This window comes from Rhyacophila brunnea, unplaced genomic scaffold (assembly GCF_057557595.1).
Source record: "Rhyacophila brunnea isolate RB1 unplaced genomic scaffold, BYU_Rbru_1.0 scaffold_21, whole genome shotgun sequence".
NCBI lineage: Eukaryota > Metazoa > Arthropoda > Insecta > Trichoptera > Rhyacophilidae > Rhyacophila > Rhyacophila brunnea.
In genome coordinates this window covers 25,558,415-25,630,503 of record NW_028232871.1, presented here as the reverse complement: position 1 = coordinate 25,630,503, position 72,089 = coordinate 25,558,415, and the positions used below count along the sequence as shown (strand labels likewise).

Sequence of the window (72,089 nt, the reverse complement as noted above, 5' to 3'; positions counted from 1 at the left end):
TATGGAGAGTATATAATGCGAAGAGCCCTAGATCATTGGCAAGGCGGAATAACAATTGGTGACCAGAAAATAAACAACTTAAGATTCGCAGATGATACCACACTAATCGCTGCTGATGAAAGAGAACTCACAGAGCTGCTACACCGGGTAGAGGAAGAGAGTCGCAAATACGGCCTCCTTATTAATAGGAATAAGACCAAGTTAATGGTTGTTGATCGGGCCAACCTTCTACCAACACCAAGTACACTCCAAAACCTCGAAACAGTCGACGAGTTTGTATATCTGGGATCGACCATCAGTGGAAAGGGTGGATGCGAAGCGGAAATAAGAAGGCACACACAGATTGCAAAAAATGCGATGACACGCCTTACCACTATATGGAAGGATCGGGGAGTTTCGATTGCCACAAAAGTGATGCTTGTGCAAACATTAGTGTTCTCGATATTTCTATACGGAGTCGAGTCGTGGACCCTGAAGCACGAGAACGGAAGGCAATTAATGCCTTTGAGATGTGGTGTTGGCGCCGTATGCTTCGCATTTCTTGGACGGAGCACAGGACGAACCAGTCAATCATCCAGAGACTGAAGATAAAGCAACGGCTCTCGACGATATGTCTGAGAAGAATTCTGCAGTTTTTTGGACATATTGTCAGGCGAGGACCGGACAACCTGGAGAGACTGGTAGTTTTGGATAGCCTCCAGGGAAGGCGAAGCAGAGGAAGAGCGTCTGCGCGATGGAGCGACCAAGTGAAAGAGCTGACTGGGGGCACCATACATTCTGCCATGAGAGAAGCGGAAGATCGAGAAGGATGGAAAGTCTTGGTCGCTCAAAGGATGGCGAAATTTAAATGTGGTCACGATCCTCAGCCATGAGTGCACGACCAAGAAGAATAGATATACGAGTATTTTTTGACTATTATCTATTATGGCTTGGTTTTCACCTGTTATTATGGTAGGTTTTAATTGAATTTTGAAAACTAACCAACACCATAATATGTAAATTATTGTAATCTTAGTTCAATGAAAAGAAATACGTATAACTGACAAAGTCTATGACCTATGCACTATTTATATTGGATCTTAACAGCTTACCTCCACCCTTCGCCTCTGATAGCCATACAACAGATTAATAGGATATTATACATATAATGAAAACCAGTCGCTGTGCAGCAAGACTTGAAGCCAGATACAATTTATTACTTTATGACGATCAGGCCATAAAACGCAAGAAAGCGCTTAAATGTTATCAAAATGCTTATGATGCAGAAGTAACAATTGAAAATTACATTTTCTCTAACATGTGGTTACGTTTATCCAAGTTCTATCTCATATTTATTCACACTCAAGAATTAAATTATGTTATAACCTCACCCAGAAGAGAACCAACCCACTTGCCTAAGGGTTCAAATAGACTATCTGACGATCGGGCACATATATGCTAAGAGCGTTTTAGTGTCTATGATCAAATCTATGCCAATCCGACATATTATACATACATATTGTATGAGAGCTATGACATCGTATTTACACTCTGTGACACCCTGTGACACAGGACGCCAACATAAGAAACGGGTTTTTCGACATATATATGACCGATCGTCATAGAGTGTATTAGAAGCATAACTAGAACTGACGCCAAACTCAAATATTCAAATTCCGAACAAAGCTTTTAAAATAGAATATTGGTAACTGAAAATAAATAAATTAATTTATTGTATTTACATTATAATTAATTGCTTTATTATAATGCTAAATGATAATTTTATGTTGTCGTTGCTAATAATGACAACGTGATATTACATTGTAATAAAAAATATCTACCCACAAATAGAGCACCTGATAAATATAATACGATTAGGTAATATTGATTTTAAACTATATTTATTAAAGTATATTATGCAGATTTTATCGTTGATCTTTCAACGATTTGATATACTATTAAATAGTTTTAAAAAAATGTTACATATATCCGAATATTCATAGCAAATATACTTATTGTGATTACTTACCAAAAATTACTCCCAACCAGTTAGAAACCTTGTAAGGAAATAAGTTTTAGTATCGTAAATCAAATTAAGCAATGCAGTGTTAACATAGCATTAAAATAATATATTATTTTTATAGTCAAAAATATTTTTTTATTATGTGAACAATGTAGAAATATTGTAAAAAGTATATTAATTTGTAGATTTGATAGAAAATAAAGTATAATTTATATATTGTTGTAAAATTTTGGGAATCTTTGAAATCGTGGCCTCAATACATAGTGCAGGGTTGGTGAACCTTTTTATCTACGCGTGTCAAACTTTCCCATTAATTATTTTTCATTTGTCTGACGTGCCGAGCAGTTTTTCATGGTGAAAAAATGGTTTTTAAGAACTCTATTAGAATGATGATATTCTAGATACCACTCACAGAACAAATCATACATATAGTTTTCTGTTTTATCACTTTTTTATATAACGCCATACATTTCACTCCACCAATTTTGAAAACTGTCTGCCAGAATTATTACTACTAACTCCACCAACTTATTGTTTCTTATTTTGTGGGTAGAAATGAAATTGTTTGTTACTGTATTACTTAGTTTGGTTCTTTATGTATAAATTGACACAGCAATTGCTCCAATCAGGTAAGGTATTTTCACGTTACAGTAGTCGCGAGCATTGTAAATCGATAAAAATCAGAGATTCGCGGCGCGGCGTCACCGCCGCCTGATTAGGTTAGTGTGATAATATTATGTGTGACCATAGACTATAGATACATCTAGACGCCACCCGGTGCATTGCTAAATGAAGCCGCGTGTCGTGCGTTTGTTTGTGGGCGAGCGAACGCATTCGTCTACAAATGTTCGAGACCATAGACCATTTCGCTAGTGCTCGCACTAGACGCTCAGAATTAAAATATAATTTTCTATTTTTTTTTACGTTATATAGTATTTTTAAGCGGTCAAAATGCAACCATTAGGTAAATATATCCACAATTTAAGTTATTTTAAAGAAACACTAGATCACTGATATTAAAATATATAATAAACTAGCTGACCCGGCAAACGTTGTTCTGCCATATAAATTATTTCTAGTGAATATTTTGGTTGTTAAATAAAAAATAACGAATGTATCATAAGTGTGTGAGGATGGGATCTATGACAGAAAGAGGAATGGAGCGCTGTAGACGATGACCGCCGATAAAAACAAAAAAACACCAACCATTCATTTTCTCAATTCAAAATGAGTAATGATGTTCATAATGAATGAATTACCTGTGACAGGATCTCGTTGTTTAATGTTTATGCAATATCCGTCTTGTCCCTTCCAGAAAATTAGCGGATATTGAAGAGCGTCGTATAAACGGTGTGTGTCAGCGATTAACTCCAGATTATTTGTTTCTTCTTCGAATCACGATTTATCGCGTCGATGTGCGGTCGCCAACCATGATTCCAGCAATGTCGTCAACAACAGGCGCATTGAATCGACACACGTGCTCTCCAGCTGGTGTTTTATCAGGATTGATGACAATAGCGTGATTGTCACTTTGCAATTGGTGTATGTGTGCTTTGAAGAATTTCAATAATTCATTGTGTTCATTCAATAGGGCGTCCAGTTTGCCGACGATGCGCGGCATTAGGCGAATTGAGGTTATTGTAGCCGCAACGTGCATCTGCACGATTGATGTCCTCACCGCCCATGAAGTAGATTTGTAAAAATTTATGTGGTTCGTTTGGCATTGACAGCAATGAGCCTACTTTGTGGTATACTTGGCCTTTGATTTTGAACGTAGAATGGAATTGTTGACCATTTCCCGCAGTATTGTGAACTATTTCTGTTGCTCCAAACGAAGTCATTTGGAAGCATGAATTGAATGTGCGAATGGACTTCAGGAACAGGTTTGAATCTGGAACCGTGCCGATAAGCAAGCCATTCAATGGTTCTGGTGGTATCTCAATTTCTGGTAGCTGCACTTTTCCTGATGCGCAACACATCCCGGCTGACTCATGTTTGAATTTGAGCGCATGACAATGGGGACATTCTTTGTCCATAGCACCAATCAGCACTTTAGGATGAGCGGAATATTCAATATCTGGCTCGTACTCGAATGCGAGACGAAGGAACGAAGCGGATGTAAATGTTCGATGTGCTTGTTGGCGTTGTCGGGCATTTGCTCTGCGTGTGTTAACTACGAACCGGCGCGCTTGACTCCGTTCCAAATTTCGTTGTTGATTTCGTTCAGCTCGCGCCTCTTGTGATTGAGATGCACGCATTTGCGACATGCTCACACGCACGTTTTTGTTATCTTGTTGGATTTTTTCGTGTTCTTTCTGCTCTACTATTTCGCATGTTTGTTGCTTTATTCATTCGACGGCCCAAATGCCCCCCTTGCGTCTTGCTGGCATTGTGCACTGTAATACACGCACACAAAAATAGATAAATTAAAATAAATCGTACACAATTTTGCACGCACTGCGTTGTGATATGCCGAATGAAATGTCAAAATGTGAAAATGAGCGACGCTTCTCTTGAATTCTTCTTGGACGTAGCGCAATCTGTCATTCAACAACATAAGTAATTTCGTTCTGTTTGAAATACGAACGTTGTTCATACAAAAATAATAAAATCGCGATTAAAAAATGGGAGGATAGGGGTAGGAGAGTGAAAATTTGGGATTGTAGGTATTTTTTGATGCCAAATAATAAAAAAAATATTTAAAAAAATTGTCAAAAAAATAAAAGAGATTTTTTTCTGGATAGAGATACCTTAATCATCTAGCGGTATAAAATATACTTGTTGACCAATTCTCATACCTAACAAATATATATAAAAAATTCATAAAAATCGGTCGAGCCATTTCGGAGGAGTACGACCACAAACATCGTGACACGAGATTTTTATATATATAGAGATATACAAATAAATTATCACGAACATGTATCAACTTACCTATGAAACGTAATACCATCTTCTTGCTTATCAGTACGGCTACCATATTTTAATACAACACACAGAACCATCTTTTCTACTTAATTAACTAAAAATATTTACCACTGACTTTATGTTTAACACAAGAAATAGCAATTTTAGCAACACGGTTATCGACGCTTAGTTATGCAATAAGCTAAGATTTGCCAGCTACATCGTGGCAAACCATCTCCCAGATCTGTAAACCTTTTATCTTACTCTAGCGCGTGTCGCAGAGATTATAAGGGTACCGAATACTTTCTCACTCGCACTTATGCATCATTTTTGTTCAGGCCTTGTGTGAGACGCATAAAGCCTAAGGACCGACCTATACAATTATATTATATTTATATTAAACGTAATGCTAATATTTTTTTATACAATGCAATCTGTCATTTTTATTATGGGTATTTTTATTCTCTTAAAAATAAAACATTCGCGTGCCATGCAAAATCATCTCGCGTGCCATAGGTTCGCTATCACCGACATAGTGCATCAAACATTTGATGTTATATCATATTCTTGATAACAACTCTTCGGATAGTATGTATATTATTCCACATACAAAAATACGCGAAGCCACATATTGTACGGAATTTTGCGTACGCACATCTATAATGTTATCGCAACTAAACTGTTGGGTAAAAAAATAAAAATATAATACTAATGCCAATATGGGGGTAGTCCATATATGGCATTACATACGTCCTAAGGATTTGAACCGGGTTTAATATTATAATACAATGATTTGTGACATAGAGGGTCGTAGAAAATGTGACGTCACAAAACCAACAGAGGTTTATAACGAATAGAGAAGGAAGTTCCGATTGTCCAGACGTAATTTAAACATTGGGTAATATATTTTCTGGTGCAGTGTAGACGAAGATTGGTCAAAAAATCTATGAACGACCTCTATCGCAGAAGTAAAAAAATAGCCAAATGGACGTAAATCAGTGTGGCCAACCCTACTATAATTATAGTACAATACTATAATTTTCAATCCGCAAAAAATGTAAAATACTATAATTTTTCGCAAATATCACAGAAATACTATAATTTTGAAGGATTCGAGATGAAAAATGTTCCTGTACTATAGTTTTTTCAGATATACTATAATTTGTACCCTTTTGTAATATAATCAACATAGAAAAAGATGGCAACACTGACATCAATAACAATGTAATTTCAGAGAAGAGTAATTCGAAATAAGAATGTTATTGGTTTTAATAAATATTTTTTTCAAGATTTAGTTTCAGTTGAATGCATATACTGCTAGTTAATTTCGTCGTAATTAGGTCAGACGCAAATGGTAAAGCTTACAAGTATTCAGGTTCAAGTTGCGCCCAGCATCGTATTTTAAAAAAGCTAGTATGTATGCTGAATGTCAAATTATGTATGCTGTGGGTTTGGTCACATATTTTGCTTTATCTAACATAAACAAAAAATAGTTGTAACTTCGTCACGAGATAACTCATGCTGACGGAACTAACCTGCCACTGGTAATACGATTCGTAAGGCGGAGGGCGATAACTATGTTCAACCAAATTGCTTCGGGTGTTGATATATTCCACTTGTGTGAGGGTTAGTTTAGGTGGACGCTATTTTATAAATTCTTAAAATAGGGCCTCCTTAACAAACTCGGTGTACTTCTTTGAACTTCTATAGATATATAATTTATTGTATTGTCAGTATTGTCACTGCTTTTGTATGTTTATATTATGGTGTCTTTTTATATTTTCATTATTATCGCTTTTATTACTTCTTTTCTTCTTCTTTATAATAATGTTTCATGTCATGTTGTAAAAGTCTTAAACGTATAATTCCTAATGTCCACAATATGCTAAAAATAAATAAATTGAAATTGAAATTTCGGGTAAGGGTTTTACTACCCTATATATAAAGTTACCACTTTGGATTCGTATAAATTCGAGACCTTTGTAGTCCAGAGCGTAAGGCGCTTGTCTTTCACTTGGCTCCTCCGGGTTCGAACTCGGTGAGACAATATATTTAAGTACATACATGATTTTCTCAAAACCTGGATGTGATTATTTCTCTTCTATTACTGATTACACTACTGTTCCACTAATGTTAAAATGAAAATGTAAATTGAGGTCAGGTCATTGAAAACAACATTATCTTGTTTATTGTTTCATTTGATCTACCCGTCGAAAACATCGATATTTTGAGATAGTAATGAAAATCTGGGTCATCGCACGCCATTTAAAGTAGGTAATCAATACCTATTGTCTTTGTGACATTTAATATATTTCTTGGGGTAGATACAGATTATATCAGTAGAATGGTGTCACCTCTTAAAAAGCCGTCCAATTTTCGCGAATTTATACATCATATTATACGGTCGACGTAAATGGACGATTGTAACAAATTTTGGCTATACTTAATTATGATGCTTCAATTAATAATCTCCTGATACTCTTTGTCGGTGTTTGTATGCCTTCGTAAACACAGCGAGAGGGAGTCAAGGAAGATTATTTTTAAAATACATTTTGTCGGTTACAAATATAGCCCGAATCGATGATGGTAACCATCGCCATGTCCTGAGCGGCGCCCCCGTCAAATACCAATCGAGTTCAGATTCTTGCATAGTTTAACACAGGGACGTCCCTAGGCAAAATGCCGCCCATAAGCAAATTTAGAATGTCGTCCCATTTTATTTTTTAATCAAAATTTTCTGCAAATTTGTTAGGTAGCTATTTACATACGAGGGTGGGTCAATAAGTCCTTAGAAAAGCCGACAGGTGGCGCGACTAGTACTGTAAGCGGTTTGTTTTCATGCAGCGGCACTACCGATTCAGTATGCTGCGAAGTTTCAATCAGATTGGTCGGGTTGTTGTTTTTTATTTTCGTACATTTAAAAAAAAAAAATTGCTTGTTTACAAAAATGGAGAAAATTGAGTTTAGAGCTGTTATTAAACATTTTAATATAAAAGGGTTAACAGCAAAGGAAATAAAAAATGAGTTGGATTTAGTTCACGGCATATCTGCTCCTTCACTTGCAACTATTTATAACTGGTTAAATGAATTTAAACGTGGTCGTACATCAACAAAGGATGAACCACGCTCAGGACGTCCTGTAGAGGTGACTACACCAGAAATGATCAATAAAATCCACGATATGGTGTTAAGTGACCGAAGATTAAAGTTGAGTGAGATAATTGAGGTTACAGGGATCTCAAAAGGTAGCGTCATTTCTATTTTACATGACAAATTGGGCATGAAAAAAATTTCTGCAAGATGGGTGCCGCGTTTGCTCACAGTCGACAATAAACGCAATAGGGTGGTGGCCTCTAAAGCCCTGTTGTCGCTCATGCAACGCAATCCGGATGAATTTTTTCGTCGCTTTGTGACTGTAGATGAAACATGGATACACCACTATACTCCCGAGACGAAAGAACAGTCAAAGCAGTGGATTGCGAAAGGCGAACCATGTCCAAAGAAGGCGAAAAAAGTAAAATCAGCTGGTAAGGCTGGTAAGCTACTGTATTTTGGGATGCACGTGGAATTATTTTCGTTGACTATTTGGAAAAAGGAAAAACAATAACAGGGGATTATTATGCATCTTTATTGGACCAGCTAAAAAACGAAATTGAAGAAAAACGGCCTCATTTAAACAGGAAAAAAATCCTCTTTCATCAGGACTATGCCCGTGTTCACACATGTTTACGATCAATGGCTAAAATTGAAGAATTGAAGTTCGAATTGGTCGACCACCCACCGTATTCGCCAGATTTAGCCCCCAGTGACTTTTTCCTTTTCCCAAACTTAAAAAAATGGCTAAGTGGACAACGTTTTTTTTCAAATGAAGAAGTCATCGATCGGACAAATGCTTATTTTGAGGACCTTCTGAAAACTTATTTTTCTGACGGTTTAAAAAAAATTGAGAAACGTCTAACCAAGTGTATTGAGCTCCAAGGAGATTATGTTGAGAAATAAAAAAAAAATATAAAAATAAAAACTGTTTTAATGCTTTTTTCTAAGGAATTATTGACCCACCCTCGTATTATAAGAATTATTTATTGTCGGCTACCTATCATAAACAGACAAATACCTACATCAAAAATCTTGAATTTACACATCGTCTGAAAATAAGAGCATTTTCAAAAATTGTCTGTGCAATAAACCGCCATGACAATATTTTGTATCACATACAATAAAAGCTATTTTTAATGCTTTGATTATTTTTAAACTAAGATATCGATTATAAATTTAAATATAGCATAATAGGGAGGATATAGTGGTGTGACTTCGAAAAGAGACCTTTAGATGGCGCGGTCCAGTGACTGGACGCCACATGCGCTATGTAGACAGATTAGGATTTAACTGACTCTGTAACTGATATCTCTCACAGTCTTACAGCCAGTCAGTTTAGTCTGATTAGCTCTGACCCTTTTGATCATACATGTCCTCTATTTTGAGACTAATAACCTTACACTATCGAGATTTGTTTCTAGTGATAAGTGTGTTATCTAGTTGTCAGATGTGATACCTACCTGAATTGAACTAATCCTTTGGCAAGTTCATTTGGTTATTTGGTCGAGCGAGTCACCTTATCTTCTCAATCTGTGTTTGTGTACCGTTTGAAGTATTCTCTGTTATTTTTGATTAGTCTCTGTGAACCCTGAATAAATGCTAAAACCGGAAGTGTTTCTATTTTATAAATAAGTACTATAACTGGCGACCAACGTGGGCCCAAAGTGTTTCTATGTTATAAATAAATAAAAACCATCATATAACCTTTATTAAATATTAACTGGACATGTTTCGTCCGCTTCAGGACACCATTGTCAACTAGTTATCAATGTAAATTTGCTAATTTACTGCAACCATAACACGGTGTTTATTTCATTGTATTACCAAAAAGATTTCAACATTTTCTTTAGTAATTCTTTGACACCCCTGAACGGTTCACGGAACTATGGTTTGAACTCACTTTTTTCATTATCGTTTGTCTCGTGACAAAACAAAATAATTCAAATTCTCTCGTTTTGTCAGTCGTTGAACGTGCAATGGATTTAGAAATCCACGCAACACCATTATTGTCTATTACGCTGTTCCATAAATGGGTGCTTTCCAGATTTGAATATGGAGTGATGTAATGACTTCCGGTTGTCCTTCAAATTAATTATTTTTTCGTAGTATGGTAAACATCGACGAAGTCATGCGAAAAATGACCAACCCACGAAATACAAAAAAATATGTTCTTTAATTAAACTATTTTTTTAATCAACGAATAATTCAAAAGATTTAAGAATGTAACATTCTAATTATTGAACATACATAATTTTGAAAATACTTCTGAGAAAATATATTATAACCAATAGAAAATGAATAAAAAAATAGTTACCTAATTAAAAATTATTTGCAAGTTCAAATAAGTTACAACAAAAAATCTTGGAGTGATCCATGACACCGGTTAGTAATTAAAGCAATACCTACTTTGATTTTAAACACAAAAGCCGATCGCCAATGTAGCTCAATTTAGAAAGCGCTTCAGAGAGTAAGTTAAAATGTGTCACAATTAAGTATGGTGCCTTTAGCATAGTGGTCTATGTGCATGGGCGCGAAACCCGAGAGATGTAGGTTCAATTCCTGCGGGGTGTCTTACTTTTTCCAAAAAAGATTTTTTCTATTGGTTATAATATATTTTCTCAAAAGTGTTTTCAAAATTATTTAGAATATTCAAATATAATTTTGTTTGACGCAGAAACTCAGTACAAACCAATCATACAATTCCTAAATTACAGCAAAATCTTCAAAATATTTAATAGGTATTTCTCACAAATTCAGTATGGGAATGACCCAAAGCAGAACATAACATCAAACGGACCAATAACATTACCATCTAAACAGCTACGTACCTACCCTACAATAATAATTAATTATGATTAAGGTAATTTCTAGTGTTTATTGTGTTTTTAAGAGTCGCATGCATGTGATTTCCAATTACTTTATAGGCTAAATACTGCTCATTCGTATGCATGAGTGCAAATGTAATCCGTTGGTTAGTGACGTCACGATGTGACGTCATAATATGTTATGGCGTCCATATAATGGCAAACTTACAAAAATTCATTCCCCGATCATTAATTTAAAATTTTGAAATTGTAAATGTGTCTGAAAGTGTGCGAACGGTACTATGTAAATTTAATAATAATTATAAATGAATAATTATTATGAACTTTAAATAATTTATCAGTTACTTTATCACATTTATTTTATAATTCTACTGTACGAAAGGATGGAGTATTCCCAGTAAGCATTTTCATTTGGTGGCAATACATACATTTATATTATGACTAACTTCACTTCAAACACTTCTATCATGAGATGTCAAAACAGAATAAGAATAAATGAATGAAATGAATAAACAACACGACTAGGAACTGTTTTTAAAGTTCGCAAATGTTTTACAGAGTCTACAAAATGAACGAGGGCGTCAAGCAAACGTTTGTTGTAATGAATGCCTTTTTTAAAATGACATTTGAAAGTGACAGATGAAGCAGCCATTTTGAATGACGTGTGACGTCAGATTGCTTACGTCACAAACAGTGCTATACACTATATGGTGGAAAATCGGTTAAATAGCTTATAAAGAATTTCGGAATCTCATACATACGGCCCTAAGACTTTTATGTGTATATGATATTTAAGTTATTTTAAAAAAAAATCTGTTTTGGACTACAAATAAAACTATCCACTACGTTTACGACAACCAACCCCAAAGACTTAGGCAACATATTACGTTAATTCACAATTAGACCGACAAGGTGTAATAAATGTTAATATCTACTAGCTGAGCCAGCTGGCTCTCGCCAGTCTGTCTCGCTAGGTCTTGCAGACGGCTTGGCGGTGTTGGATTTCAATATAATTGTGAAGTATGCATAGATGGCGCCATAGTTTTCTCTTCGGGATGGGTTTTTTATTCACGTCAGATAGTTTGACATTTCGCTGATAGTAGTAGAATGAGGTTGCGGAATCCTTTATCCAGCAGTGGATTGATCCTAGTTGATGATGATGATGATAACGATATGAGTATGTAGATAAATATAATATCACCAATTTTGATAAATACAGCAATTCAAATGACAGAAAGGAGTAGAATATGGGTAAGGAGGCCTTTATCCAGCAGTGGATTGGATCAGGTCAATGGTGACGATGACGATATTAATATGTAAATAAATATAATATCACCGATTTTGATAAATACAGCAATTCAAATGACAGAAAGGAATAGAATCAGGCTAGGGAACCCTTCATCCAGCAGTGGATTGATCCTAGTTGATGATGATACCGATATGAATATGTAGATAAATATAATTTCACCGATTTTGATAAATACAGCAATTCAAAAGACAGAAAGGAGTAGAATCAGGCTAGGGAGGCCTTTATCCAGCAGTGGATTGGTTTAGGTCGATGATGATAATGACAATATGAATATGTAGATAAATATAATATCACCGATTTTGATAAATACAGCAATTAAAATGCAGAAAGGAATAGAATCAAGCTAGGGAGGCCTTAATCCAGCAGTGGATTGGTTCAGGTCGATGTTGATAAGGATGATATAAATAGGTATAGTATCACAAATTCGTTTAACTGCTAGTGGTAGAATCAGGTTGCGGAACCCTTCATCCAGCAGTGGATTGATCCTAGTTGATGATGATGATAACGATACGAATATGTAGATAAATATAATATCACCGATTTCGATAAATACAGCAATTAAAATGACAGAAAGGAGTAGAATCAGGGTAGGGAGGCCTTTATCCAGCAGTGGATTGGTTCAGGTCGATGATTATGATGACGATATGAATATGAGGGTAAATATAATATCACCGATTTTGATAAATACAGGAATTCAAATGACAGAAAGGAATAGAATCAGGTTAGGGAGGCCTTTATCCAGCAGTGGATTGATCCTGGTTGATGATTTAAATAATATGTATAACACCAATTATTGTTGAATACCTTTTGAATATTTTTGGGTTATATGAGCTAATTGAATGTATATAAGTTTCATTGGTTTAAAAAATTATCATTTAACAGCCATAAAAAAAATGTTACGTTATCAAATTTTGAAATAATATTCTATGGTTGATCCAGTGTTGCCATGTCTACTGAAATTTCAGTAGATCAACTGATATTTTTTGCCAATATACAGAATTTTTTATTTTTTTTCGAAATTCAAGAAATCTACTGATATTTGTGTTTCTCCATAATTGTAAATTAACTGATGATTCTTTTAATAAAAAACTTGAAATGATTTAGGCATGACCTTTTTTGATGTTATACACTTCTAAATTGACATAAAAAGCATTGTAACTCTACCCAAGAGCGCCATTTTACCCATTAATATCATCATTGTTTACAATAAATTAATATTATTAGTTATTGTTATTCTTATTAGTTTTAAATCTTATCTAATAAACCACATTTTTTAAAAACTACTGATATTTTATGAAATCTACTGAATTTTTTGTCAAAATCTACTGAAATTTTAAATTTTGACTTGGCAGCACTGGGTTGATCGCATAGTCAGTGTCGCCATGTCCATCTACTGAATTTTTAAATTTTGACTTGGCAACACTGGGTTGATCGAGTGTTGCCATGTCTACTGAAATTTCAGTAGATCTACTGAAATTTTTGTCAGGAAAAGAAGAAATTATGATATTTGTGATGAACAAAAGTCACTTTTTCATGATTTTTTAAAAGACACTTGTGAGATTATGTCAATATGCACGCTATCATTAAACACAATCGTTGAATTTCATACATTTTTGTCAATCAATGGTGTTTTGAAGAAAAAATCAAAAAATCTACTGAACTTTGAAAACGTTAGTTGGCAACACTGGTTGATACCTTTTAAATATTTTTGGGTTATAATGAGCTAATTAAATGTATATAAGTTTCATTGGTTCAAAAAAAATTGATTCAACAGCCTTACAAAAAAAAACAAAAGTGACATATTTTAAAATTTTCCTTGGTATCGTAAAACGCCGATATGTCGTACGCCCGCGTTTCAATGAAATGATCAGTTTTAATCGGAATTCGTATAAATGTTATTGTTTTTTTGAATATTTATAGTTATCTATGGGTGCTTGTTATAAATGTGAGTTATTATATAGTGCTGTGCATTTTTAAATCATTATGAGACGTAAATAATATCACCTGTCGTTTTTTACATAAACAACAAATAATGACGGATGTTACCTAGTTTTTAAAAGTGATTTTTTTGTGACTGTGTTAAGTTATATAAAATTGTGCTCACTTCAACTTATAGTCACTCGAATGCATCTGATAAGTAAATATGTGGTGAGTCAATTGAAATACCGTATGTTAGTATACATAGCGTAATAAATTTATAGTGTCAAAAGACTTGATTTCCGTCAGAGGTGTAGAAACTTAACTTAAACAAAGAACTTAATTCATAAAAATTTAAATAAATCAGTTCTAATATGTTAATCGATTAATCTTATTATGATTAGTTTGTAAAAATTGATTGTATATATCGGTTAAAACGCATTTTAAATTTAAAGCGGCCATATTTGTTTAGTTGGTTCGAGTGTTGCAAACATTGTGAAAAAATAAATTCCCATATTGTCAATAAAGTGACGTATGTGCCGGAAAGCTTTAGAGAAACATCAATATTATATCGCAAGATAACTTAAATTCGGAAAACCCTTCCTTTCATACTCTATATGACCTATTTGAATTTCGAACATTCAATTAGTGTGTTTGACGTTTGAACCCATCGGACGTGACGAATAAGGCACACAATCGCTCGCCAAACATCGGGAAAGCTGTAGGATAATAATATATAGGAGATTCTGCTTTCTTTCTCATTCACAACAGTGGCGTCGTCTTTTATTAAAATCAACCATTTAGTTATTTAATTTGTAATTTGTAATTTTAAATATCTTTATTCTTATTTACCATGTAAGTACTAGAAAAATGTATTTACACCGACTTAAATACCTTTATCTTCGAATTAAAATGAAGTACCTTTTCAATATAAAAAAATGTGGTTTATTATTCTTTTATTCAATACTGAATATTTTTAATTATAAAAAAACACAATTTGTTGTACCCCTCTGTTAACCAAATTTTATTAGCATCAGGCATGTATTGCGATTAAGTTAGTAATATTGTCATTTACCCTAATTGATAATAAAGCATAGTGCCTACTGATTGGTTGATTTTGAAGTACCTCAACTTAATCGTTAATATAATAATTACAAGATAATAAAGAACTTTTTATATAAAATAAAAAATATAATTAAGTACATCGTATCACATTAAGAACATACTTGTCATTAAATACGCACCGCGAGTGTAAAACGAGTGCAAAAAGAGTGCAAATAATTACAAAATAAAAAGAACTTTTTATATACAACGTTTTTAAATTTTCTGTTGAATCATATAAAATTTGTAATTGATAGAAATAATACTGAAATGTCATTTTGACACTCATATTGATTTCCATAGTAACGCCCGTATATACTTATTAATAATTTAGTTCCTAAGACCACCAACTTAGCAACCAATAATAGTCTTTTACTTTTTACGGATTTTTCTGAAATAACTTTCCATACAAAACAGAATTGACTGAAAATGAATTTAATTCTACTTAAATAAGGCTATACGTTTAAAAAAATGCATTGGCATCGTGTTCTGATATTATATTCTAAAAGTTTCAAATGTCTATCTAGTCGGGAAGTTAGTTAAAAATCGATTGCAAGATTTGTACCGGACAAACAACCACCGGATAAATAAGAATACGACCTAATAAAAACGTTGTAAAAAAATAATTAAAAAATATTTTTAATAAAAAATAATGAGATGTCACGGAGACTTGAAGCTTTCGAGATATGGCTGTATAGACGCATCCTCAAAATTCCTTGGACTGACAGGATGACAAATGTTGAAGTTCTCAATCGAATGGGGAACGACCGAGAAGTTCTACGTAGTATCAAAACCAGGAAACTACAGTACCTCGGCCACATTATGAGAAGACAAAAATACAGCATTCCCCAACTTGTCATTCAAGGAAAGATCAATGGGAAGCGTAGGAGAGGACGGCGCCGCATTTCGTGGCTTAAGAACCTCCGTGATTGGTACGATCCACTGAACTGTTCCGGGTAGCAGACGACAAAGATAAGATCGCCTTGATGGTGGCCTACCTCCGCTAGGGGATGGCACAATAAGAAGAAGAAACAACCACCGGATAAATAAGAATACGACCTAATAAAAACGTGGTAAAAAATAATTCGATGAATCATAAACGGGAGTTCGAGTCCCACTTGGAATAACTTATTTTCTAGAATTTTATCTAATATGTATGTTTCTAAAGTTTATCAAAATTGTGTTTTTTCAATTAGGTACATTTTAAATATATTTATGTCTCTCTATCAAATTAATTTTACGGTATGCTTTTTATGGTTATCATGTACATAGTTAATTGCTTCCGCATGGGTGTATAAATAGTTCGTATACTGTATGTGAATTTTAAGTTACGCCCTGTTATGGCACTTACGAAATCCAAGAAAGATGAGCTATGTTTCTTCTTCTTCCCTAGTATTATTGTGTATTGTTCTTAATGTGTAACAATATTTACCTTTATGGGGGGACATGCTCAGCGTAGGTCAAAATGGAGCTTTTGTTCTATTTTCAAAGCATGATCCTGGACATACCTTAAACGTTGTAGATAATCTATTTATATAATTTTGAAGCCTTATTATCTTTTATATTTATTTTAAACATTTGATGACTGCATAAAGTATTTTTATTACATAAAATAGTATTCTTTAAACCTCTCGCTCTATTTTTTTAGAATATAGTCATATTTCAGTACATAAATGTGCAGTGGTCTTAAGATTTGTTACATTTATTAATTTTTAAACGCATTTATAAAACCATCAGTATAATTTATATCGACATTATTATAGTGAATTATTTACGATAAAAAATTATATTGATTATCTCTGTGATCCCAAATTTGACAAGAATTGGGCATTTTTTTATTCAAAAAATGGGCAAGATTAACACATTTGAAGATAATTCTAAAGATACTCATTATAAGCTATGTCTTTGACCATTAAAGTGTGATAAACATCCTACGAATAATAATTGCTTTATAATAATTATTGACCTAAGAATTAGGTAGTGTTTTTTTGAAATACGCCATTTCTTTTGGCATTCCCCAGTGGTTCCCAACACCACTGCACATTTTTGTACTGAAATATGACTATATTCTAAAACATTAGAGCGAGAGGTTTAAAAGAATACTATTTTATGTAATAAAAATACTTTATGCAGTCATCAAATGTATAAAATAAATATAAAGGATAATAAGGCTTCAAAATTATATAAATAGATTATCTACAACGTTTAAGGTATGTCCAGGATCATGCTTTGAAAATAGAAAAAAACTCCATTTTGACCCACGCTAAGCACGTCCGCCCTTAATTCGGTGTCCACTTCACTGGTGGTAACTTCTTAATTTTAAAGTAACAAGTAAATTATCTTATTCACTCCACTGCGGGAAGATTAATCTATCGACACCTCCTACGTATAATATTGTAACTGACAAAATGACGTTTTTCACTTTTTTTCATTTTTCGTATCCATAGTATGTATTACATATGATGCCATTTACAGAATTTCAAAATTCGTATTATAAGTGCGATTTTCAAGCATTGCATATTATTGTATCTCAAATTTCTTGAAATTTTTCCGACGTGAAGTATGGTAACGTATTTAGCAATACTATACGCGAGAAACGCGCGGAGATCTTGCCGCGCGGGTGTATTGTTACTGCTAATTACGATACTTCACTTCGGACGGGAGGTGACACACCGCTACCACTGTGAACTTTCGGTTATATTGTATTTTTGTATGGTTTGGTAAATATTAAATACCATAATGAAGAGATCTAGACAATGTCAACAAATATTGCGCAATATATCCGCCCCTACAGGACTTTAGTGTCAAGAATACAAAAATTGATAGAAAATCTATGCGTGCACAAAAACATGTGATTAGGCCAGATGGGACAATTAATAGTACAGCGTATAATATTATAGAAACGGATAATAATAGTAAAACAACAATGGACAAAATAAATTCTACCCAGGGAAACTGTGACTTTAGGATTCAAGGTAAGTTAATATTTTTAATCTTTTTCTCGTACGACAACAAAAAGTATCGTAAGTTATACTTAACATATTTTACGTCGGAAAAAACTGAAAAAAAATATTGTATCTATCACTTATAATAATTTACGTCGTGCTTATTTTAGTAAAATAAATTGTATGTAGTACTTATCATATTATACGGCGACATACAATTTTAGTTGCAACATTATACGCGTGATAATTTTTATAAATTCATGTTTATTTAGTTGTTTTGCTTTTTACAGAGTCATCACTGCCTTCAGGTGCTGATTAAAATATGATAATGGAACTTTTAGACATTATTTGTGACGATGATGAGACTAGTGCCAGCGTTGCTGATACAAACTGACTACATTCTCTCGAAAAGATTAACAGTAAAAGTAATTGGATATATTATAAAATATAGAGCTATTTTTGTGAAAAATCACCTCAAGAGGTACTGTTATCACAAACAATGAGATTTATAATGCTTTATAATCATTTTTTTTTTTAAAAACCTCAATTATAATGGCTAAGGTTTCGAGTGATCGAAATAAAAGTGGTAATATGTTGCTAAATTAGCGATAAATGAAAAGCAACGGAGAGTTTTTACTGAAACTCAGTCGTGGCGAAGTTTTACCATTAAATATCATCTGACGAAATATCAAAATGAAAATAACATGGAGCTGGTTAAGGTCTGCAAAAAAAGTTTCTAGCTACATTCTCTATTTGTGACCAATTCGTATTCACAGCTTTGGACAAGGTGGATAATGAAACCGCCGTTTTAACACCTGATCAACGAAGTCAACACAAAAATTGAAATGTTGTATTAACTGAAGATATGAATACTAGTGTTTCCGACCATGTTAAGTCCATCCAACCGGTCGAATCAGATTATGTTCGACAGCGATCAAGCAAACTTTACTTAGATGGCGACCTGGATTTTACCCATTTATTTAAACTATATAATGAATGGTATGAGCCCATAATATACACACATAAAGCTCAAACAGAAAGGCAGTATCAATTATTATTTATAATCAATGAAAATTTTAATTTGTGTTGTGTCACTATGTCCCTAAAAAGGACCAGTGTGACCAATGTCACATTTTCAAAAACTTACAAGTCCGAGTAGCATCCACGGAGCAACTCCCAGTTTATGGCAAGAACCTTGCTCGTCAGTTAAGATTATTTGATAAACATGATGTTCAATCATTACACGGCAAAATTGTATCTGCGAATTTTGACTTTTGAATTTGAATGCCCTTCACGGAAATTTGAGTAAGTACATTTTATTATAAACGTAAATTATCAGTTTAAAATTTCACAGTTTTTCAATTTACACAAAAGGTAGCTACATGATACATATAGCAGGAAGCTGAAGGCAAACGAGGTGCAAATGAGGACTCAAGTTGCTTACTTATTGTGGTCTATAAGCAAAAGAATTCAGGTTTTGCTCTAACAATATAGGCCAGAACAGAAATCGCATTGTTTATGACTTTAACATGACTTGGTCCTTGAACATTTGGTCCATAAATACAATGTTAATGTAAAGCACACATTTTTGGAAAGGGGACGTACGCAAAATGAAGAGGACTGCGTTCAAGCCCTGATTGAAAGATGTTCGACAAACAAACAAATTTTTGCACCTCCAGAATGGTACTGTTTAGTTCAGGGGAGAGCAAACTGCGGCCCGCGGGCCGCATGTGGCCCGCCGGGTATTTTTTTGCGGCCCGCCATCATTAATTGTACTTCTGATTACGAATAACTTTTTTTATATTTTTTTAAAAAATATTGACAATAGATTAAAATTTGAAGAATTTGTTGTTTCGTTAATGTATTATCTCAGTATGTCTTCCTTGCGTCTCGTCTCACACTATGTAACCACTATTTTCTATGTTGAACATCGTGACACATTTAAATACTTTTAACTCTGCGTTGCAAGGAAAACAAATATATGCTCACAATATGGTGAAGAGTTTGAATGGATTTCAATTAAAACTCAAGTTGTTCCTTCGACAAATATCGAATAAGAACGTGGACCACTTTCCAACTTTGAAGTTGCTGAATATACCAGAATATAAATTTGAAGAATATGGTAAAATTATTAAAGCTCTGAATGACGATTTTTTACAAAGATTTGGTGACAAGAAGATTGAAACAAGTTTAGCAACAATACGCGATCCATTTTCAATAGATATTGATAGTGTATTGACAGTACAACTTACAAGTGCAACTTGAGATTATTGGTCTGCAGTGTGACACTGATTTAAGAGAATTGCATCGTCGTGAAGATATATCCAAATTTTACAATGCCCTTAATTCAGACAAATTCGAACAACTTAAAGATTATGCAAGAAAAATGTTCGTTGTTTTTGGATCAACCTATATATGTGAACAAACATTTTCGATCATGAACCTCAATAAAAATTCTTTACGATCAAATATCTCCGATGCCCATTTACAAGCAGTTTTGAAAAAATAAACCACAAAATTAGCACCTGAATTTGAAAAATTGTACAACACTTTCATTCTTCTCATAATTTTTTTAATAATAAATAGTGTATATCTAAAAATGGTATTTTACTTGCGGCCCGCCGCACATTTTGAATTTTTGAATTTGGCCCTCCATCCAAAAAGTTTGCCCGCCCCTGGTTTAGTTGGATGGAAAAAACAAGAAGGAAAACCTGAGGATGTGGTAGAGATCAATCACATAGCATGTTTGATTTCAGAGCTCTATTAAATTATCATATATGGACTAATACAAATTAATATAAATCACAATGATCCGTTTAAGATTAATTACAAGTGCGACTTGTCCAGCACTGTCTACTCGACCATGGTCGTGAAAAGTAATACATAGCACACGCAACGAGAAACTTAATTTTCGGTAAAGGTTCTTTATTCACAAATATTGCCAATTCCAAAAGCTAAGACAGATGATTTACTGCATATGTGCAACAATGGAATCATTCCTGAGCGTTATCTTGAGTTTTTCAGTAATTTTATACCTGTTAATACCTACCACTGAAATTCCACCAGCAGTTTCTGAGGAATCAGCTTAATAATTAATATGTCAGTGTAAAAAATCTCTTTTGGGTTGTATGTTTTAAATTGTGCATGCTTCTTTTTTCGCATCATATAATTGAAAATTAATTCCAAACTAAAAATATAGTTGCAGAATGATTTCTTTTTCAGTTTCACTTATATTTTAACCTGAAGTGCACCCTTCCACTTCTTTTTTTCTTTCGACCATGTCCGATCCTAATAGGATCATATGGGCCTCCAAGAAGTGGAGGTTTGTATTAACAGATTTTATTTTTACAAGAAATGGATGTCAGCCACTTGCTCAACCTATTAGGTCCATACTCTGACTCATACACAAATTGAAAAACAATGTGTACTTGCCAGACGCAGGATTCGAACCTGGGACCCTCGACACTATAGACCGGCGCTTAAGCCACGCGGCCATCGTGGGTGTCCCTTCCACTTAATCACCCATTATTATTCTCTTGTCTGATTTTCCTTTGATATTTGATATATTATTTAACCAAAAACGTTGGTTTAAAGTGATTGTAATTTTTCTTTTTTGCTTTTAATTTTATTTCAATATTTACATACTTCCTTGAATTGGATTTTTGATTGAAATTATTTCTTCTCTGTTTTTTTTCTGTATGTTCAATTTTTATCATGTCTTAAATTTATTTAATGTTTTATTAAATGACAATAAAAGCAATTTTATATAGAGTATTTTTTCCGACCTACCTATCTGACAACCCATACCATAACTTTTAATTATTGTTATTACCGAATTATGATTTTAAATACGCAAAAAATCCTAGGTGAAAGATTGTATCTAACATGTACAATATATTTCACCAAAACCATGACGACGTAAATTATGATAAGTATCACATACAACTAAATGAATGTAAGAGGTTCCGGCGTAAACTATTGTATGTGGTTTATACAATATTTCGAACAAATTCTTTTCCGCACTATAATGTTGTAACTGCATTTTCTGATTAACCACAGAAAATATTAGATATCCTTTAATGCAAAACAAATCTATTTATAATTTACAATTGTCATCCCAAATTTGGTGCAAAACATTCAAAGGTCGACTTACACCAAGCTTTTGTATCTTTAAACCGCTCTCCTGTAAAGTTGCGATTTTGAAGTTACAATACTCTACGTAGGAGGTGTCGATATGAATATATTTTTTTCATACTATTGGGATCTTGCACTGGATCAATGAAAGGTCAACATGAATTTTACCAGCCGCGGGGTTAAATCTATGACTTCAAGAATGATCAGGTCACGTGGGTTTGTTTTGAAGCAATTAAACTTTAAAGTATTGTCAAAAAGAATAAAGATTGACGTTTTTTTAGTATAATAATAGTTATTATCTTATTATAAGAACACTCAATGAGAAATGGAAACATTTTCAAGCAATTAAAATAATAATTGAGAATATATTGGACATCGCATCTCAGCACCACAGACTGGCGATCGAGATATCTTTTTAAAAGATTCGTCGATGTATTAATTGAAGGTTTTATAATATACTAGCTGAAGTACCCGGCTTCGCACAGGGTCGCTTCGTGGTTATATTTATCTTAGATATTTAAAAAATAATAAGAGGTAATTATTTTTTTAATATTAAAATATCTGTGTAATACAATATATCAATATGAAAATAATTCTAATAGGAGTAAAGGTCAAACAAAAGAACACTAAATTAAAATCGAATCCAAAATATGCAAACGTTATTAATGTTATTAATATGCAGTAACAAACCAAAATTGGATGGAACAAACTTTGTATTTTATATAATACTAATTTAGAAACCTTCGCAGGTGTGCGCACAACTTACAAAAATTTCATCGCAATCAGATGAATGGTATAAGAACGCATATGAATAGAAAAAGATAGAATAGATGAAAAAGAAGAAGAAATGGTTGTCTCAATTTAGAAACCTTTGCGGGCGTGAGCACAACACTTGATCAAAATTTCATTGCAATCAGATGAATGGTATAGGAACACATACAAATAGAAGAAGAAGAAGACGATTGTACTAATTCAAAAACCTTCGCGGGTGTTGGCACAATTACTGAAGAAAGTTTTATTGCAATCGGATGAATGGAATAGGAACTCATACAATTAATAGAAGAAGCAAATGGTCGTACTAATTCAGAAACCTTTGCGGGTGTTACCACAACAACTGACGAAGGTTTCATCGCAATCGGATGAATGGTATAGGAACCATACGAATAAAAGAAGATATAATGAAGAAGACGAAGAAGATGTTTGTACAAATTCATAAACCTTTGCGGGTGTTGGCACAACCACTGACGAAAGTTTCATCGCAATCGGATGAATGATATAGGGACCATACGAATAAAAGAAGATATAATGAAGAAGAAGAAGAAGAAGAAGATGGTTGTACTAATTCAGAAACCTTTACGGGTGTTACCACAACAACTGATGAAGGTTTCATCGCAATCGGATGGATGATATAGGAACCATACGAATAAAAGAAGATATAATGAAGAAGAAGAAGAAGATGGTTGTACAAATTCAGAAACCTTCGCAGGTGTTGGCACAACCACTGATGAAAGTTTCATCGCAATCGGATGAATGATATAGGGACCATACGAATAAAAGAAGATATAATGAAGAAGAAGAAGATGATGGTTGTACAAATTCAGAAACCTTTGCGGGTGTTGGCACAACCACTGATGAAAGTTTCATCGCAATCGGATGAATGATATAGGGACCATACGAATAAAAGAAGATATAATGAAGAAGAAGAAGATGGTTGTACAAATTCAGAAACCTTCGCGGGTGTTGGCACAACCACTGATGAAAGTTTCATTGCAATCGAATGAATGATATAGGGACCATACGAATAAAAGAAGATATAATGAAGAAGAAGAAGAAGATGGTTGTACTAATTCAGAAACCTTTACGGGTGTTACCACAATAACTTATGAAGGTTTCATAGCAATCGGATGAATGATATAGGAACCATACGAATAAAAGAAGATATAATGAAGAAGAAGAAGAAGATGGTTGTACAAATTCAGAAACCTTTGCGGGTGTTGGCACAACCACTGACGAAAGTTTCATCGCAATCGGATGAATGATATAGGGACCATACGAATAAAAGAAGATAGAATGAAGAAAAAGAAGAAGATGGTTGTACTAATTCAGAAACCTTTACGGGTGTTACCACAACAACTGATGAAAATTTCATCGCAATTGAATGAATGGTATAGGAACAATACGAATAAAAGAAGATAGAATGAAGAAGAAGAAGAAGATGATGATTTTTCTAATTCAGAAACCTTCATGGGTGTGCATACAACCACTTACCAAAATTTCATCGTAATCGGATGAATGGTATAGGAACCATATGAATAAAAGAAAATAGAATGAAGAAGAAGAAGAAGATGATGATTTTTCTAATTCAGAAACCTTTATGGGTGTGCATACAACCACTTACCAAAATTTTATCGTAATCGGATGAATGGTATAGGAACCATATGAATAAAAGAAAATAGAATGAAGAAGAAGAAGAAGATGATGATTTTTCTAATTCAAAAACCTTTATGGGTGTGCATACAACCACTTACCAAAATTTTATCGTAATCTGATGAATGGTATAGGAACCATATGAATAAAAGAAAATAGAATGAAGAAGAAGAAGAAGATGATGATTTTTCTAATTCAGAAACCATCATGGGTGTGCATACAACCACTTACCAAAATTTCATCGCAATCGGATGAATGGTATAGGAACGCATACGGGACAGACACACAGACAGACAGACATACAGACAGACAGACATTCATTTTTATATATTAGTATAGCCTATACTCTTCGCGAAAGTGCAAGCAATAAGTTGACAAAGTGTTATCGCAATCGGATGAACGGTATGGCAGTGCATTCAATACGAACAAACAAACAAAAAAACACACAAACAAATACTATTTTTTATATATTAGATTGTGCTAGTCGGAAGTTAGTCGAAACAAAGTACAAACATTGCGCAATATCAACTTTTTTAAAAAACAATATTGCACAATATTATAATATCTGCACTTCAATGCAAGATTGAAATATGCAAACACACAGTCAACATGAGTCTTTCAAACAACCATAAACTTCGCTTTATTAAATGTAGATACCTACTTTAAATTAGACTTTGTTCTTCTTTATGGTTCCAATTTGTCGAAACGTACCCACGTGTATTTCTTGGAGATTTCATTCACTTCTACGGCACCCTTTTGTCCATCCGTCATCTAGTTGTCCTGGAATCCATTCATCTTCATCCAGTCAGCGGCACCGAATCTCCATATGCCCGAAATAGCAACGCCAGGACCAATGGAAGACTTTCATATTATCTTCTTAATACTTACTTTTTTATGACATGGACTTATAGACACTGAACTAGGAAATAATGTCACTGATACTCGACGCATTCGAGATGTGAACACATTATTATAGACATTTGTATAAGTACTCAAAATCTTTTAGGCCGACAGATTAACTTACTGCAGGTGCTCACATAGAAAAAGGGGTAAGTATACAATATATTCCCCATACCTACCCAGACATTCTAGACACTTTTAGTTTAGCGATAAACACCTGGCCTGCAAGTATAGCGACATATTGCGACATATACCTGCAGGCCAGGTATTTTTCACTAGACTGAAAGTGTGGAGTGTCTGGGTATGAAGAATGATATATGGAAAAGTGCGGTATACCGCGATTGAAGTGAAGGGAATCTATATGTAGTAGGCGAGGTTTTATTAACGGCCCATATGTTCAGCGTAGGTCAAAATGGAGCTTTTATGGTATTTTCAGAGTATAACCCTGGACATTCCTTAAACGTTGTAGATAATCTATTTATATAATTTTGAAGCCTTATGATCCTTTATATTTATTTTCAACATTTGACGACTGCATAAAGTAATTTTATTACATAAAATGGTATTCTTTTAAACCTCTCGCTCTAATGTTTTAGAATATAGTCATATTTCAGTACGTCCATGTGCAGTGGTGTTAAGATTTTTTAGATTTGTTTAAACGCATTTACAAAACCATTAGTATAATTAATATTAAAATTTTATAGTGACATATTTACGATAAAAAATATATTTTATAATCTGTTTGATCCCAAATTTGACAAGAATTAGGCATTTTATTATTCAAAAATGGGCACGATTAACATATTTGAAGATAATTCTAAAGATACTCATTATAAGCTATGTCTTTGACCATTTAAGTGTGATAAACATCCTACGAATAATGTTTGCTTTATAATAAATATTGACCTAAGAATAAGGTAGTATTTTTTTTGAAATACGCCATTTCTATTGGCATTTCCCAGTGACTAAGCTACAACATACGGCCGTAGCCATAAATTGACAAACGATAAATGAAGTAGGGAGTAAGATCATGTTAACGCGCGTGTTTGAACATGTACCTAACCGATTTTTTTTTAAAACGGTAAAAACGGCTTAAAAGTCAATTAAAAAAATATTATGAATAACTTTTCTAAATGAACTCCCTCCAAACCATTTTTCTGTGTGCGTGCCTGACTTTAAATCATTCCATAGAAATAGGAAAAAACAAAGTTGAAAAAACTACACGTCTCTATACGGAATATATAATATGGTCTTATGGACGTTTTAATTAATTATGCAATAATATTCTATTCACATGCTTCCTACAAATCGTTACATGCATATAAATTACAACATTATGCGACATACACATGTTGAATGAACTATACATGAGGTCATTAGTAGTTTTTGTCTGTTAAAAGATACAAAAATACTGAGATTTTTTGGGTATTATAAAATCTACTATAAAATCAAATAGCATTATCAGAATTCTTATCGTCGAAGTTATTTAACAGATTATTGTAACGAAAGCGATTGGCCTAAACGCGGTCAGCAATCATTTCGTCGTAGACGGCGGATATACGAATTTTGAATATTGGCAAGGCCACATAGATATATATATATTTTGATCACGCTAGCATATGTTTTATATGTATATAGCTTATAAACAGAACAGCGGCATATGCGCAAGCGACTATTTTACTACCTATATGTGGAACAAAATCATGAGACAACCCAACTTCTTTGTTTATTCTTCAATACCAACGATTAATTCTCTTTCTAATAGTTATTTTATTGACATGTTCAATACATCCGTTCTGGTAAAATAATTGCAATACATGTTTTTTTCAGATGTCTATCTACTCGACTTCTTTTCATAATTAGATTTTTTTATTAAGGAAAACAAACAGTTACGTTGATTACAAATATGTATAAAAATAGATCAAAGAAAAGATATTGCAACCAGCAAAGTTTCCATATATAAATTATACTATAATTAAGCCTAACAAGATAGAAATTAGAAGGTAAGAAGAACACGAAATATTAAGGGCGGACGTGCTCAGCGTAGGTCAAAATGGAGCTTTTATTCTATTTTCAAAGCATGATCCTGGACATTCCTTAAACGTTGTAGATAATCTATTTATATAATTTTGAAGCGTTATTATCCTTTATATTTATTTTAAACATTTGATGACTGCATAAAGTATTTTTATTACATAAAATAGTATTCTTTTAAACCTCTCGCTCTAATGTTTTAAAAATATTTCAGTACATGCATGTGCAGTGGTGTTAAGATTTTTTACATTTATTAATTTTTAAACGCATTTATAAAACCATCAGTATAATTTATGTTGACATTATTATAGTAAAATATTTACGATAAAAAATTATATTGATAATCTCTGTGATCTCAAATTTGACAAGAATTAGGCATTTTATTATTCAAAAAATGGGCAAGATTAACACATTTGAAGATAATTCTAAAGATATTAATTATAAACTATGACTTTGGCCATTCAAGTGTGATAAACATCCTACGAATAATGATTACTTTATAATAATTATTGACCTAAGAATAAGGTAGTGTTTTTTTGAAATACGCCATTTCTTTTGGCATTCCTCAGTGGTTAAGCTACAACATACGGCCGTAGCCATAAATTGACAAACTATAATTAAAGTAGAGAGTAAAATGATGTTAACGCGTGTGTTTGAACATGTACCTAACCGATTTTTTTTAAACGGTTTCATCAGAATTTATAAGATGTAATGGAATATATTATTATGGAAAGGAAATCAAGTATTTTTTTAATGTCAAATGACTTATTTACTTGCCTCCAGTGTCCTGATGCGTATTTTTCTGGTCGAGAGTTGAAAGACTGGGATGACGTATCAAATGTAATATCCTCTGGCTCGCCGCGTCGACGATGTGTACTTCATGGCCCCCACACCCTGAACCGGCCCCCCTGGCCAGGATATTTGGTAGCCCCTTACCTATCACTAAGATTAAAGGCACTATGGCACTCTACAGTAACGTTTTTAACATCCACTTGAATTAATGAATTTGTCGAGTATCAACACACATCAAAAATTGCATCGCATAACTACATGTTTTAAAATCATAATCAACATTAATAATTGAAGGAAATTAGCGCTGCAGGCGACTTTTTTACTATTAGGGTCATTTTGTTATGTGTGTTTATCTCACTTATCTGGTTGACCCACCACGCCAGGCCCCTCCTGAGCCCTGCCCCCCAGGCTAGAGCCCTGCCATGGTATACCTACTCCAAATTCAAACACACAATGATCGTGAATTTGGTACAGCTGATTTAGATGCGGACTTTGTGTTCACTATTCGGATTTAGTTTTATATTATTTTCAGATCGATTTTGATAATTAATCAAAAGACAGATTTTTTCAATTAATTATGTAACTCGAAAATTATTTAAGTATATTCGTGCATTATGATGAGGCATCAATGTATGACTTTACAAGGGTAGATGAAATAATTATTAGTTGTGATAAAATAAAATCCATTTTTATTTTTCATTACATATATTTTTATTATAGGTGTAATATGAAGCACAGTGATTTGGAAGTATTTAGGCTTATTTAAATTTTGAATTACCTAAATTGTAAAATATGTATTAAAATAGAATATAATTGTTTAAATGTTATATTGTACAATATAATAATATATTAAAAAGGCACATTCAGTAAATATAATATCTACATTCTACATAATTCAAGATATTTTTTTAACTTTACTTTTACACATTATTTGAACTTGTGGTTTCCTTATTTTATATTATGTATGTACCCGAGAGCCAGTGCATTCCTCACACTTTCAGGAAAATGCAATATAAGATTTTTCAGCAACCTGATGTCCCATAGATTTTCATTAGTAATTTCAGGTATATGTTGTGAATAGATACAACAGTTGAATTGACTCTGAAAGATATGATACTTTTATGCAAATTCATACATGCGACACACTGACTATGAGGTTAAGATATATTTTGATTTTTTTTTATATCAGATTTGTCAGTCCAGGTTTGCGTGTGAAAATATCGCTTAGGGTAAAATCACATGGATCAAACTTTGCAGTCGATACATACTAAAAACTTCAGCCGCAATATGGAGAACTATAGTATTTATAGCATACACATTTTCTAAAAGCAATACACGTTGGTAAAAAAATACGATTTGCAATGAGAATCGTATCGCAGGTAATAATTAATATAATAGGCACATGATAAAATAATTCAATATAAAAATACTTAAGATTTTACTGTAAAAGATTGATATAAAATATTGTAATCTCAACTGTGATACAGATATACTTAACTTAACATTTAAAATAATAATTTTTCTGTATATAAAAACTAAAATTTATCTACCACACTATAAGATATTGGCAGTAAAACTCGAACGTAGAAAAGTGACTTAGGGCACTGTGGCTTGAAACAAAATTAATAATTATCAGTACTTCTCAACTTTGTTGTTCCTTTTAGTCACTATAAATTAGATGGACACAGTGACGTCCCGTGGCGATAGGCAGACCATGCGTTGCTTAGGGACGGCAAATGAAGGAACGAAGACGATTATTACAACTTTTGAGAGCAGTTGCAAATTTACCACGTAGACCGGTCGCTTCGTTATAAATCATAGTTAAAACAATAATGGAAGCATAAAAAATCCTGGCAACATATCGTATGTTTGTGTAGTAATACACAATTGTGGAAGGTATACCTATTGCATAGGTAAAAATTTTACAAGAGGCCTCCAAACCTGTCAGCGTCTCAAACTTCCACGTACCTAAATTATCTCTGCTTGAAAGTATGTTTCGTGGAGTTAATCTAATCCTCGGTAGATGATAATATTATTGTGAATGTCATTTTTCATTTTCACTTCTGTTTAAGATAGCCGAAAGTAAATTTAAAAAATTACTAGGTACTAAAGATACTAAATAATCAATTCATACAGTTTGAGACTAAAAATGAAAGGGGGCGGCATTATAAGTTTTCCTAAGGGCGGCACTTTTTTTAGGGACGCCAATGGATGGACATCGTTCATAATATTAAAAGATACACTCCCAGTTGTCACATACATGCGAATAAATATAAATGGATTCTTTCTGGTGCTTCACTTTTACACATGAGATTAAAAAATTTTGTGTAACACCAAATTTGACAAGGGCTGAGACAGATTTAAGTCAAAAGAGCTACATAACCGTCATGTCTATTTGAGGATGACCATACTAATAATTGCAGCTGAACATCCAATTACACTGCGATGACTAGTGACCAGTATTGTATTTTACTCCTTCTCTTTATAAAAGAGAATGGTCGTTAATTAAAAAAAAAAACTGTTTCGTATTGGGTCTCGTACTAAAAAATTATATTATGTGGTATGTCAAGTCCAAAATGCTGTATCTCCATCTTCGTACGCACGCAACAATCTACTGCACTAACAATAGATTTTGATTGACCGGAAAGTTCGCTTTGCTCATCTTCTCAAGAGTGATTTCACGCCTCAGGTTGTGGACGACACAGATGAAATATAGGTAGAGCACTGAAAAGAGATTACAAAATGTAAATAGTACAATACCTATGTTATTTTTAATAATGTATCACTGACACTGCCGCTACGGGGAAAAAACGCGTGTAATGTGTCGTTTTTCTCGGTGTTTAAAATGTTATCAGACTGATCCTGCCATCCCGTAGCACATTTTGAACCTTTTTAAACGAACATTGTCAGTTATCGAAAATCTGCCGAAATTACCAGAAAAACAATGTGGTCACCTCACGCGTACCGCACTGCATCGATACTCGCATGATACAATGAACGTTTTTTATCATTTTCTACATGCCTACACATTTTTGACTCATTTCAAAATCACGTGTTTTTTGATTTTAGCAGTTGGCACTATGTATTTTCTATAAAAATGTTGTCTATTATCTATGGTCTGCAGGTTGAGTTCTGTTCAAAATATTGTCTTCAGATGCAATATCGCAGGTAATTTTAACGTAGGCACACGTAGAAACTGATAAAATTAATTGAAAGTAGCATGAATAATGAATAATAATTCAAAATAGTAATACATTACAAGTGGCATTCTCCATCATTGAATTTATAGAGTTGGTGATCGTTCAAAATATTCTGCGGAATTACGAAACCATAGACTAAATTTGTTGCCGTGACCGCATGACAGTACGCGACGTGCATTATAATGTAGTTGAAGCATTAGAGTAGCTGTGTCCCGCCTGAGCTTTGGTGGAAGAATACCGTTAAATACCGACAGGCAGAGTAGCGGGGTAGAGGAGAGGGCAGGGCTTGAAATGGACCGGAAGGCACCGGAGCGCCGTTCCGGGTCGTAATATTGGCAACATTGTCGTTCCGTCTCATGGAAAAAATAATTTTACCATTAGAGCTAGAATGGCCATAATATAACAAAAAATCACACACTTATTTTTTATAAAACACATAAAATTAGATAACTATGTTAATATTTTCATAAAATTACCGAGCGCTCCGGTGCTTACCGAGTGCTGGGAGAGGGGTATAATTATATTCCCTTGTGCGACCACACTGAAATTTCTAGAAACTCAGTTTAAGTAAAAGATAAATAATGCTTAAAATTGTGTGCTACTTACAACAGGAAAGGCATCCGAACAAGATTATTAAGAAGCCAATCAAAATGGCGCCAGCGATCATTACGATAACTGCATTGGCCGTGTAAGATGCAATGTAAAGAGCGATCACATACGAATTGATGATCACCCAACTGTTCAGGTACTTGTCGTTTCTCTGCAAATAGATACAATATACACAATAATTAAATTAACAATAATTAATCAATGCTTCCACAAGTAAACAATTGCTTACTTTCCCAACGACTGATGTATTTGAGATTAATATTCATGCTCGAGTCATAAAATTATTCGCTCTCCTTTGACCATTTACCATTCGTGGGATTCCACCATTATTTATTATTATCATTCATAATCAGAGCATTGGAGCGTAGCTCGGAGCAGGAGCACGGAGCAGTGGAGCAATGAGATTTACCCTGGAGCAGGAGTGGAGCCGGAGCACCAAAAATTTGCATTGCTCCACTGCTCCGGATGTTTTTTTCATTATTAAATTTCGTCCTAAAATCCAATGAAAATATCATTATGTGGATACTGGAATTATTTAAAATACGGCAACACTGCCGAGTGACCTCACTCTTTTGACAGAATAGGCAGATAATAAAAACAATTTGCTGCCGGAAATTTTGTACTCGTATTAATAATGAAAAGGACGGATAATAAACCTTATTTCAAAATTACTTTTTTTTATTTTTTAAACATTTGATATATATAAACTTGTTACCCGGAGCAGAGCAGACCCTGGAGCGGAGTTGGAGCAAGTATTAGGTCCCGGAGCGGAGCAACCCAAAAAATGATTCGCTCCAACCCTCTGTTCATAATAACATCACTACAAGCCCTAGCAAAGAAATGTGTTTTTAACTAGCCAGGGAGCACAGAGAGAATATTTTAAAAGATTTATACTAAGGAATGATGACTGTAAGCTGTCCATTTGATGGCAACATCTCTCAGGTAGTGTGGAATTCAGCGCTCGAAATGGACTGGAACGCACCGGAGCGTGGACAAATTAAATATTGCTTTCCAGTTACCTAGTGAATTATTAAAAAGTAATAAAATTAATTTACTAAATATTAAGTTATAATATTAACCTTAATTTCCATCTACGGTGCCGACAACATTATGCCCTAATTTTGCATGCCACAAGCTTAACGACCACTATTCAGTTGACCATCCGAACTTAACATGGTATATTATAACAAAAAAATCTAATATACATAACATAATAAGATAAAAATATTTTAATATTTTTGTAAAATTATCGAGCGCTCCGGTTTGATTTTCCACTTCGATCGTTGGTGGGATGTCACTAATTAAAAACGATTGTCCGATACTAGAAACTAAGCAATGGGCTCTCGGAGGTCTCCACAAGATTGACCTACAAAAACGTCACGAAATACAATACCATAACACAGAATATCTAATCTAGTAAACGGAGGAATGTAAGAATGACTTACTCTAGCAAGTTTTAATATCTTTCAACCTCTCAGAAATGTAAATAAATAATAACTCTAATCTATATGTATTAAGAGAACTACTAAGAAACATTTGAAATGAATTCATTATATGTGGCATCTCTTGGCGCGGCGTTCATATATCGGTATTCGAGTTATTGACACTTTCGTGTAATTTAGCCATTCAAAGCGACGTGGTCTCCGTACTTCGACTCTTCTAGAGCCGCGTTAAAAATAACACTCTATCAATGCTTGAGATCAATATCATACGAACCTTGTTGGCGCCGATCAGCAGTAGAATAGATAAGCAGAACACTGTTAAGGCTGAGAGGACCACGGAGATGTCAATGTTATCTTTGGCTGCCCCATACCTATTATCTGGTGAATTGTCGGGAATTACTAAGGCCATAATGGTGCCTGCTAAGAATAGGATGGAGAATATCTGTAACAAAACAATAAATATTATACAGGTGATTACAATGAAATGCTTTAAATTAAATTAAAAATTAAAAAATTAAAAATTTAAATTAAATTAAAAAATTAAATACCAACAATATAATTTTTCAGGGAGCCTTCGTCTTTTACCACGTTATATTGAGATGTTTATAGCTCAGCCAAACATCTAAGCATTTTTGTGTATCTAAAATTTTCTGACAGAAAATAAACTACAATTATAAATTAATATAACCACATGGTTGAAGCTAACTCATAATATTATGTGCATACCCATTATGATTAACATGTTTTTTGTTTTTGTTTTTATAAGTAATCATTATTATTATGTAATATAATATTATAATAACTGTTTATAAATATACAGCTAATTAAACCTCGTCTGAGACTTTGTATTCTTATTACAATATAAACAATATGCGGAAATAGAGTAAGATAGGGTGTGATAGCGGCTTTAATGAATTTAATTTTCACGCAGTATTTGTCAGATCGTGGAAAATTTCTGATATTCTAATAATATTTTACTTGGGTCGGTATTAGACTGATAGATTGTCAAATATCTTGTTTTTTTCATGAAATCTTTTAACAATGTAAAGATCTATATTTTATAAAAGGAACTCGTACCTAATAGTACGATATTATCTTTAATTAAAGAAGAGTCTAGCGCCTAGCTTATGGTAAAGAGGATTTTGTAGTTATCCCAGATAAAAATTGTCACCATTCAGTAGACTGACAACAATGTACTCGTAATTCAGGGCTTGAAATGGACCGAAGCGCACTGGAGCACCGTTCCGGTTCGTGAAACGATAAAATTATCGCTCCGACTCGTGGAAAAAATATTTTGACCGTCTGACTCGATAGAAAATCTAACACACTTATTTTTATAAAATACACATAAAATTTGATAGCTATGAGAATCTATCTTCAGAAAATTGTCGAGCGCTCCGGTTCATAAACTTTTCCATTTCTAGCGTTGTCAGAAAAGTAGATTAATGGGTTTGAAAACATACTATTATTATTATCTCAAATGTATCTTATAAAAAGTCAAGTATAAAATGTGATAAATTAAATATTAGGAAATATACTGAAATTTGAGTAAAAATTGCAATACTGGCACCACAGTGGTGACAGCTGTTTCAAAATAGAAAATACATCAAAATAACAAAAAAAAAATACTGTAGAACACGAAAAATATTAAATGTTATACAATAATAATTGTCACACGGATTACAAAAATAGTCATAAAATCGTACATTTTTAGACAATTTAATTTTTTTACGCAGTATAACATGCCCTTTTGGGGTTTATAAAAGAATGCTCTTAAAATACAAGTAATATGTACTATAAAATTATTTTGTTAACGATATTTGTATAGTCTAATACCGGGCCTTACAATAATTTTGATAAAGCATATTCATTCGCAAGAGATCGACTGCTTTCAGAGTCGATCAGAGTTTTGTTATTAACAATAAATAAAAACATTTACTGGCGTTGACACTCATGGTTATTATTAAATATATTATATTTTATTTTTTATCAACAAGTAAAATTCAATTTATGTCAATATATACTAAAACAGTTCGCCGTGTTTACAACGGTACCATAATCTTGATTATGTATTATGAGTGGTCCTTGAGACTAACCACTTTGTATACACTAGGATATTTTTAGCGCGAAGAGCGGTAGGTAATTAAACAATTTTGTAGACAAGGAATGTAACAAAATGTCCGCTCTAGTAATAAAACAGATAATTTATTAACCATTAATAAAACTTCGTTCAAAACGCGCTAACTCCCATCTTTGACAAAGAAGTTATCACATGTTTGTATACATTAGTGTTATATTGTAGTTGGTACATATGTGCGCGTGTATTATAGTTTCTACTATTTTCTCATGGTCAAATAATATGATGAATATACTCAAAAGTTCTCAGCGATAGTGGAAAGGTCAAACAACCATATTTGGTTAGCTTAAAAAAAGTCACACATACAATCTCGATATTGTGGTTTGTGGATGTGATTTGGTTTGCATTCAAATAACACTTATTATTTTAAAATACCGTCCGTCGGACACACAGAACAGGTAATAAATAGAATACCGATAGTCTATATTCAATACGCCGCACGTTGAAGCAGGGTTTTTGAATGTGTGTGTCCTACCAAAATGAAGGACGCATTATGCACGTGCAATAGTGTGTGTAATACACCAACATTAAATGAGCGTAAATGCATAAACCGAGAGCAGTTTTTAGTATTCGCCGTATAACGTATTTTTGACACGTGTGTAAGTTTAACCCGGATTCTTCCTTACTCGAGACGGTTACCTGCTATCGCCTTACCCGTTGGGTATATTTCAGTTCCCATTATTTTCTGAGTTCCCTGGTCGGACGCATTGTTGATTAGTAATCAATTTATTGAATCTCCTCGAATATTACCTCGATACTTTATTACACCTAATGATGAACTTTCATCTCACATTCCTCTTGACCTTCTCTCTCCTTCATCTACCGCCAAAAAACATAGGACTTACCAGATTGAGCCATCCTATGATAAGAGCTCCTGTCTCCAGCTTGCAGCCGCAGCAGCATTGGCTCAGGTGGGGGACGCGCATTTTTTATGATGATAGTGATGTTCTTGACACTAAAATAAGAAAACATTAAATATTTAATACATGAAATAGGGCCTCGCAATAAATGACTTCCCCTCTTCTCCAATTTGAACCAGCAATATCTCCCAGTTAATTTCCAACTATTGTGAAATGCGATAGGAATGTCCCCAAATACCAACTACTTAGCTATACATTACACACCATACAGTGTAGTTGCTTGTACATACAATTATTTTAACTAATTTATACGTACTATGAATCGAAATAAAATTGAAAGGATAAATATTTAAACATGTAACATATGTTTTTTAAACTTTATGACTAATCGGTTAGTTCTTTGTAAAAAATCAACCAATAACCGGATAGTATTTTCGCCGGTGAATTGGATGCCCTAATCCGAAGTAATGTACCGTAAGGGTGGCCAGTTGGATAAAAATATTCCTGGACAATGATTATGCAATCGATCATAAAATTAAGTATCCCAATACCAGCGTAAGAAAGATAATTTATATTTTGATGATAAATCCTTAGTTGTAACAAGGTGTTATTTGAAAATGATCAAAAACTGTCAGAGTGACAATTTGATTAGGAAAGTAACTTAAGTCACTAGTAGAATTTATAAATTATACTTTAGGCCAGAGTTAGATTCTTACGACAAAATTCAGTGTTGCGTTTAGTGACGTAGAGACCCGATGCACTGACTGATTTTAAGAGGCCCCCTACAATAAAAAAATAAACAATCTAATTTTAATTTTCCAAATAAATCAATGCATTCAAACCATTTTAATTTTTTATTACCTCTGTTAATTGATTAAGATTTATAGGTGTATTCGTAAATACCTACAAGTTAATCGAAAATAAATCGATATCAAAGATACAAATTTACATAGGGTGCATTTTTTTGTTTTGTTTACTGTTCATACCTAGAGTCTGTCTTCTATAAGTTGGCGTGCGGTTCCCCCCCCCCCCCACCGCTTCAGCATTCAGCACTGCATTCCCTCTCGTTCCGTCCCATTGAAAACTTACAACAGTCCAACGCGATAGCACAATGCTTTCCGAGTGACGTGAACGCCAGCTTATAGAATACAGACTCTAGGTTAACATAATTTTAATTAAGCCTTTAGAACCCCTACTTTTATGCAGGGATTTTGTTATGCTTTGGGCAATATTTATTTTTCACTCAGTTTCTGAGAAATGTGCAACTTTTTTCAAATTTTAATATAATTTAATGGTAGCAGATTTTAACTATTCGGAGGCTTCCTTTTATTTTTTCTCACGGATCGGTTGCGTCATGTTACGTTAGGGAAACGCGCCTCTGACAAAATGTAATTCATGATAGTTTGCAGTATATTGCTATAAGAATACTTTTAGTTACTTTTAGTGACATGTGTTGGTTTCTTGATTAATTATTATTGCTGAAAAATTCTTGAAGGCTGAACCAATTACGTTGTTAAATTAAAATCGTAAACTACAAATTAAAACACTCATCACCACACACAAAATACGCCGAGCATCGAGGACGAATCGTTGTTTATTTATCTTATATACAGATTGTAAAATACGATTTTAACTCCGAATTTTATTATGTAATCATTGTGGTTCTTCTTTTTTTATTTGATCAAGCTTATTATTACTTATAACCCACAATAAAATATTTAATTTACAATATTATTTAAACTGCTTTGCTGATTAGAAAGTGATCCTCCTAAATTACACTCAAAACGAGCTGGTCTATCGGGCACAAGAAATGTCGGGCGTTTGAATTTCGCCCATTTCGTTAAAAAATCAGCAATAATTAAAGGTTCAAATATATTATGATCACGTTTATGCTGTCACATGTTGTTACAGTAAGCTGCTGCTATGGGAGAAAAGTGTGTAATGTCGTTTTTCTTGGTATTTAAAATGAGCACATTTTGAACCTTTAAACGAAAATATTGTCAGTTAGCAAAATCTACCGAAATCACCAGAACAATAATGAGGTCACCTCACGGCTACCGCACCCCATCGACACTCGCATGACACAATGAACGTTTTTTATCATTTTTTACATTTTCGACCCCTACCAAAATCGCGTGTTCTTTGTTTTTAGTGGATTTATCTATGAATTTTATATGGATGCAATTTTGCAAGTAATTTTAACGTTCGCACACGTCGAAACTATTAAAACTAATTGAAATTAGCATGAATAATGAATAATACAAATTTAAAATTTCAATATATTATAGTTGGCACTCTCCATCATTGAATTTATAGAGAGAGTATTCTATAAAATATTCTGCGGAGTGACGAAACTATATACTAAATTTGTCACCGTACCAGCATATGGCAGTGCGTGACGTGATCATAATGTAATTGCAGCATATTATTCAATGTAGGAAGCTTCATGCAGCAGGTATCTAGGTAAGTCAGCATTAAATGCGTCATACTGCAGCATGACAAATGTTGTACGCCTATTATGTTCGGATACTGCTTTGGTGAATCAACGCGATCCTCATAAATGACACATAAATCGAGCGGGTCAACATCTACGTCTATCCAGACAACAGAAAATGTCAATTAACAGAGGTATGTATGATTGTTTGCAGAAGCAAACTGTATGTAAATGGAGAGTATCTGGACGCCTGAATAGTATCTTCAAAAGTAACCTCCCATTGTGTTTAAAGCATAAAGTGTTCAACCAATGTGTGCTACCAGTTAATATAAGCAAAATAAAAATCGACTAGTATGGAAATATGCATGCTGGTCATAGCGCAGAAAGACCACAAAAGAAACCATGGGCCGGAAAGAGCGCTCGGTGAGAGGATAACCGCTGGGACAAATACACTCATAGAGACGAACTCATACAGTTCGGTGAATGTACTAGAACTGAAGAATTCATGGCTGAAAAAAGTGGAAAGAACTAGGAGAAGCCTTCATCCAGCAGTGGGTTGATTGCGGCTGATGGTAGTGCAACAAAGGGAGCATGGAAAATAACAAACAATGGAGAGCTTTAGAATATTATGATTTGCAATAAGTACATACTTCTGAATTCCGGAACCCCGCTAGATTTTTTGATCCTGTAACCTTGGGATTGAAAATGCATAAAAAACTGATGGAACCCGAGGAGCTGATTTGGACTGCAACACCATATAAAACGAAGAAGATTTAGAATTGATTATCAGAAATCTCACATTGAAGAGTTTAAATATTTAAAATTACGGGTTAAGTCCAAGATTTAGGTCATACAATTCATAAAAATATTACATCCGGTCAGTTTGTCCGTTTAAGGTCAAAAGTTAATGAGAACAATCACGGCATGACCTTTTCTTTTACAAAATGCTCTATTTTACATACAAAATGATTTTAATATAGGTATATAAGTTGGTAGGTACGCCCTGTCAAGCTTGGCATGGACAATGACCACACCTGTTGATGAATTAATGTACACAATAAAATGCCGTAGGTATTATGGAAACGGAAATCAATCCATTACAATTTAGCCATTAGCTTAAAATGTTTGACATTTTGTGAGCGAAATGTAACGCATAATAAGTGGCGAGGGGTGGAGATAGGCTGTTAAGATTTGACATAAATAGTTCACACTAAATTTTGTCAGTTATACTTAAGTATTTGTTTTCATTGAACTAAAAATACAATTTGCAGAAGGTGCTGGTTAGTTTTTAAAATTCAATTAAACCATGTCTATCCAAACCATAATAGTTTAGCTATACTACGTTCTATTGCCAACACAAATGTGGACACTTTTTCACACTGAATACATAATAATATAATAAAACAGATGGTGTTGGCCAGTTTCTTTAAATGCCCTGTCTATCAGAAACCATAATCGATACAAAATATTCTTCTAGCTATAAAATATCTAATATTATGTATGATTTAATGGCATAATTTTCGATATTTTATAGATACTTAAACGAATATTTTTTTACTATTATCTACTATGGTTTGGGTAGGCAGGGTTTAATTTAATTTTAAAAACTAACAAATATTATCTATAGATCTACACATTGTAGTGTCAGTTTAATGAAAACAAACACAATTGACTGACAAAGTTTAGTGTGCACTATTTTATGTCCTACCTTAATAGCCTACATCCACCCTTTCGCCACCGATGCCTGTTGTAGTATACTTGTAGTATTCGTTAAAAAATATAGAACAGTGCAAAATTGAAGACATCTGAAATGTCAGTCCGCCTCTCTTGTACCTATCCCTTTTTTAAATTGATTAATTAGTGTATTTTAATTCATAATTTTGTTAAATTAAAATTAATGAATAAATAACATTAAATATTAAATTCATATTGAAAGAAGTATGACTAATTTCGTAATACCGAAAATACCGGTATTTGGGATATTTGCGATATCGGTAAATAATTTAATCCCGGTTTCGAAATACCCTATGTGTGACCATAATATTTAAAAAAAAAAATGATTATAAATTCAATGAGCAAATTTGTCTTCTCGGTCGGATAGTTGTACAAGAGTTTTTTTTTAAATTTATTTGTTTCTAAATTGTGTACCTACCTATTGTTTAATATTTTTAAATACGACACAGCGAAATGTGTTGAGTTTTTTAAAAACAATAAAAGATAATTATTCAAATTAAATGATATGTTTACACATGATTAAACATTACAATAAAAACAATTTCAAAATATTCATAGTTTGACATGAAACATAGACCGAATGACACTTTCAATAGATAGGATAGGTTTTACATTATCTGAGTTTCAATTAAATAATCAAAATATGAAATCCGCGAACTCAAATGGGTGCCTACATAATATTTAAATGAGTAATATATACCTTGGATTTTAGAGATTACAGTATTATTGGATTGATTTTGTTACGTGTAGGCACGTGTAGGTAAATTTGTGAAATAATGACAAGAAAAAAAACAATCGATAATATAGTATGAGGAACAAAAGAACGTAAGATTTGAAAAAAAGAAACAAATGAGCATCGCATCCTTTAGACTTAGAGCAGTGTTGCCTACTTTAGAACTGTCATAGACACAAATATTTATTTAGATACATTATTAGGTATATTATTATCAACTAAGTATCGATACAAATCCGACCGATCAAATCAAACTGATAAAAATGACAATAAAATTAATATACTTTTCTCGGAATATATTAGAAGATAGTGGTTTTGTAGGACATATTATTTTTTATATAAGTATGCAGATATTTCACCGAAAAAAGTGATGCCCAACCGAGAATCGAACTTGTTCTATAAATTCTACGATTTTATTAGTCGGCCTTCTTATCCAGTAGGCTGCTGGCATCACTATGCGTGAAATAGCACCCATTACACTGTAGGCTTTGTCGTTTAAGGCATGGACAGGTCTGAGAACTCAAGAACAAATTAGTTCAAATTCCATACGTATGTTATTAAAAGATATATTAACTATTCAAAAAAAACTGTAGGTATCTCAGAGTAATAATATAAAGAGAGTTGTTTATTATTCGGCAAAATGAAGCCGTGTTACTCACGTATAATAACGCACAGTAGAACCTCAATTATGTTATTATTATTAACTTAACTGTCTATGAAACGTCATACCATCTTGTTGCTTCTCAGTACGGCTACCAAATTTAAACACAACATAGTTAAACATATTGTCTACTAAATTAACTAAAAATAATTACTTACCACTAATTTTATATTTGGCACGTGCTGGCAGTTTTCAAATGAATGTAGTCATTCAAATTAATATTTACAAAAAAAAATATTTTATTCAGCCGTAGAAAATCTATCTTACTCTAACAGTCCAACGCATATTGCGGAGATAAGCGTGCCGAATGCTTACTCACTCACACTTATAGTTCGTTTTTGTTCAGGCCTTGGTAGGTGCTTACTGTTCATTTTTTCTACAATAATTCTACATTTGTGTGTTTGTATTTGTCTGGCGGTTTTACGACCGAATTTCATCGCGTTAAGTAAAAAGGCAATACATTTTTCAATAATTACCATCGGAATTGGACTGACTAAATCATTTCTCTCGCAATTTTATATCCAGTTTATTGGGTATGAATATACTCGATTATTTTCCCAAGTTAAAAAAAAATAACATCGAGACAATGTTATTTATACGGATGATTCAAAATTTTTATGTGTAACATAATATCGATGAGAACTGTTTGAAGTCAGTGCCATAAAACGCTACGTTCCTACTACACCACTGGATGGGATAGTGAACAGATGTTACATTTCAAATGAGTTTTGAAAAAAGAATGAACGATTCAAAAATAAACATTCCTAAGACCTACACTATGTTCACATTACAATATTAAATAAACCAAGGCCCACTAGGTAAAGGCCACGGTACGAAACTGTGAATTTCGATAGTAGTGCTATTTATTGCTTATACTTCGAATGAAATACGATAAACTATTTTTATAGAAAATTATGATTATTTCGTATTGAATAATAATTGTATGTCAATTAATATGAACGAAATATGCAATCGAAATACAGGTTACCGTATTGCATTCGAAATTGAGCAATAACTAGCACTACCATTGAAACTCACCATTTAGTGCCACGGCCTTGGCATAAACGTATAATTCAAACGCAGGGACGCCGCAAGGAGAAATTCCGCCTTTGTACAATCTCGGTTTCAAAAAATGTTTTGAGTTCAGAGTTCTTTGTTCATTACCAATCGTTATGTCATACATGTCAATAGAATTTTGTCTGTCTAGACTAGCATCATAATTTATTTACATCAAACAAATTGTCTTTAATAATTAACGATTACGAATGAATCAGTCGTTATTTTTGTTTATATTCAATTTTTCTGCAATGATTAATGATTACGAATGAACTATTCATAAAAACACCCGAATCAGGTTCGGAGAGACAAATCTAAATGGCAGCCATTAGCCGCCCCTTGACAAAGACGCCCGTCTGCGCCGCACGGATTGCATAATAATAATGCAACGGTCTTATTGCGACGGTCGCGTTGTACGATATTATGATAATTTTAGCGCTTGAAATAAAAAAAATTACATATATTTTATAAAAAATAAATCTGTTCGATGTTTTGTTATATGCCTAACGTGACCATACGTCCCGTTTTTAGGTAGCCTATCCCGTTGTCCCCAAGCATAGCTTCGGGACGCTGAAATGTCCCGTTTTGCAGAAAGAGATAAACCAAAAAAAGGCGCGAAAAAACAAAAAAATCGACAAAACAATGCACCGGTAGAAAAAGTTTTTCTCTCTAAGGAATAGGTTGTGGACGAGCGAAAAAACACAGTTGCACGTCGCAGTTCTTAACGCAATATTAATAACTAAAGTAAATTTTAAGAAGCCCTGCCAAGAATTTCATTCTTATTTGAAATCAAAACCAAATATACTCATACTTATAAGACCATTATAAATTATTTATTTTCACGTGTTCATTCCTGTTCTTTAGATTAATAAATAAAAACTATGAAGAAATATGCGTTTTCTTGAATACACATACCATTACCTGTTTCCTGTTTTGAGGAAAAAAATAAATGGTGACGTCATATGTCATATTATTATCTACCTCAGACGGTAAATTTAATGGAGCGATAATTTTTCCGATTAAATGAACCGGAACGGCGCTCCGGTGCGCTCCGGTTCATTTTGAGCCCTGAAAAACTATTAATGGTAATTAATTATCAACATGTTTCATATAAGTATATAATAAAATGGAGAGATTAATTATTGCACTATTTCAAATGAAAACAGATGAATAATATAACATTTTTTATCAAATCGTTCTTCAACACGTGAATTTAATCGGAGCATGTTTTTTGGTACGTATCAAAAGAGTAACATCTGAAATCAAGCGAGAATTTTCCAAAAATAGATAGCTGTCGGCATTTAAAATGGTTGACCCAATAGTTACACAAAAATATCTAGTAACTATGTTAAACACGTATAAATATAAAATCGAGCACAATGTGTAAACGGACGCCACAAAGATTTTAGTAATATTCAAAGTAGACTAGTAGTATTCTTATTAAAACTCTTTATGTTCAAAAGTATACAATAATACCAAAGATCAACAAACTTAGAATTAACTTATCAATATGTTTTTTTCTAATAATATGTATGTTTCTGAGTGTTTTTTTTTTTGTATTTTTGTATGTATTTTCTAAATATTATAAAGAAATCTACTCGATCCTCAAAGAAATGCTTACAGACAGTAAGTAAAATTATTTTTTGCTTTGTTTTTTTTTCTCTACCTTGTTTTTTCTCTAGTTTATTTACTTATAAATGTCATGTTGTGAACGCCATAGATAATATACGTGTGAACGCCTTGAAGTAATAATTCGATATATGCTCAACGTGTATTTTTTTTTTTTAAATAAATGAAGACATGAGAATGAAAACTATACAAAGACCAAATAGTGAATTTTACAGGAGAGCCTATAAACTGATTTAAAATAAATTACAAGATAAAAAGAACTTTTTATATACAACGTTTTTAAATTTTCTGTTGAATTATTATGCTCAATATGCTCAAACTTGTACTTGATATGAAGTAAATAAACAAACAAATATAGAATACTGAAATGTCATTATGACATTATTTCATTTTGATTTCCATAGTAACTCACGTATATATTAATAATTTAGTTGCTAGGACCACCCCCTTAGCAATCAATAATAGTCTTTTACTTTTTACGGATTTTTCTGAAATAACTTTCCATACAAAACAGAATTAACTGAAAATTAATTCAATTTACTTAAAGATGGCTAAAATTATTGGCATCGTGTTCTGATAATATATTTTAAAAGTTTCAAATGTCTAGATTTGTACCGGATAAATAAGAATACGAGCTAAGAAAAACGTTGTAATAATAATAATAAAAAATGTATGATCGTATCATTCAAAAAGTTTATGTAACGTGATAGCGAAAATGGGTTTGAACATGTTATAATAAAAATAATTAAATATTTGCGGATACATATTTTTTTATCAATTAAATTGCGTTTGTCATTATCCTGTTTTCAATATCAATTTTATTATTTTATTTTTACAGGAGAGCCTATAAACTGATTTAAAAAAATATGTGTGCTCCTATTATTCAAAATGTGAATATAACATGATAATTAAAGTGGTTTTGAACATTTTATAATAAAAATAATTAAATATATGCAGATACATATTTTTTATCAATTAAATTGTGTTTGGTCTTTATCCTGTTTTCAATATCAATTATATTATTTTATGTTTAAATACTAAGTAAATGAATATTAATTCCGTTTTTTGGCTTATTTATTTTCATAAATGTTTTTTAATCACTTATAAGTAAAAATGTTACAAAATATGAGTATCAAAAATATTTTTCATTCATTTTGGGGATCAACATCTTCAACATTTTATAATGTAAGAGTGGCGAAAACTGCCTATTGGATGGAGGTTGACAATATTATAACAAATAAGAACACTTAATCAGTGTCCAATGTGTTATAATATAATATTTACTCACTACAATATATATGGCAGTCGTTATCAAAGTGGTCAGAATTGGCTCCATCGCATCTATTATATACACAAGACTGCTTTCGGCCGCTACGGCAGCTATCTAGGGTAGGTTTGTATCGAAGTATTAGCACTTATTGTAAAAATTACAATAAGTAGGTGTAATTGTTACAATAAGTGCTATGTTTTAACAGCACCTCTTTTGGCTGTGGTAAATTTTAGAGCGAGATAGACCATTTTGACTGTTTAAATTAGACTGCTAACTTATTGTAATTTTTACAATAAATCCTAATACTTCGATACAAGCCTACCCTAGATTGTGTATAGAATAGATGCGCTGGAGGCGGGTAGGGGGTATTACGTTAAAGTTCCCACCACCACCCGTCATATAGGTATGCACAACCGTGGATATGCACAGCAACTTTCTATGACGCTTTAAACGTGTCTGAAAGAAGTGATTTTAAGTGCTCATTCCGTCCCGAGACGGAGCCGCTCGGGACTGATGCTGCAACCATGCACCGTAGTGCTTAAAGAAGAAAGTTAAGAAAGAATTTTTATTCTGTTTTTTGGACTGGCTCTGCTGTCCGCAAGGGATGAGTCTACAGAAGAGTCGGGACTATGACGTTGGTAGGGAGGGGCGCTAAGCTGATTAAAAGGGGCAAATAATAACAAATTAAGTGATTTGGAGTTACGAAATTGACGCATTTAAACAGGTGTGGTTTAATAAGAATAAACTATTATAGATTTATATTAAAATCTAATTTTTAATGTTATGATAATTTTTGACTGATTTTACGGAATACACTGTGAAAATAGTATAGGTATACTCTAAAAGGTAAGTGAACTGAACAAAAAAGTGTAAACTCGAATACAGTAGAACCTCGATATAACGGACAAAATATCCGGTAAAATATGAAAATTGTTAAAAAGGTTTGTTAAATACATTGGACGCTAAAGACGCACTCAGCGCGTAACGACTAATGTCACCATTCGATATAATTAGCATGCTATTTAAATATGGTAATTAAAAAGTAATTATCCAGTGTAAACGGTTGTACGCAATATTCTTAGTATGACGTCATATCTCTCGCACTCGAATTCAAATCATAATGCCGTTGCTCGTAGACTCAACGTAGCACTGACGTTTGAAACGTTGGCCGCTAAGTCACACACATGCACATCAGTTTAATCTGTTAACTCGAAGTGAATGAATACATGTGTTACTCCATTCAATAAGTTAATAAGTTTACAAAGGTTAAAAGTAGATGACAGTTACCCTGAGTATCACATCATGGCTGATTTTTGTAATGTTAGTGAGTTGATTAAGTATAAAAAAACAGCAGACTTCAAAAGTGCAAACATGAGTAGATTATTACTTCAAAGCAGAATTACCGAAAGCAAGTGCATCGACATCGAACATTAACGTCACTCCACATCGGGTGTGTCTCGATATAATATCAGCCGAAGAAGAATAAACAGGATTTAGTTTATGTTATAACGGACTATCGGCTTTAACGAACACCCCCTCACCAGCATTAGTCCGTTATATCTAGGTTCTACTGTAAACGATATAACAAAATAACGCGTGTAGATTTTTATGGCATAATTTAAAAATAAACTAAATATGTTTATTTTAAATATTATTTTTGAGCAACGTAGCACCTCACTTACGTTATTTGACACCACTTTTTGGAGTCGCTGGTTTATTGTAATTTGTATGACATCATGCTAAAATGCGCGGCATTGCGAATTATTTTTACTTTGTAGCAGTGGAGAAGGGTGACTTTTGGAAAAAGGTAAGCTGTGGTGAGCTGAGAAAAAGAGCACACTTGTCAGGTATACTTACGAGAAATAAGAAGATAATACGATATTACTACTAATGAATAATATGTAGGGTCAATACCCTACCATCCAGCATGACTTGGTATAAAACCATTAATTTACAACTACAATGTATCTCGCAATTTAGCAAAATTATATAATAATTCAATCAATCAATAACATCGCAAATTCATAAATAATGCTACATAAGTTTACCACGATATGCACAAAAGTTGTTTATATGAAAATCAATCTTGACCAATTATTAAAAAGGGCATAATTGTTCAAATTGAAATCAATTGTTTATACTTTACGAAACGAATCATGCGTTACACAATAACGCATGATTATCAAAATATTCAAGTAGTGATAGCAGCATTTTATATTGTATCGAATCACTCTAAAACACCCAGTAGAAGAAATCAACATAGTTATTCAGTTATCTAAGATTCAACCGTAAGGTTATCGTTTCGCTTCGCCCGATCGGATCTCGCAATCCATCAGAACGCATACTCGTGATTTCACCCCGCTAAATTATAAACTGTAAACATATCTGTAATAATTAAATTGATATTTATTTGGAAGGAGATAATAAAACCAGGGTTCATTTCATTCACGCACCAAATTCTGAGTTATTCATTTGGGAGTCAAACCAACCTACCCCCCTGCCTGTTCCTTATATCATCTCATAGCCAAAAATATGTACACATTAATGACAACGACACACTAATACAGTGAAACTTCAAAAACTCACTGACGACATAAGTCTGAGCGATGAGTCTAAAATCATTAGATAAAATTTCATTTTAAACGATCTATAATTATTAATATACGATTAAACGCCATAGAAATTTTTTTTAAATTATCTAATTATTAATTATTTTAGACAAAATTCAGTTACGACAACAATATTATGGGCGAAGGTTTTAGGCTCTGCGATAGGAGCGTATTTTTATAGAATATAAAATAATCAAGTAATTATATTATAAATATGTCATTATGCAATTAAAAAATATTTTTCTTAAGAAGGTAGGCTTTAAAATTTAAATAATCGCCTCGTATGGAGTTTTCGCCACTGGTACCTATATAATTATTATTGCGATTTGCAAATAAAATCTCTAAAATAACATTAATATAATTTTGATGACCTTTTTGTGTTTCATAGGAACACCATAAATGATATTATTTTTATTCAGCCAGTTTGTATTTTGCTTCGCGATATATGCATTAAAAAAATTCGGCGCCAACCGGGTCGACGCATATATTATTATGTATTTTTATTATGGTCCTATTATACTAGTATTGGCTTATGGCTTATACATTAGTATGGGATAGCTGTTAAATCCCAATGTCAATGATGCGAATATAATATATAGATGGGCGTTGTTCGTTATTCAATTCGCGGTGCTTTTTGAAACTATCTGTATATTATTATAGAATATTGATATTTTAAAGCGAGCATCACTTAACAATTGAAATTATAATAGTAAAATAAACAATTAACCAACGCCAAAATTAAATTAAATTATAATTAATTAAATTTTCTATTGTTCTTTCTCTCAGAATCGTCGTCAAACAAGTTATTTAAATTATTCATGAGTCTGTGTATGGCTCCCTCAATCTTTTATATGGTATAAAGATATGAACTCTAAACCAGGATATGACAAAGATAGTTGAGACCTGTATGGTTCCCCCAATCCTTTATATGGTATGAAGATATGAACGCTAAACCAGGATATGACAAGGATAGTTGAGGCCTTCGAGATACGACCGTATTGACCCATCTTCAAAATTCCTTGGACTCACTGACTGATAAAATGTTAACGTCCATAAACCAATGAGAAATAAACGTGAAGTTTTAAGTTTTATCAAAACCGGAAATCTATAGTATCTTGAGAACAAAAGTACACCATTCCTTAACACATTATTAGAAGGAAGATCAACGACAAATGCAGCATAATATCGTCACTTAAGAACGTCAGTGATTGGTGCGAATGCAGGTCCACCGAACTGTTTTTGATAGTAGATACTATATCAAAGATCGCCCCGGTGGTGACAGACATCCGATAGGGGATGACACGGAGAAGAGAGATTACAATTCAATTGAACATACATAATTTTAAAACACATATACCATATTATAATCACTACAAAAAAACTTTTTGATGAAAATACGACGGCTAACATGGTTTGACCCTATGCCCAATGGAATCGCGCTTAGTTTATTAAAATCCAATAGATTTGCAACACAATATAATTAAGTTTATAACATTAATACTTTCGACCGAAGGTACCTGATGGAATTTGAATTTAAATTCTAATGGATTCAAGCTCTGTACTATTCCATTTAAGTCGTTTTTTGCGACCCGGGTTTCGCCTTTCGGCATCTTCAGGCGTCGTGTACACTCACCAAAGGCAAACACACACTGACAACGAACACCCTTAACTCTACCTTATATAGTAAAACAATACAATAAAGTAGGTAAAAACTCCATTACCTACCTATTTAGTCAGAAATTACAACAAAAAGTACAATAAACAAATTATGAATAGCTGAAGTGTCAGTAAAAAACCCAATTAGTAAAAACCCTATCTTATTAATAACAATACACTGGACAGCATATTATTATAATAAATCGTCAAACCTAATAAGAGGTCAAAATTCTTTATAACAATAAAAAATATTACACTCAAGAGGTGTAAATCGTAAATTCTAAGAAAAATAATTAATCGAGTTAACTAATGAGATGTCTATAATAATACTACTTACAAGGTACCTATTTTTATTTTTATAACATTATTTTTTAACATAAAAAAAAAAAAAATTATACATATAAACTCGCTTAATATAATATAATATATAACTCACCTAATATAATATATATATATATATATTAGTTAACTCGATTAATTATTTTTCTTAGAATTTACGATTTACACCTCTTGAGTGTAATATTTTTTATTGTTATAAAGAATTTTGACCTCTTATTAGGTTTGACGATTTATTATAATAATATGCTGTCCAGTGTATTGTTATTAATAAGATAGGGTTTTTACTAATTTGGTTTTTTACTGACACTTCAGCTATTCATAATTTGTTTATTGTACTTTTTGTTGTAATTTCTGACTAAATAGGTAGGTAATGGAGTTTTTACCTACTTTATTGTATTGTTTTACTATATAAGGTAGAGTTAAGGGTGCTCGTTGTCAGTGTGTGTTTGCCTTTGGTGAGTGTACACGACGCCTGAAGATACACTGGACGCCATCAAAGAATGCGAAGACGAAATACACACCCGCCTATACAGACTAGGCAAAAATCCAGAAGAACCCCCGAAGAAGCAACCAGCAGAAACCCCGAAGAAGAAACCCAACACCAGAAAAAAGAAGAATAGCAGCCGCCGATAAACTGCCACCTACGAATACGAAAAGGAAGCTAGAAAACCACAGTCGCGAAGCAAAGAAAAGGATGCGGTGGCCGAGTGAAGAGCGCGCCAGGCTCTTTAAATAAAATAATATTTCAAAAATCATTATATTTTTGAAAATTGCCACACAACACTTGAACTAGAAGACGGCAACCTCTCCCGGTCCTCATCAAGAACCGGGAAATCAAATCACCACTGAAGAATGAAGACGAATACAACACCTGCACTTGGAGGCTGCCACATCCCCCGGCTCTCTTCAAGGACCGGGCAATTCACATCACCACGTAGATTCAAACGAAACCTAAAACTAGAGATGATGTCCAAGAGATGAAGGGGATCAGCTACGAAATGTGTGGGAACCCCAGCAACTAGGAATATCAAAAGTCAAAGACGCCTGAAGATGCCGAAAGGCGAAACCCGGGTCGCAAAAAACGACTTAAATGAAATAGTACAGAGCTTGAATCCATTAGAATTTATAATTAAGTTTGTTTGATCTATCTACCAATCAATGTATTGCTAATAAGATATTGTTTTAAATTTACTGGAATTTTTCATTATGCGTATAAAATGACACAGATAAACGCACATAAGTAAAAGCGCGAACACCATCACAAAATCACATTGTCTGAACTAGTTCTCACTAGTGACAAGGGTCAATATTTGCGAGGGAGTTGGTCGCATGAAAGCTTTCCACACTCCCTCCAGATGTATATCATTAATGGCGCCAGACGCATAATTAAAAGGCGATCTATCTATTTAAGTCAAAATACCTATGTTTGTTTGATTTCCTTTTCCTACATGGTCTGAACTAACATCTAGGTTCATATAAAAATACAAAGTGTGTTTGTTTAAATTACCTTCCTTTCCAATTCCAATTTTAAATTTTCATGACAGATAAATTTAAAATTTCTTTTATTTAACTCGGCTGTCAGAATTATTTTCATTTTGACATGTTTTAGATAGATATTTTAATTTCAAATAGTGTAAATATTATTGTTTTTTTAAGAGATAAATGTACCCAAATCCATCAATAAAGCTACCTCTTGATAACTTCAGCTAGTATTCAATAAGCCACCAATAATATTAAGATATTGTGCAAATCTCTCGGTATTGCCTGGCAACTAATGACCTTTATTTGGAAGAACGTAAAGCTTATACTCAGAACTTAACTTAATATGAAAAAAATGGGTAATTCACATTTTTAAATGTAGAAATCACACACCAGAATATCCGACATGATGAAATATATGTCATTACCAATATTAAATACGATTCAATTCGAGCTTTCGATGACTATTCAATGAGAAACAAATGAGACAAGAATTTATTCATTGCCATCGTCTAATTGAGATCTAAAACATAACACAATCAACTATAACCGAGAAACCAATGAAAACCTATAGCATAAATTCCACTGAACTTTGGGCCATGCGATACAGGTTTTCTTTGTTTCTAGGTTTCTTCAGCAGGTTGCGTTAGGAAATTGGAGCAAAATTATAGAAAAATCCACACACTGACATCAGTAATTGTTGCACTTGCTTCTGTCATCGTTTTTTTCACAAAAAACAATTAACTACTTATAATATTATAATGATGATTTTTATTGTTTTTCATGGTATAAATTGGCGTAGCATACATTTATTTTAATTTTTACATTAGAAAATGTGAATCACTGGCCGTTTTTTAATTGTAATACTTACAAGTATAATAGTGAACTTATGATATGTTTATTCTAATAATACTTTTTGGTACGAATTTTAAAAACACTTGTTGAGAAAATGAAGTAGTTATACAAACTAGGATTAAATAAAATAATATATACCTTCTAAAACAAACAGTAATTCACTAATTAATTGGTGAACTTCACACACAAAACAGTTTTCAGTAAAACACAAAATTTACTTAATAATATAACAAGATAATGGATTAAATTTAAAACGACGCGTCGGTGTGCTCAGTTCGAATCGTTTATTGATACTGAACCGAAAACACTTCCTGAAATATAACAATATTATGCTCTAATACTAAAATCACTCACCCGAGTAAGTTATACAATATATGTATATATATATATGTACTGATTCAAATATAAGTCAAGCGGCGTCGAAAAAACTAATGTTTCATATAACATAATATATGAAAATTTGACTATTATAATATTGTATGTTTATTTCTTATATGCGGAAATGTGTGTACTATTTATTGAAATGATACTAAATTGTAAAGGCGCAATTTATAAAAAAATACAGTTAAAAAGAATTTGTATACATAAAGCGGGTAGAAAAAACTACTCACCGAACTGCGATGCTCTAACACTAAACCTAGCTAGACGAACACTGACGATCAGTGTTGCCAGATGAAATAATTTTCAAATCACAGTAGATGTGTTTTTTTTAATCAGTAGATAGAAAAAAAATAAAAATATTAACTATCTTGTATTGTAAAAGTGTAAGAAGACTTTAAAATGTGTATTATGTGAGTAGGGAATCCAATCCCGAGCCAAAATTCTGATCCCGGGATTTCGGGATTACAATTTGACAATCCCGGGATCCCGAGACTGGTCCCGGGATTGGCATTTTTTTCCATTGTTAATATAAAATTTTTATATTCACAAATAACATTGATAAAATCGGTCAAAAATAAATCTAGTATAATTTATACTATTTAAGACATTTATTGTTAATATTGTATAGGTACATTCAATCTTGGAAATACATAAGTTTAATGGAGTAAATAATATTGTAATATACATAATAATGTGAATTTAATATGAGATTGCTGTTTCTGATAGTAAAGACTAATCGAATGGATTAGCGAGCTTTAGAATAGTAAAGCAAATAATATTGGCGTACTTATGGTGTAGGTACTTATGGCCTTTCCGTTTCATAAATCTAATTAGTCAGCCAAATATGAAACTGCCGTAAAACGTATGAGATCTTGGTGGAATTCCTTTGTTAAAAGTGCGAAGCATTGTTTTTTTCAATCTTTCCCATTTTTAATAATGTATGTGAAAAATAAATCGGCAACTTACACATGGGTATAAATCAAACTTCACTCAAACTCAGTTTATTTCTAATGTAGGTATTTTTTATTATAAGTATTTTTTCTGTTATATTTTTGCTTTTATTTTAATATGTTCCATAAAAATTGATAAAAAAATCAATCCCGAAATTATCCCGGGACTATGTGTATCAATCCCGGGATTCATCGGTATCGAAAATAGCTCGGGATTGGAATCCCTATATGTGAGTGAAAACATTTTTTTATCAGTAGGTATGGCCAATTTATTCAGTTTTTCATTGTTCTCAGAACGCACAGTGTCCCGGATTATTATTTAAAATTAAATTGACACATATTATGTGCTCATGCATGTCATATCCATATTCTAACATATCATTCAACTCCAAAATCAATTTTAAAAAGTGATAAATAAGATATATCATATTTGAGCAGTTTTTTTTTATTACTTGTTGTTATTTTTAACATGGCCGCCCATAACCACGTTAACCGCGAGCTATAAAGTGTCGTTAATTACGCAGTTAACACGTCTTACTTGATTCCAAATGCATCCGATTAGAATCTCCAATTTGATAAAAAAAAATGCCCAACCTTGTTTATGGAATTGCTCCGAGTGATATCCGTGTTATTTTAGACCACAACAGAAGTCCTCAAACAGCTAACCGAGCGAGAAGGAGTACATAAAGCTCTTTCAATTACCATCGGAGGTGATAGTATGTATCATATAGCAAAAACACCACAAAGACGATTTACAAACATTTAACATTTTGTAAAATGCGTTTTCATTAGTTGTTTTTCTGGAAGCCCCAATATGTATTAGCCCAGGACCTCTTCAAGCATAATACAGCCCTGCTTATATATATTTAAAAAAAAACATATCGTGCCTAAACATAATATATGAACAAACTGTTTTTAGTTTCACTATTTGCCTTCGTGCCGCTAAATTAAGACGCGTTCTTTATCACAGAAATGAAGACTATCTACGTTTGAATTTTACTGAAAACCATTTTCTAATTTCTACTGTGTGTCTGTACCACCCCTCATTCACCTAAAACATTCCCCCCCCCCCCCTTCTCAACCCCGAATCCCCCGCCATATTTATCCGGAGTCAGAGAGCACTTTGTTAGTAGATAAGTATTCGTTATAATATCATTTATTTCATATTTTTTCCTGAAGTTTGATATTTTAGTATTTCTAACTAAAACTATGTACCTACGAACTATATAACATTTATTATTTCTATATTCCATGGGACCACGATGTATTGCGTAATATAATAGCAATTATAATATTATGATGGCTGGCAACACTGGCTGATTAGTTAACGAATATCTAAATTTGCGCGCCCTGTTTTTTCATTATTGCACTGAAATTAAAATACCGGGCGACTCGAAAATAGAGCACACATTTTCGACCATAAAAATCGGCTGCCTTTATCTCACCTTATCTTTTATTAGTCTAAATCAGTGATCGCCAAACGGTCGCTTGCGAGCTACCGGTAGCTCGCGTAGGATATTTTTATCATATTTATAATTGTGAATGTGATTTATCGCTTAAAGTGTATCTTCAACTGTAGAATCTGTATGGCCTTTCGTCCCAACAGAAAAGTATCCAATTTTAGTTCGAATTACGCTCAAAATGAAGGCATTGTTTTGTTCTACCTACTTGTGTTCATGAACGTTTCCCACTATGAAGGTGGTTAAAAGTAAATAAAGAAACAGACTCACAGATGTACATCTTGATAATTGTATTCAGATGGGAGTTGGGAGTGATATTGTCGAAGAAAGTGAATGCCATTCTTTTCACTAATTATTTTTACTTTTTTTTTATTTTTTTTAGTTTTCAATTATTATTTTGTTTATAAATAATTAAATAATTAAAGTACGCATTTTATGTTTTATTGGAAGTCTGATGTCCTAATTTATTTTAAGTAATATAATAATCTTATATACTTATTATATTATATAGAAGGATATATGTATAAGTAGCTCACGAGACAATTTCAATTTCTGAAAGTAGCTCACATACTTATTGAGTTTGGAGAACACTGGTCTAAATAGTGTGTGTCCAAGTTTTTTACCTGACGGTGGACTAAGTAAAGGGTATTTGTTTCGTGTCACATCAAACAAATCACCCCAACAAAATAAATTGAGCTACCTTCTTTATTAATATCTATGAATAAGAAAATAGTACCGACAGGTAACAAAAAATAATATAGTAGCTGAATGCAATAATTATCAGTGAGAAGGGTGCAATTTATTGACAAAGATATATGTCAAGACGCGAGATTGGATAAACAAATACGAAACTTCTTATCTACATTCTGTAATTGTTCCGGGTTTTTTTTATTCATTTCCACTTGTGCTGAGAAAATTTTGCAAAGACTCGATCATCCAAATTTTTGGTAGTCAATCAAGGATATTGACCTAAACCGAAATTCAACATCCTGACAACTCTAGCTCAGAGAATGAGACTTTGTGTTCTATTAAATTTACTTCCAATGGTAGTGTCAAATGTGAACCATCGTATCTTGCAAAAGGATTGGTGACGCACTCGCGCGTTTGATAACTTAGTAAGAATTATGCAGACACTGCAGTCGAACTCGGTTTTAACGATCATGGATATAGCGAGATCTCGGATGTAACGAGGAAACATTCGTTGACATTTTAGTTTATTATTTTATCCATACATAAATTCACTTTTATAACGAGCTACTTATCGGGTATACCGAGCTAAAATATCGACAAAATTTTTCTGAAAACTGTTAATGTGTCGATCGTTTAAAAACATTTCGACGCTAATCAATAAAATCCGACCGGACAGGATGCCGCCGGGATCGGATTACGTTTATGACACTAGTAAAGTGTCTTAAGTACCTAACTAATTGTTGTTTTCGCCGACAATATTGAAAAAGTATCCACGCATATGGTTGAAATTGCGTGTAAAAAATCCAAGGTTTGTGAAGTCAGTACCAACCAGCGTTCATTACAATAAATAACTTCTTTTGTAGTTTATGAATGCCATGCTTGTTTCGGGGAAAAATTCTAATTGTGTATTTTTGTTTGAATTGCGACGTTTTGTGTTATGTGACCACTCATTTAAAAATTCCTATTCTGTGATAAAACAAGTAATGCTTATAACGAGCAAATTCAGTCGGTCCCATCTTCTTCGTAATAACCAAGTTCGACTGTATTATAATTTCTACTGTCTTCTACACTTCTGGCCAAATTTTAATTTTGTTTGAGGAAGCATCTGCACACGGGATGCAATGTTGTAAGTTTTAAACTTTTCTGGTCCACAGTTCTAACATTTGTGATTCACAGACTTCTTATTTGCGGCACACAGTTTGGCAGATACTGGTCTGAGAATACAATCTTTTTCCTTCATCAGATAACCGGTCATTTCAGTTTCCTGAGCGAGGGCGAAACATACATAACTACTCTAGATGATGTTCCTCTTCAACAGACAAGAAAAGAAAAACACGGTCGAGGGACCTAGATTGCGGTTAAACCAAGAAGGTTTGATAATTTATTCCGCGCTCATGGAGATACCGTTACACATATAAAAAGGATTTTAAGTTGTACACATTTATATTTTTATAAAATCGATTTTTTTTAAATAAATATAAAAAAATATTAAAACTATGAATTAGTCAAAAATCTCTACGTCAAAACATAGAAAACTTAATAAACTAAATTTTAATAATAAATATGACCATAAAATATATGTAAAAATAAGTCCTTTGACAAATTCACATAGTTTCTAGTTTCAAGCCTAGCCTAGTTTCAAAACCCCCTAAAACGGTTTTTGAAAATTTTTGAGTTAGATATTATGTATTTAGATGTATATTTTTATTACCTATGTGATGGCCAAAGATTGAGCTTGAAAAAACGCCAAAAACCGTCAATACGTATGATCAAAAATTAGGGTACATTTCAAAACCCGCTAAAACGGTTGGGTGTGCTTTTCAAAAAATGGAAAGCCAAAATACTCTTTAGAATGTAACGAATTATAAATACATAAAATTCACAAATTTAATAGGAATGATTTTTTCTCATTTTTCTCAGAACTACATAAAGTCGTTTTAGGGGCTTTTGAAACAAGGCACTTCATTTGTAAGTTTATCTTTGACTTAAAATAAAAAAATATTTTTCTTTTTAATGTTTTCAGGTACATATTTATTAATTAATACAGTTGAAATTGTAAATTATCAAAAAAATGTCTAAAATTGCAAGCTTTGTATTTTACCGCTAGGTTCCTCTGGTAGGTTAAAGACATCGTCTTAAAAACTACCTATACAAAACCATAATCGATAAAAAAATCTATCTATAAAATAAGTATCCAATATAATAAATAATCTATGGTTTAATGACAAAGTTTTATATATTTTCTATATTCTATAGATGAACGAATATTTTTTTTAATATTATCTACTATAGCTTGGATTAGGCGGGTTTAATTGAATTTCAAAAACTAATAAGCACTATCTACACATTCTAGTCTTATTTCAATGAACACAAATTTGTTTGACAGACAAAGTTTAGTAGCACTGATTATGTTGGATCTTAACAGCCTACCTCCATCCTTCGCCACGGGGTTATAGAGCAAAAAAATAATTAATATGTTAGGAGCATGGTTTAGGGATGGTGTCGGGAACTCAGGAGAAATCCAAATTTTAGTTATGACGCCTTACTACTCACTGCGACGTAATAATTGCTAATAAGTAGAAAACTATTAAATGTCATTGATCTATAACTCGGTCAAAAAAACTTTGATTAGAATAATTTATTATTACTTTCCTGGACCTTCACATATTCAGTATTAAATACAAAATTATTTAAATAACATTATTATAAGTAATATCGTTTTTTTAATAGGCTTGTCATTTCACGAGATAAAATTAGGTTCAATGCCAAGTTGTTTTTCACTAACTCTAGCTATTATTTTATAAATTTAATATTAGATAGCGAAGCATTTTATATGGGTTTATCACTAGGGTGTTCATTGAAAATGTAGATGCATATTGCGTACTTACTTTTGATATTACCCTCACTATATGTGAACTACAATATGCAAAGCGGCATCGATTTCAACTGTTTCGTGTTGCTACACCGGGAATGGGACGATTTGACACCGCGAACTGGCCTCCGCCGATTGGCCTCCGGTTATTGGCCGCCGGTACAATCGGACACCGACCCAATTGGCCTCCGGGACGATCGGACGCCGGTACAATCGGGCGCCGACCCAATTGGACACCGGCCCAACTGGCCGCCGGGAGATTGGACGCCGCACGGCTGAATTAAACGCGCAAAGGAAAAGACCTACGTAACGACTTGGTAGAGAAAGTAGACACGACACTTTAATATGCTTCTATCTACTTAGTGATTGTACCTTATACATTTTTCGCTTATGATTGATAATAATTATTACTTATGCTTTATGCTGTTTATAAAAAGAGAAGAATTCTTTCCTCGTCAGAACTTGAAGATGTGCATAATTAAGTAAGTAATTTATTGTGTATACCTGCCTATTCATATTAAAAAATATATATATATTAATAATGAATTGGTTAGTGAAAATAATATTTTTCGGCGTTTTCTCGATTTCATGTTATTATAATTGAACTTTATATTTATTCATCATCCGTAAATAAGTATTTTGAAGTTTATGAAATAACAAACAATATAAGTAGGTAAAATACTTGAAAGGTACCTACATATTACATTATATATTATATTATTGTTTGAAATGTGTTGGTCAATCGATCTTTAATAATTAGCTACAATTTATATTAATCAAGGCGTTTACGTAATAAATAAAATAAGTCTATAATAATTAACAAACTATACCGTATTCAGTACCTACATGTATTCTGTACCTACATTATTATATATTATGTTGACAAAGCGAATTTGTATGTAGGTGCATATTATTGTCAATAGACTATCGTTTGAAATAGGTGTTAGGTATCTTCGGCTTAAAATTGCTTATTCTATTTTTATTACTAAACGTATTTTATAAAAAACGCGCTAACTCACATTAGATAAATTTCAAGAAAAGTTGACTCAAAAAATTCAGCACGGTGCATAGGTAAATGAATATTTTTTCATAGTGTGGTATATTTTTTTACATTATTTTTAAAATAACTGGAGTAGAGTGTACTAGATATTAATTTAAGTCGAAATGTTCATATGTTAAAAATTTCACCTTTAATTTAAAATGTGTACACATATTTTTGTTGAAAGATAAATAGTATGGCTAACATTAATACATTATTATAAACATTATTATGGACGCTAAACCAAGAGATGTTACGGAGACTTGAAGCTTTCGAGATGTGGCTGTATAGATGCATCCTCAAAATTTCTTGAACTCACAGAGTGACAAATGTTGAAATTCTCAATCGAATGGGAAAGGACCAAGAAGTTCTACGTAGTATTAAACCCAGGAAACTACAGTACCTCGGCTACATTATGAGAAGACAAAAGTACAGTATTCCCCAACTTATCATTCAAGGAAAGATCAAAGGTAAGCGTAGCAGAGGACGGCGCCGCATATCGTGTCTTAAATACCTCCGTGATTAGTACGAGTGCATCTCCACTGAACTATTCCAGGTAGCAGACGACAAAGCTAATATTGCCTTGATGGTGTCCGACCTCCACTAGGGGATGGCACAATAAGAAGAAGAAGATAAATATTTATTTCTGAAGAAAATCTCACAAATGGAAAATTCACTGTTGGAATATGAACACGTATAATATAACAAAAACAGTAAAACAAAATAGTAATAAGTAGCAGTGTAAACTTAATAATTATATATCCTCTTTGACAACAAAAGTCAATACCACCACCTGTCACCTGACCAAGGCTACTAAAAACCATCCACACATTATATATATGGTGGATACAGAATGGTGACATGACTTGGGAAGATAATAAGAAAATAAATAATCTAGAAAAAAAAATTATATTGACTGGTGAAACATTTCGCCAAGCATGGATTTATATTTTATGAGTTGTATTGTTTTGTGTAACTACGTCGAAATATATAATACCTATTATATTAATCACTAGGAAGCCGATGTTTGTAATAGGGAATTATTTTTAATTTATCTGTGGAAATACCTGGGTACGTGGGAAAGCCCCAGATATTTAAAAATAATCTGATCTAACTACCTCATTAGCTCGATCAGGGGTTAAAAAATGATTGGCCTTTGTCATGAGAATTATACAAAATATTATAATAGCGTTAAAAATATTTTTAATAGGACAAGAATTTCGAAAAATGTCTAACTCATCGGCTAACAGTCTAAGAGCCGGCTGTCCAGTGAATTCGTCCAAAAATATCAGCAAAATATAATATAAAACACCTGAAATCGATAATTCAATACCTACTTTGATTTAAAATACAAAAGCCGATTGCCAATAAGTAACGCAATTTAGAAAGTGCTTCAGAGAGAATTATAAAAGCATTAGCTCACTCCGATACAAGTAGATAGGACTCGTATAGCTTAGTGGCCAGAGCACGCATCTGGGCGCGAATCCTGTTGGATGTCGTATTTTTTTAGTTAGGTTAAATTTAATAATACTGGGTAATTATTGAGTTTGGAAGAAAATAAATCATTAAATCGACATTGACTGATTATATTGCAGTACGTATTTATAAATTAAATAATTAGTATAACACAAATTATGACTTAATAAGTAGAATTGAACAGTAAACATATTATTAAATATATCGATGACCCAATCACATGAACGTTTTTTAACTGCAACCGGTTTCGTCCACCCAGAGGCTAGTCTAGTCAGTACGATAAAAATTGCGTTTTATTAAATTAAATCAATAATAGAATTCATTTCCACCATGAATTTACAGTTAACATAATTAATAAAAGAAATATTATATTAAACAGAATTATACGAGTGAACACAGTTTGAAAACCCCTTTTTTTGAAAAAAAATAGGTTTAATAGTATTATTTCGATCAGGGTTGGCAAACCTTTTTACGTACGTGGGCCAAAATTTCAAAATAAACTCAAGTGACAATAATTAGTGACAAATACCATATTCGCAATGGAAGGGCAGATTATGAGCGAACGCGGGCATGGAAAGTTAGAGTGTGACACACACACTGACAACGAATGCAGTCAATTTTAACTTATAGAACAAATTCATACAATAAAGTAGGTAAAAACTTTATCACCTACCTATTAAGTCAATGATCACAATAAAAAATATAACAATAAATAATAATAAAAAATTAACAAATAAATTATGTTTAGTTGAAGTATTTGAAGTGAAGTGGAAAAAAGTAGCATGTAAGAATAATATCGAATATTTGTTTCACAAGATTGATATCATTGATATAGGTATCTCATTAGTAACCTCCGTTAAATTCCCAATACGTTGCTATGTTCCCAGAATTGACAATTTTACACCTCTTGAGTGTAGTAAGTATTTTTATTGATTACATTTACCAATGATCTATTATTATGTTTTGACGATTAATACTCATATCGAATGTATTATTAGTGAGAAGGTAGGGTTTTTTTTACAAACACTTCAACTGTTCATAATTTGTTTGTTATATTTTTATTGTGAACTTAATGGTACCTAGGTGATAAAGTTTCACCTAATTTATTGTATTACTTTATTATATAAGTTAGAATTATTAACTTTATTCATCGACAGTGTGTATTTACCTTTTGGTAAATGCACATAGTGCCCGAAGGTGCCGAAAGGCGAAACTCGGGTCGCAAAAAACGACTCAAATGGAAAAGTACAAAACTTCAATCCATTAAAATTTATTCGTTTAGTTTACTTACATTAAAATATATAGGTATGTTGAATTTTTGAGAGGTTATTAAGAAAAGTAGTAAAATATTCGGTTAGGTAGAATATATTAAAAGTGTATTTACATTACAAGTTTTAGGTAGATAGGTAGGAAGTTACCCAATATTGTATTATTAGGTTCCTCCATTTATTCCTTTATTTTTATGGAAAGTAATAAATATTTTGTGTAGTTTTCGTATGTTATTTTGTTATGAGGTTTTTTGAGATGAATATGTACGTATATTATGTTATTTAAATATCATAAGTAGGATTATAAAATACCCATACGATGTGTATTTATGAACTGCATTTTGTTTTTATATTATTAAAATGTATTGTCTAAAATAGGTTGTCATTGAAAATAAATGTATTAATATAATTGTCGTTTTATTTATCAATTTTGCTTAGCACTGCATAATATTGTGTTTTATTTTATTTTATTATTTAATATAGGTACTGTCTTTTCATCAAGGCTTTACTGTGAGTTAATACCGTTAAAGAAATTCATATGTAAGTATTATTATAAAAATATGACTTAGCAAATAGTGAATATTATTAATTACTATAAGGTTACTTTACATATTTATCCATCAACCTACTGAAATATTTACAGCAGATTATTTTCTTAAATATTTAAAGATATTTTTATTTACCCTAAAACACACTTTAAAATGTATTGTTTTAATTTAAGAAAAGTCTGAAAGAATATTATTTTCATTCAAACTGGCTCAATTTAACTAATAAACTAGAAACAGGCAAAAAAATAAAAAACACACGACGAAATAAATAACAATAGCTTTAGTGTTTTATGGTTGTATTTTAAATCATATACATTTAATAAACTTTAAAAAAATACCATATACGAATACATATATTTTGGTTACTGTTTTTATTTGGTGTTTTTCCTCGCTTTGAGTTTCGCATAACATATACTTAATTATCCCCTTTATAGGGACACCTACAGATTTGTAAATATAAATAAAAATACGTAAATTTAATTGTGCACATCTTTAAAAGACGAGGAAAGAATTCCATTATTTTTATAAACATCATATATATACTATACTTAAATAAAAATGACTAAAACTTCCAATAAAGTTACAAATTCGCTTTGTCAACATAATATCTAATGTAATATGTATATACCTTTCAAGTAGTTTACCTACTTATATTGTTTGTAATTTCATAATCTTCAAAATAATTATTTACGGGTGATATAGGTACACATATAAAGTTCAATAATAATAACATGAAATCGAGAAAACGCCGAAAGACAATATTTTAACTAATTAATTCATTATTAATATTTGATGTTTTTAATATGAATAGGTAGGTATACACAAAAATTACTTAATTATGCACATCTTCAAGTTCTGGCGAGAAAAGAATTCTTTTCTTTTATAAACAGCATAAAGCATGAATAATAATTATTATCTATCATAATAAAAATATATTAAGCGCAAAATGTATTAGGTACAACCACTAAGTAGATAGAAGCATTTATTAAAGTGTCGTGTCTACTTTTTCTACGAAGTCGTTACGTAGGTCTTTTCCTTTGCGCATTTTATTCAGCGGTGCGGCGTCCAATCTCCCAGCGGCCAGTTGGGCCGGTGTCAAATTGGGCCGGCGCCCGATTGTGCCGGCGTCCGATCGTCCCGGAGGCCAATTGGGTCGGTGTCCGATTGTACCGGCGGCCAATAACCGGAGGCCAATCGGCGGAGGCCAGTTCGCGGTGCCAAATCGTCCTAGACCCTGCTACACCCTCTTATGGTCGGTAGTGATACCAATAAAAGTGTCATCACTTAAAGAAATCTACTCCAGAACCTTAAAGATGTCAGAGTAATTATCGAGCTGACAACTATATAGGAGCAGGGTGGACTACGAAGATTAGGCACCCCAGTCTTCAAGTAGAGAGAGATATAATTACTCTCCGCAGTCCCTTGTAGTCCAGTGCTAGTAGTAGTAGAGACTCCGGGTGTGATTCTGGATGAGGGACGTCACAATAACATATATTTGTGGTTTTTTCAAAGCCTGGGGTCTGTGATTGTTTCTTTTCTATTACTAATTACATTACTGTCTCCCTATAATAATATGTCTCATGGACTCTTGTAGTGTTAAAAAAATATATCCGCTGCCAAAAAATATTATTTTTTATTTTCGCTCCCAGATTTTCCTATCAAAAATAGTTACAATCTTGTCTTCTGCCTTTCGGCACGCTCAGATAGGTTCTGGTTCCACCTCCAGCCACCCCTGGTGCGATGTCAACGCTATCAGGCTGACATTTTTGACTTCATAAGTATTTTATTGCCACAGTACATTCGTATTGACAATACATGTTAATACGAAAAAAAAGATATGCTTATACACTCAGCAACATGTTTACATGTTCAAACACAATCTCCGATAGATTTCGGTGACATTTGTAATAAAAAAAATAATAGAGGAGAATGTTTAATTTTAAGATATCACAACAAGCGTCAATACAATCCAACTGACACCTGGATCGGCACGTTCAATTAGTAAGGCCTTCTGCTCACGAGAATACTCAAGCGACTGCATTTCAAAAGCGGCTCGCTGACGGCAAGACTGGAATCTCTAAGTTTCAAAACGTTCGCGACCAAAATCGAAGAGACGCGACATGCTAGTCTCCCAGTCTCTCGTTTCCAGTCAACCATAAAGCAGTGGTACCAAGATCGGTAGATTCGATGAAAAAATGGTACCACTGAACTGAACTGAACAAGCAATAACAAGTCAAGACGTCAAAATTTAAAGATGGGCGAACCGATTTTTAATTTAAAATATGTGGCAGATGTTAAGAAATACTTCTGCCTATATAATTACAGGCTGATAGAATATTCGCTTAAAGATAATACGGAAAAAAACTAAGAATGAAATAGGAAAGACAATGGGTTTGACAGTTTGAGGTTATGAGATTATTATTGTAAGTGGGTTTCAGTAGCGCCGTGTGCGAAGTATCAGTCAGTGGCCAGTTTATGAGTTCCATCACCAACCAGTTTGTCGGATTTTTCCTTGAGCGAAGGGCCTTACGTTACCGACTTACCGAATGTTCACGATGACTCACGTGAGTCTGTTCGTGTAAGAGCATTAGTCATTAATTAAAGAAAATAATTGTGTGCATTTATTTTAAGTATTATTTATTGTCAGAATATACTTTTATGTCATATTTATAAGAAACAAAAATATTTGAGTGGATTCGTCATTGGATAATTTCTTAGGTGACTTTTTGAATTACTTACTATTTAATATAAGAACATGTATTAAAATAGAATTGTTAATACATTTTTATTACCTACCTATTATAAATATAACAATTAGGAAAAAAATAAAGACAATTTCTTTTTATTTCGTTACACATTGATCATAAATAACAATTATTTAAGTAATAATACAATATAGTATTTACAATATAATTTCTATTAAACGAAATATTAGGTACATTAAAGTAGGTACATCTCCTTCAGTAAGGTGACTGACACAATGTTTGTTGATCAACTGTTAAAATTATACATTTGATTTGAACTAAGGTTTTTCAAACCCTTGGATAACGAGTCAATGTGCGTTTGATCCATTGATTTGACTAATTATTGTATTGACTAAGTATTGTACATTATATATATATGGATAATAAATATTACTAACATAATATTTAAAGTTATAATAATGAAAAGTAATATTCCCAGTTCGTTCCTGATTATTTTCTAATGCCATATACAGTGTTTTTAATTCCATCCACATAAATTAAGTTTTACAGCCCTTGCGATACGGGTGATATTCGGGAATCCATGATAAAGGTTTTAACGCATTATACCTACAAGGAAATATTATAAGACGATAATCGTAATATATTCTTTTGCGGTACATTTTTAAAATGACACTTGTATGGTAACTACTCATCTAGTAGTATATCAATGGTTTGATCAACATAACTTAATTCCCACGTATAAAATGTCAGTCGACAGACAGTTCGACGACAAATAAAAATCGACATGTGGGACACGGCAAAACAATGTGAACCCTATATCTATGTAATATGTAAAATATTTAAATGGAACCTTCAGATTATTCATATTCTTCTTGATTTATATCGGTCACCAATTAAAGTTGACCAACAAAAATCGAATCGTCAAAATCCGGCGTACACCTTTAATTCTGCACGTTTTGCACATTTTTTTTTGTAACTAATTAGATCAGAGGTCGGAAAATTATTCCCGAATGCCAAATTCGGCGCGACGTCTTTTTTTTGTACATCCGTAAGGTAGGAATGAACTTTACATTTTTAACTGATGCCATTACTAAGTTTTTGACATAATATTCTCAACTTATAGAAAAGTAACGATTACAAAAATTATAAAATTTAAAACAAAACACTTCACCATGACGCAATCTTTTCAAAAAATTGAAAAATAAACAAGACAGTCAAGACACTACAACTAACGTAAGTAAGTTTATAGATGGCTCATTTTTTAGGCCGGTACGTATTAGATTAGGCAATGTTTGATAAATAAGTAATATAATAATCAATATAACGACATTACCTTTATCAAAGATTAGTTAATGAAGTATTTTGCAGGTTTACCAATTGAAATTTTCAAAATTTAACAGAATGACAATAAATGTTAAAAAAAAAACGATTTTTTCTTGATAATTAGAGATTTTCAAAGCGTTTGTATAATTATTGTGATAATCACAATAGTATTTTTTTAAATCACGTAATAGTAACCTCTAATTAAGTTTTCTACTATTCCATTTGAATCGTTTTTTGTGACCCGGTTCAAGTAAAAAAACAAATTTTGATTTTTTTTAGTAGTGGTTTTGTGTAGACGCTAACTACCAATTAATATTCTTTTATTGTATTACTTAATTAATGCATTGTTAAAACGAGAATTGTCAGTGTGGAGTTACCATTGGTGTGTATAATACTTGAAGATTTCCGGCAAAACCCGGGTCGTAAAAAAACGACTCAAATGGAATAGTACAAAACTTATATTAATTAGAATATATATATAAACTGTTTTATTGATTAATTTATTAATTTACTTATTAAAAAATGATAGATTTAGCATTTATTTTGTTATTTAAATTTTTTATGAAATTCTTGAAAGAAAACGTGAAACTTGTGTTGTTTTCACTGCCTTTCACTATCTAGATAAGACAAATCTACGTGAAAAAACATAAAATTTCAGGATTATTGGAAGACATTACGATAATTACAACTTTTGACACTTTTGACAGCTCGAGATTTTTACTCGTTCGTTTACCTATCGTCCGTTGGCCAGTTGCAGAGCATAGACAAATCAGACGATTAATAAAATTGAAGATCGAGAAGTGATCAAATGTAGAAATAGCGACAAGAAGTACTTTTTTGCGCTTCATCTTTTTCCAGTTTTACGTACTTCATACTAAATTATTTATTAAAAACTCCTGGTGATATCAGACTTAGCTCCAATTTTTGTCCACACTCACACATTTTCTATAAATTATTAAAATACTCGTAGTACAAACAAATATTTAAGTATGTAACATTCAAATAATTATATTCCTAATACACAAAATAGCAAACTTATGAAGGTCTTAAACTTATATGGTCTAAGTTCTACGATATTTTATCAAAAATATTATTAAAAAATATATCATGAATTAAAAAAAACATAGCAACATACATAATAGAAAAAAAAATCCAGAATACTGTTTGAACTGACTGGAATTCCAATGTATATCTTTCATTATCTGGAGTGCTCTTTTCATTTAAGCCAGTGATTCCCAACTGGGTTCACCCTAATATATCAGGTGGGGATTCTCCGAGATTTTTACACAATTTTCTCAGGGGTTCTTTTTTAAGAGCATTCACAAGTGAAACGGCAAATAATTTTCAACAATAGGTGGGATGAAATTTCGCATTCGTCACCAATCGCTGAGCGAGAATTAGTCAAAGGGTATTAATTCACATCGTGAATTATTAATACCCTTTGAATGCCAAACAATGATATGTATTATTGTTCATAATAACTTAATAGTCAAAGAATAGTAAATTATTTTGGGAAGTCTGTAACGCCCCATTATTAAACATTTGCTTTACATTTTTTTAAATTAAAGTTATTTATAAAAGAGCAAATTTAGAATTGCGAATTAAAACGATAAAATTAATTATTTACACTTAAATAGCCATTAGTGTCAATTATTATACGACACAATGGGCATATCTTTGAAGAGGGAATGAAGATTTATCTGCCTTAAATTGACAATTTTTCATACAATCGTAAAACCCTCTATTCACCTACTGCGAGTTGTTGTTATTAGTCTCCCGCACGCTCTGTGCTACATCCGATATTATAACAATAACATAATAATAATTCGTTCTCGCACAATCAATAGGAGAGGGTGTTTAAAAATAATACTATATTTTTTTTATCATCAAAATATCGTCTCTGTTCTGGCAGACTAACCGGAGAATACTAGTTTTGAGTAATTTGACTTTGAAGTTCTTAAAATGTTTGAAATGGTCTTTCATGTGAGTTTATTAAGTAATCGTAAAAAGGGTGACTTTAAAATAAAGACTGTTTATTTATTAAGAAGGTTTCCAGACGGTAAAGTTTGAAATAAGGAACATTTTGGTAAAACTAACTCAATATGTAATTTTTTCGAATTAGTGTCTTCTGCCAGAATAGTGACGATATGATAGAATAATATAATACTTGCATACAATTATTAAATAACGTAAACTTAGGTTTTAAAAAATTAAGGTGACAGTTTTGCTGTTTGTATATAAGTGTTTATACCACTACCGGTTCGTCTACGTCAGTGATGCACAACCTGCAGCCCGTAGGCAGCATGGTGCCCAAATCTGTATATGATATGTATCTATTAAATTAAAAATAATTAATACGTATGTCTAGTGTAGTATAATATATCATTATTTTTCAACACTTGCACCCACTGCGGCCCTTCAGTCAAATAGGTTGTGCACCACTGGTCGACGTCAAAATATTATAACAACGATGGCAAACCTATGGCACACAAACAATAACTATTGTATCTGAAATCAACTTTATAATATTATAACGACTAATACTACCCAGACGAAACACATTATTTGAAATAAAAGCAAAGAGAGTCTCTGTTTTAAATTAGGACTAGAAAAAATCTAAAAATATAGCTAATAAAAGGTATACGAGCTGAAGCTGGACGGAATTATGAATTAAAACACTCAACAATAAATTTATTGTAATCCATTTCTATAAATTGTAAAATTACAATACCCAATCCATTAATACATTTAATCGTCACATCAGTATAATGTTGTTTATATTTTCCCCTAATATTCGAAGTAATAACCATTACTACATTACTTATTAAAAATATTAGTATTTTGGCACGTTATGATAATACGGTTTGCCATCGCTGTTATAATACAGTCTACCATTTAAGACCACGCTTTCGTAAACCATTCAATTCCAGTTTGGCTCAAATTTTACCTTAGAACTGTCTCACACGGACCACATTTTTATGGTCGTATCGCCGATCCGCGTGGACGCGCTCTGCTAACAATTAAAACGCGGTGGCATGTTGAGTCCAATATGAAATATTTGTAATCCGAGGGATAACAGCTCTCAGTAACACACAAAGTTTTTAGGTTAGTGTTTTAGCAGAGGCATAGATTTAAGTGTCGTACTTCAACAATAAATTATGAGTCCTTTGCTTATTTTCTGACCAGCCAATTGGAAATATTGCATTTAGGGCCAAATTTGAGACAGAAAGTATTTTTAGCGTTTAAACAAAATATGTATTCAGTATGCGGACCAAAATTATAGACTCAAAAAATACCAGTAAAAAAAACATCAACCACGTTATTTAAATGTTTCGCATACATGGGTACGCGTAGGTACTCTTTTGGAAAACACTGGTTTAGATATATCTATATTTGCAACTGAATTTAAGAATACTGAAATGAATATGACTACCTAAATCAATTTTTTTTGACTTATTTTACTTATATTTATAAAAGGGAATACATACGCTTTTAATTGAAACTAATCATATTAATAATATGTCTTCTTTCGTTCAGATTTGCTTTTCAAGCGCCACATCGTCATATTATTATGTCCAGATGCATAGATATCGATATTAAATTAACTTAAATAAGGCCCAGATGCTTAGTCGTACTTATAATACACAAGTGGCGCCACCACTAAATGATGACACAATTGAAAAACGTATGAGACATGTGTCAAAATAATCAAGTGAGTAAGAGTATGTCATAATCTAAATTCAAGTAAAAAAATTCATTCTAAATTCAAAATAAACACACTTTTTGGAACAAATTCATAAACATACCATTAGGCAAAAAAACATGTGCGTGAACAATAGTCGAAAGCCTAATTATTTTGATAGACAGCTGTCCGTGATGGTTATTCCATTTTTTACCATTTTGTGGCGTCGTTAGTCACTAAATGGCTGAATTCGCCTGCCTTACGTTAAGAGGCTGTTAAACGCTACTTATGTAGATAACGACGACTATAAATCTGGGTCTTAGTTAATATTATGTTGATTCAAAAACGTTTTCGGTATATTGTGCATCTTTGTTTTTTTCAGGGCTTCAAACCGTAACTTAACCGAAAACCGGAACCGAACCGGAAAAAATCGGCTTTTCAGTTCGGTACATGTTCAGTACATGCGCGTTAACATGATCTTACTCCCCACTTCAGTTGTCATTCCGCATTCGATTGTCGTAGGTGCAACACGACTTGCCCTTGGACTCTTACTCACTACCATCCATACGTAAGTATTATTATTTTTTTTAATTGTTCTGTATT

At 32.6% G+C, this 72,089-nt stretch overlaps 1 protein-coding gene across 2 annotated transcripts; it reads right to left on the bottom strand.

The window, feature by feature from the left end:
• Positions 1 to 29,299: 29,299 nt before the first annotated feature.
• Positions 29,300 to 53,746, bottom strand: LOC147070903 (uncharacterized). 2 transcript variants are annotated; one of them, XM_085948973.1, is made up of 6 exons: positions 53,677 to 53,746; positions 53,231 to 53,403; positions 36,623 to 36,732; positions 33,915 to 34,082; positions 32,196 to 32,349; positions 29,572 to 31,113 (listed from the first exon to the last, which is right to left on the bottom strand). In XM_085948973.1, the coding sequence occupies exons 3-6, from the start codon at positions 36,701 to 36,703 to the stop codon at positions 31,001 to 31,003; spliced, it is 516 nt and encodes a 171-aa protein (XP_085805099.1). In that variant the 5' UTR covers positions 36,704 to 36,732; positions 53,231 to 53,403; positions 53,677 to 53,746; the 3' UTR covers positions 29,572 to 31,000. The 2 variants fall into 2 exon arrangements, with proteins under 2 accessions (XP_085805098.1, XP_085805099.1); XM_085948972.1 differs by lacking the exon at positions 53,231 to 53,403 and having other exon boundaries at positions 29,300 to 31,113; positions 53,704 to 53,746.
• Positions 53,747 to 72,089: the final 18,343 nt, after the last annotated feature.

Bases quoted from the DNA above. Each gene is read 5' to 3' on its own strand.
- LOC147070903 (XM_085948972.1), bottom strand. From the start codon at position 36,703: ATGCGCGTCCCCCACCTGAGCCAATGCTGCTGCGGCTGCAAGCTGGAG. The intron at 34,083-36,622 runs GTAAGTCCTATG...GTTTTGTTACAG, and splicing joins TCATAGGATGGCTCAATCTG to ATATTCTCCATCCTATTCTT. The intron at 31,114-32,195 runs GTAAGTAGCACA...ATCTCTTTTCAG, and splicing joins GTTCGGATGCCTTTCCTGTT to TGCTCTACCTATATTTCATC.